The sequence below is a fragment of the Phytophthora sojae genome (assembly GCF_000149755.1).
Source record: "Phytophthora sojae unplaced genomic scaffold PHYSOscaffold_5, whole genome shotgun sequence".
Classification (NCBI taxonomy): domain Eukaryota; phylum Oomycota; class Peronosporomycetes; order Peronosporales; family Peronosporaceae; genus Phytophthora; species Phytophthora sojae.
The window spans coordinates 1,984,890-2,052,569 of NW_009258119.1; the positions used below are offsets into that span (position 1 = coordinate 1,984,890).

General features: G+C 57.9%; 16 protein-coding genes across 16 annotated transcripts in view; 10 read left to right on the forward strand and 6 right to left on the reverse strand.

Annotated features, from left to right (window-relative positions):
* The window catches only part of PHYSODRAFT_315602 (hypothetical protein), a gene marked incomplete at both ends in the record, with an annotated part of 11,955 nt that extends 8,966 nt beyond the window's left edge, over positions 1-2,989 (forward strand). The window contains 4 exons of the mRNA XM_009530490.1: positions 1-1,171; positions 1,487-1,794; positions 2,008-2,554; positions 2,681-2,989. The exon at positions 1-1,171 is cut by the window's left edge and continues 4,102 nt beyond it. Of these exons, the coding sequence (XP_009528785.1) occupies positions 1-1,171; positions 1,487-1,794; positions 2,008-2,554; positions 2,681-2,989 (2,335 nt within the window). The remainder of the gene's footprint in view (positions 1,172-1,486; positions 1,795-2,007; positions 2,555-2,680) is intronic.
* Positions 2,990-3,067: 78 nt separating this feature from the next.
* On the reverse strand, positions 3,068-4,412 carry PHYSODRAFT_315603 (hypothetical protein; the record flags this gene model as incomplete). Its single annotated transcript, XM_009530491.1, has 2 exons — positions 3,068-4,336; positions 4,365-4,412. 2 exons carry the CDS (start codon positions 4,410-4,412, stop codon positions 3,068-3,070), a joined length of 1,317 nt encoding a protein of 438 aa, XP_009528786.1.
* A 1,599-nt stretch (positions 4,413-6,011) lies between these two features.
* PHYSODRAFT_459011 (hypothetical protein) lies at positions 6,012-7,031 on the forward strand (the record flags this gene model as incomplete). Its single annotated transcript, XM_009530492.1, has 1 exon — positions 6,012-7,031. A coding segment is annotated over one exon (1,020 nt), but the record flags the coding sequence as incomplete, so codon positions are not given.
* A 2,007-nt stretch (positions 7,032-9,038) lies between these two features.
* PHYSODRAFT_250193 (hypothetical protein) lies at positions 9,039-9,491 on the forward strand (the record flags this gene model as incomplete). The annotated part of the gene is made up of 1 exon (XM_009530493.1): positions 9,039-9,491. One exon carries the CDS (start codon positions 9,039-9,041, stop codon positions 9,489-9,491), a length of 453 nt encoding a protein of 150 aa, XP_009528788.1.
* A 607-nt stretch (positions 9,492-10,098) lies between these two features.
* On the forward strand, positions 10,099-10,326 carry PHYSODRAFT_435074 (hypothetical protein; the record flags this gene model as incomplete). The annotated part of the gene is made up of 1 exon (XM_009530494.1): positions 10,099-10,326. A coding segment is annotated over one exon (228 nt), but the record flags the coding sequence as incomplete, so codon positions are not given.
* Positions 10,327-12,811: 2,485 nt separating this feature from the next.
* PHYSODRAFT_508996 (hypothetical protein) lies at positions 12,812-14,182 on the forward strand (the record flags this gene model as incomplete). Its single annotated transcript, XM_009530495.1, has 1 exon — positions 12,812-14,182. One exon carries the CDS (start codon positions 12,812-12,814, stop codon positions 14,180-14,182), a length of 1,371 nt encoding a protein of 456 aa, XP_009528790.1.
* Positions 14,183-14,408: 226 nt separating this feature from the next.
* Positions 14,409-15,671, forward strand: PHYSODRAFT_333312 (hypothetical protein; the record flags this gene model as incomplete). The annotated part of the gene is made up of 1 exon (XM_009530496.1): positions 14,409-15,671. The coding sequence occupies one exon, from the start codon at positions 14,409-14,411 to the stop codon at positions 15,669-15,671; it is 1,263 nt and encodes a 420-aa protein (XP_009528791.1).
* Positions 15,672-16,434: 763 nt separating this feature from the next.
* PHYSODRAFT_509187 (hypothetical protein) lies at positions 16,435-17,700 on the forward strand (the record flags this gene model as incomplete). Its single annotated transcript, XM_009530497.1, has 1 exon — positions 16,435-17,700. The coding sequence occupies one exon, from the start codon at positions 16,435-16,437 to the stop codon at positions 17,698-17,700; it is 1,266 nt and encodes a 421-aa protein (XP_009528792.1).
* Positions 17,701-18,086: 386 nt separating this feature from the next.
* Positions 18,087-19,610, reverse strand: PHYSODRAFT_360816 (hypothetical protein; the record flags this gene model as incomplete). The annotated part of the gene is made up of 2 exons (XM_009530498.1): positions 18,087-19,305; positions 19,397-19,610. The coding sequence occupies 2 exons, from the start codon at positions 19,608-19,610 to the stop codon at positions 18,395-18,397; spliced, it is 1,125 nt and encodes a 374-aa protein (XP_009528793.1). The 3' UTR covers positions 18,087-18,394.
* Positions 19,611-25,315: 5,705 nt separating this feature from the next.
* On the reverse strand, positions 25,316-27,916 carry PHYSODRAFT_561066 (hypothetical protein; the record flags this gene model as incomplete). The annotated part of the gene is made up of 1 exon (XM_009530499.1): positions 25,316-27,916. One exon carries the CDS (start codon positions 27,914-27,916, stop codon positions 25,316-25,318), a length of 2,601 nt encoding a protein of 866 aa, XP_009528794.1.
* A 3,554-nt stretch (positions 27,917-31,470) lies between these two features.
* Positions 31,471-35,376, forward strand: PHYSODRAFT_286241 (hypothetical protein). Its single transcript, XM_009530500.1, has one exon. The coding sequence runs from the start codon at positions 31,482-31,484 to the stop codon at positions 33,807-33,809; it is 2,328 nt and encodes a 775-aa protein (XP_009528795.1). The 5' UTR covers positions 31,471-31,481; the 3' UTR covers positions 33,810-35,376.
* A 1,687-nt stretch (positions 35,377-37,063) lies between these two features.
* Positions 37,064-37,378, forward strand: PHYSODRAFT_391507 (hypothetical protein; the record flags this gene model as incomplete). Its single annotated transcript, XM_009530501.1, has 1 exon — positions 37,064-37,378. A coding segment is annotated over one exon (315 nt), but the record flags the coding sequence as incomplete, so codon positions are not given.
* A 478-nt stretch (positions 37,379-37,856) lies between these two features.
* PHYSODRAFT_506430 (hypothetical protein) lies at positions 37,857-39,239 on the reverse strand (the record flags this gene model as incomplete). The annotated part of the gene is made up of 1 exon (XM_009530502.1): positions 37,857-39,239. The coding sequence occupies one exon, from the start codon at positions 39,237-39,239 to the stop codon at positions 37,857-37,859; it is 1,383 nt and encodes a 460-aa protein (XP_009528797.1).
* A 4,241-nt stretch (positions 39,240-43,480) lies between these two features.
* On the reverse strand, positions 43,481-44,179 carry PHYSODRAFT_507201 (hypothetical protein; the record flags this gene model as incomplete). The annotated part of the gene is made up of 2 exons (XM_009530503.1): positions 43,481-44,001; positions 44,023-44,179. Coding segments are annotated over 2 exons (678 nt in total), but the record flags the coding sequence as incomplete, so codon positions are not given.
* A 6,395-nt stretch (positions 44,180-50,574) lies between these two features.
* On the reverse strand, positions 50,575-51,282 carry PHYSODRAFT_509825 (hypothetical protein; the record flags this gene model as incomplete). The annotated part of the gene is made up of 1 exon (XM_009530504.1): positions 50,575-51,282. A coding segment is annotated over one exon (708 nt), but the record flags the coding sequence as incomplete, so codon positions are not given.
* Positions 51,283-52,229: 947 nt separating this feature from the next.
* Positions 52,230-54,709, forward strand: PHYSODRAFT_333324 (hypothetical protein; the record flags this gene model as incomplete). Its single annotated transcript, XM_009530505.1, has 5 exons — positions 52,230-52,234; positions 52,351-53,193; positions 53,260-53,492; positions 53,558-53,801; positions 53,857-54,709. 5 exons carry the CDS (start codon positions 52,230-52,232, stop codon positions 54,707-54,709), a joined length of 2,178 nt encoding a protein of 725 aa, XP_009528800.1.
* Between the last annotated feature and the right edge of the window lie 12,971 nt (positions 54,710-67,680).

A 67,680-nucleotide genomic window follows, 5' to 3' on the forward strand; every position in this document is an offset into this window, starting at 1 on the left:
CCGCGACAAGAGCGACTCGAGCCAGCGCAACAACGAGGGGTTCTGGCTGTCGAACCTCAAGCTCAAGATCGACAACGCGTGCGTGACGCTGGAGGGCTACCGACTATCGCACGCGCTGGCCACACAGGAGTCTCTGACTGCGGCGATTGTTCGCTTCTATGAGCAGTCGGTTAAATCCCAGGCGCTTGGTCTGATCGAGTCGATCGAGGTCACGTCGCTCGTGACGAGCATGGTGGCAGGTGGGGTGACGTCGCTGGTGTCCACTCTGCGTGGTAAAGCTGACCCGGCCGCGGCTGCTGGTGCTATGGCTCCTGGAATGCTGACATCCAGCTCATCAAGTAGCGACGGCGACAGTTCTCAAGGTGTGCCCTTCCGCTACGAGCACATGTCGAACGGCGAGATCCTGCGCAAGCATTCGAAGGCGCTGGGCGAGTGCCGCAGCAGCGCAGAGTTCCTGCGGCAAGTGCGACACCTCGTCTACGACTGGGATGCCAACCACACGGGACTCGAGGCGCGCGGCTGCGTCGCGCTTGCGTTGATCAACAATTCTCGGCACTCGTTAGTGGTGAACACGCAGCTGAACGACGGCGCGTCCCTGCGCGTTCTGCCGCTTGGAAGACGGCACCTTGCCAGCGTGTTGGACGCGCCTACTGACAGCGGGACTGCATCAGCTGGAGGAGGGAGCGCCACAGCTTGGCGAGCAGACCGTGCCGTGGTGGTGTTCGCCTACGGCTACACGCCAACGCTGCTCACATCAGGCGATGTCTACTTCACAGTGCAGTCGAATGCGTGCAGTGTGTACGCTACGCGCAAGACAGCGCGGCTCAGAGCTAATCGGGGCTACACTGCTACATTCACGCTGCAGGAAACCCAGAGCTGGTGGTCGGCGAACGTGGTCATCATCGGTGACGACTTGCAGGCTGGTGATAACTCCACGACTGCGTCCGATTCGGACTCGCTGTTCGGCGAGACGCCGGCACTGATGGATCAAGATACTGAAGCAGCAGACGACGAGGACGATGAGTTCGAGGTCGAGTTCTCGGGCGCAGCGCTGGGGTTAGTCGCCAAGCAGAGTGGCCGGCTAGTGATTGTGCGCGAGTGCGTGCCGTCAAGTGCAGCTCAAGCTTCCGGCCGGATCGCTCCTGGTGACTGCATTCTCGCCGTGAACGGCGTGAGTGTGGCCAACACGTCGCAGTTCAAGCAGCTTGTTAGCAAAGCGCCACGACCGATCGTGTTGCGCTTCCGACGCGCAGGCCGCCACTCCAACGCGGCCTACGACCTCTTTGGCGAGCGCAAGCAGTACGGAGGAGCGTCCAACCTGTTTGGCTAGTGACAATGATGCAATAGATGACGAAGTGAAGTGAGCCATTCTTGTCCTGGACTGTAGACGAATTTGGCTGCTCACTTCAACTTGAAGGGGGAGTTTCACGACCAACTAACTGTGGTTTGTTTCTTGTGCTAAGGCTGTTGTAGGATGAGTAGCAAGGATGGATCTATCACACGACTGCCAGCAAGATTCAAGCGTCCATGGCAGAGCAACAAGAAGGAAGAGGCCAAGCATGCGGCGTCAGCTCCAGCCGCGGCAGTGCAAAACAAACTCGCAGAGTTGCGTTCAAAGCGCGTGATGGAATTTTTCCAAGCCAAAGCGAGACAACGTGCCGGCGCCCGATCACTTGCTTCAGTTGTAGGCAGCAGCGGTGACGCTGTGATGGCTCTCCTGCGGTCACTGCGTCATCTCGCTGCTGGCTTCTTCAAGCGCAAGACTCAGAATTTAACTGCGTTGATCGGCCGAGAGTCCAAGTGGGGCAAGAGGTTGCGATTGCTACCGTCGATGCTAACAGGCGAGAAGGGCATGATCCAGAACAAATTGAGGAGAACGTTTCGGCTCGGTAGAGGCAAGAAGGCTCAGGCCGAGCGACAGCACCAAGTACGCGTCTACCAGTGGATGTGTCGGGCGTTGGCCCGCTTGGGCTGCTCCGCCATCAGCGCTGCTCGGAAGCGCTACAGAGCTGAAGGCGCCGCGCTGCTTTCTCGTGAGCTGGTTGGCCGGATCATGGACGAGCAGCCTCCGATTCTAGCTCTGAAGTTCGTCGCAATGCGAGAGCGTGAGCGTCGCGCGAAGAATGCTCGAGTGATACAGCGACTGTGGAGGCGAGTGAAGCGCAACGAGCAAGCAAGTGCCGATGCAAAGGTGCGTATCCTGAATATGCTGACCAGCATGCCGTCGCGTCTTCGCCAGCAGCAAGAGACTCAGCAGCAGACTATCAAGATTGTGCATGACGTCAGTTCCAGCGCTACAAGGCTATTCATCCACCGCGCGGCGCAGCGTTTGGCAGCTCGACTGATCCAGCGCGTGTGGCGTGGCCATTGCGCCCGTAAGAGGGCTCGTCGGCTGCGAGAGTGGAGGTTGAGAAAGTTTCTGCGTAGAAGACAGCGCGATCGTCTTCGAGATGCGCGCACGGCCTTGTTGATGCCGTCTGAAGTGGAGCAGAGGTACAGGAAGGAGCTCGAAACGCGAACGCTCGCTCGACAGCAAGAAACGCCACTGCTGCCGGTTCCCCGCCGAGATGACGGTCGACACTACCAGAGGAGACGAGGTGAACGTGCCACACTGCTAGAGCCGCTGCCGCTGCAGTCGAGGCCTCCGCAGATATCGTCCACCACACGCACGAAAGTGCAGTGCGTCCCATTCAGCCGCTTCGAGAAGATCATCGCTCAAGACGCGCGCGTGAATCTGCGTAACGTGTGGGTGGCCATCCCTGTTGGGCATCACGAGCAACAAGAGGAGACAAGCTCAAGACACGGAGGCTTGAGCCCGCTGTTGGTGGGGAAGGGCCGTAAAAAGAGAAGCAAGGGCGGCCTGCGCACAACCTACGACTGGGTGCCAGCGGATTTACTACAGAGTCAAGAGGAGAGGGAGGTGGCTCGAGTTCGTCGGCGACAACGAGCTACAAGTCCGTCAGTGGCCAAGAACATCCTGGAGTTTTAACATTCATCTTCCTTCCAAGCTGCTTATACAAACTACACTTACGCTACGGTCACCAACAAGAAACAGTGCGGAGCTCATTCATACCAGCGAGCGGCGGTAGTAGAACCGATAGCCGGCGTAGAGCACCCCCGGGACGAAGAACGCGAGCATCAGCATGGCCGACAGCAGGCTGGTGCACGCGTAGAAGGTGATATAGCCGAACATGAAGGTCGGCACCACCGCGATGGCGTACAGCGCTGGCACTCCCCCTGGCACCTTGGTCGGACGCGCGATGTATGGCAACTCCTTGCGAAGTTTGATGATCGTGGCGATGATCATGAGCTGGACGCCGGCCGAGTACGCGTTCGTCATGACGAGCATGCTGTCGAAGTCCAGGTTGATGAGCGCCAGCATGAGCACGAGCGTGAGCAGAGCGGCATTGTACGGGCTCTGATACTTGGGATGCCGCTTGGACAGCACCTTGGGCACGAGGCGGTTCCCGGCCATGCCGCTGACCAGGAACGTCTTGACGTGTAGCGCCGCCATGCACATGCCGGCCGAGCCGCAGCACGTTGCGATCTGGACCAGCGTACGCAGCGGACTGCCGCCGACAAAGTACGCGAAGAACGGGAAGGCGTCGCGGTCCAGCAGGAACCAGGGCATAGCATCCGTCGCGATGCCAGCGATCATTGGGACCATGTACGTCACGAGGATCATCACACACGTGTAGCCGATGGCGCGCGCGTACGAGTGCGCGGGGTTCTGGACTTCGCCGCCGAAGACCGACGCGTTGTTGATGCCCTTGAACTTGAAGTAAAGCGTGTTGAGCAGCGTCGCCCACTCGATGGCTATGTCGCCCTTCGAGATCTCGTCGTGCGCCGCAGGATCGTACAGGACGCTCTCACGCCGCACCTGGAAGATGTCGTCGAAGTCCGACGCGTTGGCCAGTGACCAGATCGTAAACACGGAGAAGAAGAGGATGACGACGACCACCACCACGAAGCTCAGTCGACCGACCGTGCGCGTGCCCAAGAAGGTGGGGATGGCCAGAGCGATGCCAATTCCTGCCTTGATGAAGTACGCGGCCACGGATGACTTGACCTCGACGTTGTAGTATCTTGTGAGCAGGTTTAGCAGCGTCCCGGGCATCAACGCTCCTCGCAGCACACCGGCGACCCACGACCAGTACCCAACTTGGAAGGCCCAGAACGGGCCGTACGCGTTCAAGACCCAGACCGTAAAGCCGCCATCTTTCGGAAACGCGGAGCAGAGTTCAGCGACGATGAACGCGAACGGGAAGGCCACAAAGAGCGCGTAGAGCAAGAAGCCGAGAAGACCAACCAGAGGCCCCGCCGAAGAGATGACGGCCTCGGAACCGATGGGGACGATGGTTCACGGCGATAGTGTGTCGGTACTCGTACAGACTTGGAGACCGCTCGACCATTTCGGCCTCTTTGTCGAATTCACTGCGGACGTCAGCGTGTTGCTTCAACACATGTAAACTTGATCTGTACTTACACAAACGCCGCGGCAGGTGCCGTGTCTTCGCGTGGGAGGTAGAACGTCACCTTGGGGGCAGTACTTCTGAGCGCGTCGTCGTCTCCCAGCATTGGGAGGTCGGGGGATGCTATGGTACCAGCGACGGTATTTGCTAGTCGGACAGACCGATTATCCCAACTTGCGGCAGTGGCCGCTCGTTGGCAGAGACTACAAGGCCGATGCAGTGGGCACCCTCTTGTTTTACAGACCAACTGGCCCGTGGAGACATACGGTGGCTTGCGGCCATATTACCAGCCATAGGGAGAAGTGGACGGGGTTCAAGAGGTTGACTCAACAGCGAATATGTACGACTGGGGCGCTGCAATACAAAAATCTCCGCGATCTTGAATACCGAAAGGGTGTAGATGTATAGACTTTGTAAAGTGCGAAAGCGATTGAAATAGTTTTCCAGAAATGGTGAAAAAGGCAAACCGCGGTACTTGTCATTCCCGAAAAACAGTACCGTAGTCCAGAAAACTGTTTGCCGCCGTGTCCGACCGATTCGACGCTGCTTGGCCGAAGCCTCGGAAGAAGCGTGGGCGGACGGATTGCAGGATGTGTACGATGAGGCCGCTGCGACGTTGAAGCGCTTCCTCCTTACCGTCGATAGACCCACTGCAAAGCTCTCTGCGACGCGATCGCCCTGATCACCAACTGGTGCCAACTTTAACGGAAGTAAACAATTCTATAGATCTCCGCCTCTACATACCCAAGCTCACCATGGGAGCAAGTGGCCCTCGAGTTCTGGAAAGCTTTCTAAGACCAGTCACGAAAGTTGCATACCTCCTCGGCGCAGGAGCAGGAGAAATAAAAATGTTATGTGTTTGTAGTTTTTGCTGGCTTGAATCATATCCGGATTGAGTGGATAACAGTTTTTCAACTTCAAAACGTCTTGGTCACAAGTCTTGGGTTCCCCACCCACACAACCATCTGCGTCGACAGTCTCTGCAATGTTGGGCGAGTCGGCAAGTTTTGCCCCTCCCCATGTCCATGTCCAGTTCTGACTCATGGATGGAGGCGATGAAGGTCAAGTCCACGCCCCGGTTGCGCCTCAAGAGCGAAATCACGCGAGCGCGGGGGGCAGCTGGCTGCCAGTGCAAGTATCTTGCGCTTGATATGTTTGGTCTTATCTCGGGTCAAGCGCGGTCATTGCAAACGGCCATTTGGCAGCAAAGTGTCAGCGCTTCCAGGCGTTTGCGGACCACATGGCCGGTTCTGAGCGCTGTTCTGTTCGCTGTAGGGGCACGCCAGCAGAGCGAGCGACCCAGTTGCGCTCCACGTGTTTGCTGATCTTTGCCTTTTGCGGAGCCCGTCGTGGGCAGCCCGCCACAGTTGAGGCAGATGTTGCCGCCTATAGTCAGTCTACCGCAGAGAAACGAGCGGACGTGCGGCTCTTCGCTCACTCGCGCATCAACCGAGGACTGCACTCGTTCAGTCGGGTATTTCTCCTCTTGCCAACGCGAGCTCAACCTTCGATCCACCCACCACAATGGCGGAGACTGTATCAACTGAAGCTCCAGAACTGACACGTCGAGCCACGGCCCCGGTCCGACTTCAAGAGCTGCTGCACCAGGCCAAGTACACCCCTCCTGCTGTCGAGGTGCCAAAGGAGACGCCGCTAGCTGACGGCGAGGTCCAACCATACCGTCATCTCGCGCACAGCATCGTCTCAAGAACGCTGGCCCATGAGATGGAGCACCGCCGCACCAAGGGCCCCGAAATGAGCCAGCGCGACTGGAAGTTGCTCAAGCGCCACAACGAGCTCAGTATCTACAAGCGCCGGGCCCCAGAGCAGTCGCAACAAACGCAGCGGCCCATGGTTCTCTGTGTCGGATCAATCGCCGGAGACATTGAAGACGTCCTCTACGGAGTGCACGCCAAGACCCGAGAGGAGATGCAGATGGTGCTGCCTCACATGAGGAAGGGCTACGTTAACTGCGCGATGCTGGCCAAGCTGGAGGGCGGTTCGGACACTGATCCGTACCGGCAGCTCGCCCTCAAGTGGCACATGACGGATATCCTCGGGGACGCCAAAATCCTTAAGCACCGTGATCTATGCAAACTCGAGTCAATGGGGATCAGCACCGACGCGCAAGGTGAGCGGTACGGCTACTATCTCCTCCAGAGCGTGGACTTTGCCGGGTGTCCGCCGCCTCAGGAGAGCAGCGACACGATCCGAGCGAACATGATGTTCTGCAGCATCTACCGCCAGGTTCCTGGGTCGCACATTGTGGAGGTCTACGCAAAGGGAATGGTTGACTTGGGCGGTGACATCCCGGCCTTCCTGGTCTACAACACGTCGTGCTCGCTTATGGTGTCGATCATCAGCGCCATGGAATGCGCCGAGGCGAAGCGGCTCACGCTTCTTGCCATCCAAAAGTCTGAAGATACGGCGGCTCCAGTTGAAGACCTCTCCAAGCTTGACCTGGAGGACTTCGATGGAGAGACCACCCCCTCCGGGTACTCGAACTCGGGCTACAGTCTTCCGTCTGAAGTCACCTCGGGGATCACTGCCACTCCGATGCTGGCTCGCCTGTTGTCGAAGACGAGCCGAAAGTCTCGCTCGCGACGACAGGCGGCCGCAGAGCCATGCTGCGTGTGTACCAGAAAGCCTGCGATGGCGTCGCTGGTGGGAGCTACGCACCGCACCTGTGGTGTGTGCCTGCGTGGTGTCTGCAACAAGTGCCACGTCAAGCGCCGATTGTTTGCCCGGCCACACCTCATCCCAGTGGCGTGCTGCAAGTCGTGTCTTCTGGAAGCCAAGCAGTTGACAGTGGATCCTCTGGAGCCATGCCCCATGATCCAGTAAGTAGCGTTTCAGCAATGTTGTAGGGCGTTGTTTCATATCGTGATGTAGTGTATTGCGTAGTAATGTAAACTGTCTTGGAAGTTTGACCATTCTTCGTTTATAGTTTTGATTACTGCAGATGCACTCAATTTTGAGCACTTTCAGTGAATTCTAATGTAGTGCCTTACATTGAGTTTGCGTCTTAAACGAAGACCACATCCGATCTACTAATATCAGACGGAGCATGGTTTAGGTTTGGTTGTAAAGGAAGTCGATGCGGTTGGCGCGAATGAATGGTGCATCTGGCAGGTAATCAATAGCGAGGCAACATGCCAATTTACGTGTATCCATGTATTGCAGCTTCAAAGAAAATAAGATTAGTAGCTTTGTAACGCATATTCGTTAGAAGTGATTGAAAAATTTTCAAAAGTGCTGAGCACTCTTTGGATACCTCTGCAAAACGACAACTAAGTTACAGAAAAGTTAGATCGTTCCCCCGTCAGAGGTACACAGGGCTAAGCATTGGGAGACAAACTTAACGGCGGTGAACCCTGGAGGCAACTGGTTGCGCTGCTAGCAATCGTTCTGACCGGGACAGTCCAGTGAATCAATTGCACCGTTTCCATGGCGTGAGTCTATCAACCTGTCAGGCATCATGTGGTGCAGTGATTTGGCGGTAAACGAGAATCGAGCTGACGACCAAGCTTCAGTGGCGACCCGAGTCGTCGGGACATGTTCAGCAATGTTCGGCGGATGCTGATTGGCCATTCTGGACCGGTGCCGAAGACTCGTCGACACCCAAGTTCGACACCCAGGACTTCAAGTACGATCCGAACTTACAGCGAACTTTGACCCGAGATCCGCACTTAAGACGACCGTTCGAGCCCCGGCGACTGCTCCAAGTCTTCATCGTCCAATAGAGTCATCGAGGAGGTTCTGAAGGGTCGGTGGTTACTTGGGAAGATCCAAAACGGACGCGTTTATACTAGATATTTGTATTGAACCATAGGAAAGAGAAGATAGAACAGATAAGCCCTTTGGGCAACAAGAACAAAACAGCTTTCCTCCCAATCACTCAAGGAAGACGTTCGGGCTATCGGTGAGTTCCCGTAGCAATTGGATAAACCTGTTGGTAGGATTATGACTGTCGGTGGACGCGCCTGCTAGTATCGTAGCGTGCGTTTACCCGTGGTCAGGCCAAGAGTAGTGAAGAAGTGGCCGTGTATACGAAGGGCGAGTCATCGCCGTGTAGTGGAGGAGCGAGAGCGCACTCCATTTATCCTTCCCGTCGGAGTATAGCTCCGGCACCCTCGTATCAAGCCGTGACTGGCTGGGACCCTTCCTTCCTGAGGGCCTGCGAGGTTTATATTGTGTGTGAGAGCATGCCAGCCTTCGCTCGTGGCTGGTGACGCTGGTTTTCCGTCAGTTGACTAAGCGGAAACACGGTGCACAGAGGAAACGAAACGTCAACCCGGTGCAAGGGAAAGTTCCTGGGCCTTCAGGTTCTAACCCTAACAAGCCCATTGAGTCATCGGGACTTGGTGGGTGTTGTTGGTGGGGAAAGTGTGCTATTATATAATTTAGTGCGTGTTCCTACACGACAACTGGCGCCGCGACCCGGGATTGGTGTGACCTTCGGTGTCTCGTGTTACAGCAGGTCAACTGACCTTACGAGCAACAACCAAGAAGAAGAAGAAGAAGAAGAAGAAGAAGAAGAAGAAGAAGAAGAAGAAGAAGAAGAAGATGGCGACAGGATCTCAATCCGCGGTACCAGCAACTCCGATGAAGTCCGGCGGAACGCGCGGCGACGACTCGACGGCGGTCTTGATCACACCGCAGCCTGACCCGATAGCTGAGCGCGACGTCAGCTTCGTCGAGCCGATGACTGGATCCGACGCCAAGGATGAAGAGATGGATGAAGAATACGACGACTACCTGGAGGAGAAGGCGCCTGCGCCAGCGGTGGTGACACCCGAGACTCCGGAAGATGCAGTGATGTCCGCCGTGCGCAGCGGAGGCTCGCGCTCTCTGGCGCGAAGTCTTTCGAGCGAGGTGGAAGACGATGCGCCTCCCATCACGCGCAACCTCGCGGATGAATTGGATGATGTGAACAGCCCCAAACGTGCCGACTATGGCCCGGGTGCATTTGAAGACAGCGGCATGGAGGCATTACATGCACGTGCCCCGAAGACGTGACGGTGGCACCGATGACTCAGCGGATCCGGGGACGACGAGTGACGGTTCTGACGGCTTGCCAGTGGGCAATGATCCGGAACCGAGCTTCTTGGGACCGGGCAGAAGGAGTCAAGTCGCTCCCGACGACTCGCCAGCCTATCCACAAGTGGCCGACATTGACCCCGATCAACCCTCGATAACTCGGTTTCCGACTGCAGCGACAGAGCGTGACGCGGATTTAAAACCCCATTGTGACCAGACCAACGGAGCGCCGACAACTCATCTGGTTCCTAGTTGCGATGCGCACGCTCCCCTCGCTGTGTCGGAGCATACCTCCATGTCGGTGATGAGCGTAATGGATGTGGGCAAGAACGGGGCAGCAAGCAGCAACGCGTGGTCACCGATTGTGTGTTCCCCGACGACTCGTGTGGCAACAAACTTCTCGTACGCACGGCTCCCGAAGACTCATACGGGTTTCGTGATCTCTTTCGCGGCTTTGGCTAACCCTGAGAAGTATGAAGGAGATACCAGTTGCTCATGGATCGTGTGGCGCCTACCAGAGTGGAAGATAGTGATTGCCGTGAACGCTCACCTTGTCAATACGGCGGTCGACTCCGCAGAGTGCACGGGTTTGAGAAACGGGGTGCTCGCGGCTTTGGAACATGGCGCCGAGAATTTGATCATTGCTGGAGACTTCAGGCTTAAGATCCCCGAATCACTGGGGATTCGCTCATGCGGTGCGGACCTGTTGATGAGTCCGATACGGAGTAGCGAGAAGGTCGCAGCACGGATGCAGTCTGCTAAGTATATCCATGTGACACGAGACTACAACGCTGCTGCGAACTCACTGGTGTCTGAAGCTTTGGAATCTCAGACGTCGAAGGTGATTTTGAGTGGCGATAGGAAGGCCGAGCTCTCTGAACTCAATTGACTCCAAGCTACGATCTACGAAACCGATCCAGACGAGATATCGCCGCCGAACGTGCTTCCCGGTGATTCTTTTCGGTTCCAAGATCTCCCCAGCAGTAGTTCAAGAAGCATTGAGCCTACCATGGCCGCGCCGATGACTCGGTCACAGGCCAAGCTCAAGACGAAGCCACCGATCCGGACCGACAAGACAATGGAACCACTGCCGACGACTGGCGAATGCGAGTTTTGTGTAAACAGTGCAGGTTATCCAGAGAACGGACAGACCAACAGCACACCGAGATCTCGCGTAGCCTGGGTCAGTCGTATCTGGCCGTACATGGAGCGGGGCAAAGAGGCTGATGGAATAGAGGTCTCTGCGTACAAACCTCTGCGGCCTACACGCACCAATGCTGCACGTGGACTTTGCTGGAAGAGTGTCGTGGTCGTGCGGAACGCCTAGCCCCCGTCCGCGACAACTCAACCTCACGGTGAACTGCGCCTGGGGCAATGCAACCCAGGAGTGCAGACGAAAATGGCTACTGCAGCTTTGCATGCTACATGGAGATTGAACGCGAATGATACGAATGGAGAATCCCGATTGGAACGAACTACAACTTCCCCCGACAACTCAAGGGCAGTGCTGGCGAAGACTTGGTGTGCTTGGAGCTCGGGCGGATGGCGCTGACAACTGCCGATGACTCGAAGCGCCTGAAGCAGGATCTACGCTGAGTCAGACGCGCTACGGCAAGATGGTGGCTGAGAAGTGTTTCTGAGGACCGGATCGGCCGCAGGAACTTGCAGAAGCCTATGCGCAAGGAGCTACCGCAGTCTACGGCCTCACCAACCTCGTCCAGGTCATCACGCATCATGATGCTGATCATTGTATGGTTCCCGAGAACCGGGTGATTGTACAGAATCAAGCCGAGCGGTCATGGAGTGTCGTGCCGTTGTCTACGAAGTAGAGTCTGACGAAAGCGATGATGCCACCGCTGCTCAACTCAACAAAGGTCGTCGAACGGCGGCGAAGGCGGACAAGATGTCGGCACTATACCGGACGAGGTCGAAGACACTATGCGGCGGTCGCCAACCCGGCCCCGACGGCTCGGTGCGAACCCGAGTTATGGAACCAGGTAAGCCTACAGCAGCGAGCCACCGGCAGCACATTACGACAACGCAGACGCATACCAAGCACGCAACCGGGGCAAACAACACCAGATGTCGTTAACAGCGAAAGGAAGCAGAAGCAGAACGCACCACGACGCTCGCCATCATGTGGTTCACATAGTGTTGGGGGCAGCTGAGTTGTAGTGATTTGGCGGTAAACGAGAATCGAGCTGACGACCAAGCTTCAGTGGCGACCCGAGTCGTCGGGACATGTTCAGCAATGTTCGGCGGATGCTGATTGGCCATTCTGGACCGGTGCCGAAGACTCGTCGACACCCAAGTTCGACACCCAGGACTTCAAGTACGATCCGAACTTACAGCGAACTTTGACCCGAGATCCGCACTTAAGACGACCGTTCGAGCCCCGGCGACTGCTCCAAGTCTTCATCGTCCAATAGAGTCATCGAGGAGGTTCTGAAGGGTCGGTGGTTACTTGGGAAGATCCAAAACGGACGCGTTTATACTAGATATTTGTATTGAACCATAGGAAAGAGAAGATAGAACAGATAAGCCCTTTGGGCAACAAGAACAAAACAGCTTTCCTCCCAATCACTCAAGGAAGACGTTCGGGCTATCGGTGAGTTCCCGTAGCAATTGGATAAACCTGTTGGTAGGATTATGACTGTCGGTGGACGCGCCTGCTAGTATCGTAGCGTGCGTTTACCCGTGGTCAGGCCAAGAGTAGTGAAGAAGTGGCCGTGTATACGAAGGGCGAGTCATCGCCGTGTAGTGGAGGAGCGAGAGCGCACTCCATTTATCCTTCCCGTCGGAGTATAGCTCCGGCACCCTCGTATCAAGCCGTGACTGGCTGGGACCCTTCCTTCCTGAGGGCCTGCGAGGTTTATATTGTGTGTGAGAGCATGCCAGCCTTCGCTCGTGGCTGGTGACGCTGGTTTTCCGTCAGTTGACTAAGCGGAAACACGGTGCACAGAGGAAACGAAACGTCAACCCGGTGCAAGGGAAAGTTCCTGGGCCTTCAGGTTCTAACCCTAACAAGCCCATTGAGTCATCGGGACTTGGTGGGTGTTGTTGGTGGGGAAAGTGTGCTATTATATAATTTAGTGCGTGTTCCTACGATAGACACATGGCAGCATGGGAGTTCTGAGTCGGCGCAGCTGGGCATTAACATGCGGGGCTAACACAGTTCACCACTGCTAACCGCCATGCTGAGGCTTGTATGGTATTCATCGCCGTAATGGTTTCTGCAGCGATAAAGATTCTCGTGTCCAGCCTCTTTCCAGCCTCTCACTTTCATATTATCCACAACAATGGCGGAGCCTCTACCCAACGACCATGACTTCCCCGCCCCGGAGGCAACAAGACGAGCAACGGCCACAAGTAACCCACTAGAGTCGTGCCATGATCTACTGAACCAGACCAGGTTCACCCCTGGTATGGTCAAGGGCTCCGCTTTGATGGATCTGTCCGACGGCGAGACGCAGGCTTTCCGCCACCTCGCCCACAGTATCACTTCGCGCACGCTGGCTCACCAAAATGCATACCAGCTCATGAACTGCCCCGAGTTGGCCCGCGGTGACTGGAAGCTGCTCAAGCGCCAGAACGACCTCAGCGCCTACAGGCGGAGGTTGCCCACGCACCACGAACAAGCGCGGGGGCTCACGGAGGTGAACCGACGGATGGTTCTCTGCGTTGGGACCATGGCCGGAAGCCTCGAAGACGTTCTGTATGGGGTTCACGCCAAGACCCGCGAAGAGATGCAACTGACAGCCCCCCACCTGAGCAATGGCCACCTGGACTGCACGATGCTGGCCAAGCTTGAGGGGGGCTCACGACTCGATCCGTTCCGACAGCTTTCGCTCAAGTGGCACCTATCTCAGTCGATTGGCGACACCAAGTTCAGCCACCTCCGCGACCTGTGCGTGCTCGAGTCCATGGGGATCAGCACTGACGCGCAGGGCGAGCGCTACGCCTACCACCTCGTCAAAAGTGTCGACTTCGAGGGCTGCCCCGCGCCTCCGAAGGGCAGCGGCGTCATCCGAGCCAACGTCATGTTCTGCGGCATTTACCGCCAGGTGCCGGGGTCGTCCGTCGTGACTGTATACGCCAAGGGGATGTTCGACTTGGGAGGTAACACGCCCTCGTTCCTGATGAACAACACGTCCTGCTCGCTTATGCTGTCGATCCCCCGAGCGGTGGCGAGCTCCGAGGCCAAGCGTCTGACGCTCCTCGCGGTGCGGAAGGCAGCCAGCTCGGTGTCGGCGTCGTGCGGAGATCTGTCCACTGAAGACAACCTGGACGAGTCGTATCTGTCCGTGGACTCTGTCTCCTCCGGGTACTCGAACTCGGCCCACAGCGCCTCGGGCGAGGTCGCATCCGTGGCGCCGCCAACTCTGCGTCGGTTCCCATCCAAGGGCATTTCCAAGTCGCGGTCGAAGCGGCAGCAGGCGGGAGGCGCCTGTTGCGTCTGCGCCAAGCAACCGGCGATGGCGTCGATCGTCGCAGCGACGCACCGCTCGTGCGGCGTGTGCCAGCGCAGCGTCTGCACCAAGTGCCGCGTCAAGAGACAGCTCTACGCCCGCGCCCGGCCCGTGGCCGTCACGTGCTGCAAGTCCTGTCTCGTCGAGGCCAAGCAACTCGCCCTCGATCCGCCGGAACCGTGCCCGATGCTGCTGTTGTGAAGGGAGGGCCCACTGTCTGTCTGTTATTAGTTGTCAGTCGTAGCGTATCAATGCGTAACTTTTGGAGCAAAAAGACAACTTGTCTTCAATGTGATGTAGTTTGGTGTATTGAACACATTTTTTACCGGCCGGGCCAACCATTGGCTCTCGCCGCTTCGGCGCCCGTGCTGGGCCGTGCTCCGCCCACAATACAGTCTACCCCCGACACCGAGAGAGGCCTGTTAGGATGTCTTCGCTGACGCTGTCGCTGCCGACGCCCCCGGCGGACTTCAAGGAGCCCAATGTCGTGCTGGGCCTGGGTGGCTACTTCGCGCAGAAGCGCGTGGAGCCCGTGGGCCGCGCCTTCAACAAGCGCGCGCGCAACATGGCCCGCGGCCGCTCGGCCAGCTGCGAGGACCTGGACGACGCCACCAAGGCGCGCGACGCGCTGCGCAAGCAGGAGGAGTCCATCCTGCGCAAGTACCGCCGCAGCATCCGCGGCAAGAACTTCCTGGAGCTGACCATGTACCAGCAGCTGGGCCTGAGCGACATCGGCTTCGACGTGACGGACGAGCAGGTCAAGAAGGCGTACCACCGCGTGCTGATCGAGCACCACCCGGACAAGACGGGCAAGACGGAGAACGACCCCAACTACCTGGCCGTGCAGAAGGCCTTCACCACGCTCATGGACCCGCAGAAGAAGCGCGCGTACGACTCGCAGTGCGACTTCGACGAGTGGATCCCCTCGGGCAACGAGAAGATCAAGGAGAACGACCCCGCTAGCGAGGGCAAGAGCTTCTACGAGCTCTACGGCCCCGTGTTCCTGGCCAACGCGCGCTTCAGCGAGAACAAGCCCGTGCCCGCGCTGGGCGGCGACGATCTCCCGATCGACGAGGTCTACGCCTTCTACGACTTCTGGAACAAGTTTGACTCGTGGCGCGACTTCACGCACGACTCGGAGCACGACGTGGACTCGGCCGAGCACCGCGACCACAAGCGCTGGATGGCCAAGAAGAACGAGGCCGCGGCCAAGAAGAAGAAGAAAAAAGAGTACGCCCGCCTGGCCAGCCTCGTGGACCGCGCGCTGGCCAACGACCCGCGCATCCGCCGCGTCAAGCAGGAGGAGAAGGACCGCAAGGCCCGCGCCAAGCGCGAGAAGGAGGATGCCGCCCAGCGCCTCATCGACGAGGAGAACCGCAAGAAGGAGGAGGCCGAGCGCGCCGCCCAGGAGGCCGAGGAGAAGGAGAAGGAGGCCCGCAAGGACGCCAAGATGGCCAAGGAGAAGCAGAAGAAGCTCTTCCGCAAGGTCAAGAAGGCCTTCCGCGAGCTCATGACGGCGGCCGCCGAGCAGGAGCTCAAGGGCGCCATCGACGTCATCAAGATGGAGGACCTGTGCGACTCGCTCGAGATGGACCAGCTGCAGGCGCTCGTGGCCGCCTGCGGCGGCTCCGTCGACAAGCTGGACGCCTCGGGCCTGGCCGCCGTCAACGACGCCCTGGCCAAGCTCTAAGTAGCCCCGCGCCTCGCACGCGTCGATGCACAGCATACAGAGTAACCGCTTCATTAACATACAACAACAAGAGACGAAGTACACATCAAACACACTTCCTACCGTCATCAATCATCCTAGTCTTTCCCGCCGAAATGGCTACATCTGCTGTTCAACGACTGGTTAAAACGAATTTTACAGCCCACCCATTGGATGAAATGGGCGCTTAGCGACTGGGCCTCGACGCTCAAGGCGCACTTCACTCTTGCTTTGCTTATCAGACAGAACTCATGGCAAGTCGAGTCCTTGGCGCTTCCTCTGTCTAATGGCCCTCTAACCACCGCTCGTGTCGTGCACGTGCGTCCTGCAGGTCCGCAAGAAACAGTTCATCAACAAGAAGTCGGCGCAGCACTTCCACGTGGTGCACCGCAGCCAGCGCGACCCCAAGGTCAACGACCCTGACGCCTCCAAGTACGTGCTGCTGTCCTCGAGCCAGCACGTGCGCTCGGACTCCGAGTCCGACTATGACGGCGATGGCGACGACGACGGCGACGACTCGGAGCTGGACAGCGACGACGAGATGCCCGACCTCATCGACACGCCCGCGGCCCAGAGCAGCAAGCCGGCGGCCAAGGCCAAGGCCAAGAAGGCCAGCAGCAGCAGCAAGGCCAAGCCCGCCTTCCCCGTGCGCAAGGTGCGCTTCGGCGGCGTGGAGGCCGAGGACCTCGTGGACGAGAACGGCCTGCCGCGCGACGGCTACGACTACTCGCAGCACATGAAGGAGATGGGGCAGGGCAAGTTCTACTCGGCCACCAGCCGCTTCGACGCGGGCGAGGAGGCCCGCGCGCTGTCCAGGAAAGTGGACCTGCCCGAGGACGCGCTGCCCAGCGCCGAGGAGCAGGACCGCCTGCTGGACGCCATCACGCTCACGACGGACGTCATGGACGAGGACCTGAGGGTGGCGCTCGTGAACGACGAGGCCTTTGAGGAGCTGGACGACAACTTCGTGGTCCAGGCCGCCGAGGAGAATGCAGACGACGCAGACGCGGACGACTTCGACTACGACGCGCACATCGCCAAGCTCATGGAGGCGGCCAGCGGCATCACCCCGCTGTACCGTGGAAACATCACGGACAGCGAGGACGAGGAGTTTAGCGACGATGAGGAGGAGTTCAGCGACGGAGAAGGCCAGCCCGAAGACGTCGAGACGCCCGACCGCGACGAGGAGCAGCGCGTGCTGGACGAGCTGTTCGAGAAGACGCTGGCGGAGGAGTACGATGACGACCAGCTGGGCGAGCTGGAGGAGGACGACCCGGAGACGCGCGGCAAGGAGACGCTGGACGGCGAGCTGCTGGCCGCAGTGGTGGAGGACTACGTGTTTGTGCAGCAGGAACTGGCCGATGCCGAGGGCAAGCTGGGCAACCCTCTTCGTGCGGGCAACCGCCTCAAACAGGTGCTGGAGGAGTGCGAGGCTGAGCGCCACGCTTACGAGTACGATGAGAACGCCGAGACGGAGGACGAAGAGGAGCCTGAGGACCCCGTGGCGCGCGCTGAGCGCGAAGAGAAGGAGCTGCAGGAGCTCTTCGAGCGCAACCAGTACCTGCAGCGCGAGGAGCGCGAGCAATGGGACTGCGAGACCATCGTGAGCACGTACTCGACGCTGGACAACCACCCGACGGTGCTGCGGGAGGAGGGCCCGACCCGGCGCAAGAAGAAGAAACAGCCCGTGATCCCCAGCATCGCCGAGGGCGTGGACATCCGCAAGCAGAAGGTGACGCTGTCGCGCAAGACGGGCATGCCGCTGGGCGTGTTCGAGACGGAGGCGCCGGTCAAGAGCAAGCCGGCCAAGCACAAGGAGCAGCAGCCCGAGACCAGTCGGAGACAGAAGGGCGAGACCAAGGAGGAGAAGCGCGCGCGCAAGGCCGCCGTCAAGATGGAGAAGATGGCCCGGCGCGCCGAGAAGAAGGAGACCAAGCTGGCGTTCAAGGAGGAAGAGGCGCGGCAGTCCACGCAGACCGTGGCCGGCCGCGTGTCCGTCTTCAAGTACTAACAAGCAGTAAGATAGCTAGCAAAAGGAGGCGCGGGGCAATAAACCGATCATGAGCATGCACAGGGCTTGTCTGTCTGCTAGAGCTCATTGCGAGACTAGCATTAATGAGCTGCTGATTTCACATCGCTTGATGCCTCTCTCTCTCTCTCTGCAGATTGAACCCGATGCTGCTGCTGCTGCTACTGCTAGCTGCCTTCAACCAAGTGCCTATCCCGCGGTTCAGCGACGTTGCTTGCTTGCAAGTCCAACGCCGCCGTCGGCGAGCATGGAGCGTCGAGCGAGCATGGAGCATGGAGTAACGGATACGGTGGCAACACCATGACGATGATGGAGGCCGACTCGGCTCGACGACAGCCTTCCAAGTGGTATTGGTCAATGTGGGTTTTCAGGTTTTCATCGTGTTTCGTTTCCTTGCTCTGCTGCTGCCTACTGTCCTACTTTACATACTGCTACGCTCCTATCCTGCTTAATTACTTGCTAACTTAATTCTCTGCCTACCTACATCCTATTACACTCACTCGAGTCAGAATGGGAACGATGATGATGGAAAAATTTGAGCCGGCGGAAGGGAGGGGGGGGTGGCTCGCTGACTTCGTCGGACGGAGAGGGGACAGACTGGGGCGGGGCAGCGTCGCTGGGGGCATAAATAATCAGCGTCACGGGCTTCGTCTATCGGTCGCATCAACCATACAGTCTAGAAGCACAGGTCCAGCCACGGCATCATGTCCTCCTCGTCGTTCAGCGGCGACAGCGGCACCTCCCAGGCACCGGGCTCCACGTTGGCAAGATCCATGAGCACCTCTTTCTCGAAGCTTACCGACTCGGCGTCCTCCTGGTTCGTCAGCACGGGCGACGGCTCCAGGCTCTGCGGCTCGTCGAACTTGAGGCAGTCCCGCGAGACGATCGCGCACTTGTTGGGGTTGATGCCGCCGCAGAGCCGGTCGTCGATCTGGCCGGGCGTGATGTTGCAGTCGTCCGTCAGAAAGTCCTGGATGTCGATGTCCAACGGCGCGGACAAGCCGCTCGACGATTTGGGCAGCGACAGACCGGCGTCCATAATGTCGCCGTACAGCAGCTCGTTCTTCATGTTGAGCGCCGACGACAGCGGGTACGCGTGGTCCATGTCCTTCTTCATCAGGCCGTCGCTCAGGTACGAGCCGCCGAGGTCCACCGAGGGCGGGCAGGCCTGGATCATGGCGGGCTTGAGTGCGGGCGACATGTTGTCCAGCGCGACGGGCTTGGCCATCGGCGAGTAGCAGGCGGCGAGGCCCAGGGGCGTCGGCGTCATCGTGGCCGTCTGCGCGCCGCTCAGCGGGGTCAGCGCTGTGTTCTGGTCGGGAGCCTTGCTGCTAGTGTTGGCCAGGGGGTCGAACCACGGGTCCTTGGCCTTGCCGGCTCCGCGGCGCTTGATGTGCACGAGCAGGTCGGGGCGGCCCTTTCGGAAGAACGAGTGCTGGTAGATCGTGAGCTGGCCCTCCTGCACGCGGTAGAAGCTGTAGAAGTTGAGCTGGCGGATCAGGCTCGAGAAGCGCCGGTGGCGGAAGTACTTGGGCAGGCAGTGCTCGGCCATCATCTTGGGGTCCACGATGCAGAACGCGCTGCCGCCTGGCAAAGAGTAGATACGACAGACACAAAGAGCAAGGTGAGTCACGATCCTTCACTTCAACCCCAGCAAGGGGCTGACCAGACAACGCACCTCTGCACCAGGACACGATCGTGGAGGGCTCCGTGTCCACCATGCGGTAGAGCTTGCTCACGAACGAGCCGGAGCTGCAGCACTCGCGGGGCACCGAGCACTTGTCGCCGAAGTGCTGCATGCTCTGCGCGCGCGGGCGGCGGTTGCCGGTGGGCGTGGCCGGCGCGATGGCGCTGCTGTTGCTGGTACTGACGAGGGACGTCGCGTCCTTCATCGCTGTGTGTTGCTGAACTGTGTTGCTGCTGCTGTGTGGGGCGTTCGTTCGAGCGCCGCTTCCTGGGCGGAAGGTGGTGGGTGTGGTGGTCGCTGCTGCTGCTGGCTGCTCTCGACGGCAAGTGTGACCTGCGGCGCGGCTGTCTTTTTGCTAACTGAGGCCAGCAAAAATTCAGAGCAGCCAGCCAGCTGGGCCCGTTCGGCCAATCGCGGCGCGCCCGCGGGTATTTTCGGCCAACCGTGGCGCGGGCCCATCTTCAATGTCACGCCCATTGGCTGAATCGACGTTGAAGCGATAGGGCGCCGCAGCCGAAAAGTAGCAATCAGCTGCGTAATCAAATCGGGGGACGCGCAGAGTACTATATGGTACAGTACTAACCCCTAAATAGTAATATGCGACTGATTTTTAGAGCCTGACAGAGTGCGACCACGGCGGAAATGGATGTGAAATGCCCAGCTGCACTTAAAGGGAACGGGAATGAATGAAGGTGGGTGCTGTATGCTACAAGACGGTAGTAGTAAGAATATTTTATTTGGCTCTGCAATAGGTATATCCTAAAGAGGATTTAGCCAAAACCATTGACAATGATTCGCTAGATAGCTACATGGTGTTTACCCGGTACTTGCTCTGGTTCACCGATCTATAACCCTTGCTGGTGGCGTGGTTACGGACGAAGAGTTCGGCGCGAGGAATTACCATGATCCAGTAGAAAAGTACTGGATCGTCCCCCAGGCCGACAGCCATTTTCTTCATACAGTAAAAAATTCTAAGTACGCCCGGCACGCCACTTGCGAACCTATCAACCATTTATGGGCTAACTTCGAGCTCTCGGTTTATTTGCGGGACACCTGAAATAGATACGTGGGAGGTAAGATTTCGAAGGCTAGTGCTAAATAAAAACCAAGTAGACTTGAATAATAAATAATTCTCTAAAGGGTGATTCACAGCTATATTCTGCTGCATTGTGCAAATGTCCAAGTCAAGAGCAAGAAACCCTCCAAACTACGGCTCTGCTCGCTTTTCACTCGACGTGTCTGATCTCGAAGCTGCCAAGGAGTTGGGACTACTCAGGGACGATGTTGCAGTCGAGTCGACGAACCCGACAAGCTCAACGTATGGCTTGGCCTACCAGCTCTGAGAGAATATTGCCAATCCAGTCTTTTCTTCACAAAAAGCAGTCCACAGCAAGCGCAAAGATTTGGCTGTGACGTGCGGCTTCCAGATTTTTGTGAAGCAGACCAGTGTGACGGCCGACAACTCCGGTAATGCGAAATTTGCGTGCAAGGCGCTCAATGGAACGCAATATTTCGACCGGACTACACCAGCTGCCCAACTCACGTGTCCGTTTTTCGTGAGTGTTCACGGGAAATCGGGGAAGTGGAAGATAACCCAGGCAAATTTTGCGCACAATCACCTCAAGTTCGTTGGTAGTGCCAAGGCCCCTTGTGTTGAAGGGTCCATCCCGTTGCCGCCCAAGCCCATGCGGAATACCACCCAGCAGATAAGCAAGCTGACAGCGATTGTCGAGACCGAGATGCTTCCCGCCCACGATGGATCTACGGCTTCTATGTCAGGCGCCGCTATCAGGAATTTTCTGAAATCGAAAGGAGGGGACGTAAGCGCTACGTCGGTGGTCAGAATGAAGCAGAAAATTGACGACAAAATTCACGGCGACTTGGTAGAAAGTTACCAAAAACTGCGGGCGTACTTCGAGCTGATGGCGCACAAGAACCCCGGATCGGTTTGGAGAGTGGAAACTGCCGCGGACGGATCGTCGTTTGGTCGAGCGTGCTTCATCCCTAACGCTGGTATTCACATTGCCCAGAACTGCAAAAAGATGGTCGGCTTTGACGGGGTCCACCTTAAAGAGGAAATGCACGAACAGGGCATTTATCTGGTAGCTACCGTGAAAGACTACAACAACCACATCGTTCCAGTTGGACTCGCGCTGGTTTCACAAGAGGACAAGGCCAATTGGATTTGGTTCCTGGGAGCATTCAAGGAGGCAGTTGACTGGGAAAAGTTCACGATATTGTCGGATAGACAAAAAGGTCTGCTTCCAGCTGTCGCGGCAATTTTCCCAAACGCTGGCCATCGATACTGCCTGCGGCATATCATGGACAACATTAACAGGAAATGTTCCAGGTTGTTCCAGGAAGACCGTGCGTGGGTATGCCGAATGGCACGCAGCGACTGTGAAAATGACTATAAGCTGTATCGAAGTGAACTCGCCGTGAACAACCCTGCCGCTGCGAATTTTCTGGACGGAATCGAACGTGCTCACTGGGTGAAGTACAGTTTCCAAGAAAAGTTTAATCTCCCGACTTTCGACGAAATACCCTCAAATTTGTCAGAGCAAGCGAACAACTGGATGGGTAAAGAGCTTCGGACCGCCAAACCCTTGGACGGATTCCACTTGTACTTCTTGAAGCTGAGTCTACTGATGTCCAAAAGGCGACAATTGATTGTAACGTGGACAAAATCTGGCGCACTCTCGGATTTAGTCCCCAAGTTGTTAGAGCGACGTACAGACCGCCAATCTGCAGCTGATATCTGCGAGTTTACACCCCTTCTCAAGGGTGCGTACAGCGTCTTGTTCAAGGGCCCTGTTGCCATACCAGGATATGTGCACCTAGACCGGGTAGTGGATTTGCCAGCGCTGGAGTGCACGTGCGGCAATTGGCAAGACCAAATGTTCCGTTGTGTCCACGCAATTTGCGCTGCTTCAAAGGATGGCCGACGAATCGAAGACTTGTATGACGCCAAGCGTATGTCGATCGAGCACTTCCGCGGTACGTACACATTCAAATTTCTCCCTTGGCCGACAACAGCAACCTTACAGCGGGACGACACTATTCTTCCTCCACAACTTGAACCCACTCCTGAACGGATTGGTAAAAGAGGGTTGAAGCCGGGGAAGAGGCCACAACACAAGCGAAAGATTGTGAAAAACCCGCTGTAGGGACAAGAATAAGCTTCGTCGGGCAAAGCCAATTTATACTTTATCGATCTGTATTTTTGACAAACAACACTTCATAATTAATAGATATTGTGCTTTCCGACAATTCTAACCAAATATGCAAGTGTTGCTGAGTCATATTTGGGTAAGGTATATTAAAAATCTAAACCGATAGATCTCTAGTGTTGTGCTCTAAAAACACGCGAGTAAAATATTTCGTGAAAATCTCTTAAACTCTAGAAGGAGTAGGAACTCTACGAATGTACCACTCCATGGTACACCCTTTTTGTATAATTTAAGCTGCAATGGTGCAATATGCTACCTTGATCTGCAATCTGAATTTTGCAATTTAACTACGTTAAATTTAGCCAAATCACAACCTGACCTCCGGGCTGAAGTCTACTGTATTTATTTTAAGGCAACACTTAGAATAGAAATAGACTGCGAACTACATTTTCAGCGCTTCGGCAAGCCCCATTCTGCTTTGTGCTCAATGCCACGCCTTAACCCACGACAGCGCCACGCCCGGAACATCCAGCGCCGCCTGGACGGCTCGTTTTACCGTCTCGGACTGAATCCCGGTATTTCCGCTCATGACGTCAGCGACGAAGACACCGACGAGCAGGAAGATGAAGAATCATCAGTCGGGGGTGGACTCCGAGAAGAACGACGTAGGGGTGGTGGCCTCTTCGCAAGCAATCGAAGGGCCCAGAGAGGCGTGGATGGGCAGCTATATGAGGTAGAGCGAATATACGCGAAAAGGTGGATTAACGTAAGAGTATATTATCTCATTCAATGGGTTGGGTACCGGGAGCTTACATGGGAACCGGGAAGCCACGTTCCGATGCGCCTGAAGCTACGGTTCGAACGCGAATCGATCGACTTCATCTGGGTCTACCAATCGACAAGAGGGAGACGTCGGACTCGCCATCGACGACCGACACGACGCAGCGCAAGGATCCAGTCTCGCAGAAGTAGGTAGATACGTCTTGATAAATACGCATCACGAACTTAGCAAATACTGTGACAGTAGTTTGTTTTTCGGTCGGCCTGGGGGGCGATCCAGTACTTTTCTACTGGATCATGGTAATCCCTCGTTCGGCGCCATACTGTGCTATTTATAAATTAGCAAGCAAGCAGCTGGGTTGGTTAGGCTTGAAGCCTCGCTTCAAGTGCCAATCTACCGTAGCAGTGTATCTACGATGTTGAGGTCGTCCGAGCAGACAAACCATTTCAGCGGCGATGCCTTTGACTACCAGTACAACAAGAGCTATGCATGTTTGACCTGATAAAAGATGTGGTATACTATTACATTGAATAGGACGGTAATACTTGGACAGTGTTGATTTGACGTCACTGCACTGCACGAGCAGATTAGCAGAGGACGGATGTGCTTCAGCCCTCGCTTCAACTCCTCGCCCACTAAGTGCTTCTTACCGCTTTTTCGCGCTCGAAACAGACAAACCGTGGTGGTGGAAGCGATTCCCCTCCTTTGTCATCTCCACAGTACTATAGTAGTATACTATGATAGTATACTAGTGCCCGCCGGCGTGTGCGACATGTGCGACATATCATAGGTCTGGCACGCGAGGATTGGCCCAAAACAGGTCGCAGATTGGCCAATCAGTGGCGTACCTTCACTTTCGGCGCCCTTTCCCAGCAGGCCCATACAAACACGCCGTGTAAACCAGCATTCAGCGAAAATCTCGATCTTCCGACCTTTTTGCAACTTTTGCATCTCTTGTTGCACTTTTTGAGGATGCACCAGATGGCTTAACAAGCAAAGCTTGTCGGCTGAGCGCCCTGCCACCAAGTCCAGCAGCGTCTGGACGCGCGGCGGCTGAGGCAGCCACCCAGCGCGGGGTAAATCGGTCCTCATATCTCCCTCGCGCGCGGCCTGGCCGGCCCAATCTGCGGCCTTGGCTGGTGGGCAGGTGATCGCGCTAAACTACTGGGCCCCAGTATGGGTCGTCGGAGACGGTAAAGACATGGCGACTGCTTGGCCCGGGGGGATGCGCCCGAATTCGGTGTGGTACTGCGTGCCTTTTGTGACTGTATCCGATCATGAGCCAATGAGAGGAGAGTTTCTGGGATTTCTCCGGTGGCGGTAGCCCGCACAAAGGTGCGAAAAGTGTAGGTCGAAGCGGATCCAAGTTGAAGCCGCCGTGTTGGGCTCCCCGAGATCGGTCGAGCTTCGGCGAGTCTTGCAGCGCTTTGCCAAGCTTGGCGCCGCTGCTCTCGCATGCTCTCTTGGCTTGCGATGCTGCAGCAAGCAGCCCCACCAATAATTTCAGGGAAACGCTCGGGCGTTTCCACCGCGGGCGTGAGCATGGGGTGACGACAAATTTCACTGGTGCTGAGAGTGAGCAATGCACACGGAATGCAAACAGAGGAGGACCACGCGAATTTAACACGCAGTTACTGTGGCGTTTTTTCAGCAGCTGGGCCGGAGAGTGCCGTTGCTACTGCTCTTTGCACTGCTGCTGCTGCTGCTCTTGCTGGACAGCAAATAGGCTCAAAACCGAGAGCGCAGCGAGCCAAGAGCTCGCTGCAAAGCGACTTCTGTATACTTTATCATGCCCTTGTCGTGCAGGTACGGCGGCGTCGCTGCCTGAATCAACACTGTGTACTTGTCGTTTTGCTGCGACGTACTAACATCGATTTCTCCGCGCGACCACTTCAACGAGTTAGGCGCAAAACTAGCAAAAAGTATCTTTTCGGTGCCTCGTCTCACTAAAACAAATGGCTATTGCTGGCCCTGCTCGGCGAGCTCCTTGGCCAGCGCCACGTAGTCCACGTCTTTCCTCGCGCGCTTGCTCCTGGGCCGCACGAGGGGCTCTGCAGCGTCGGCCTTGGCGCGCTTCTTCGCTTGCAGCATCGTCACGGCTGGGGTCGCTGCCGGGGCGAGGTACTTAGCCAGCAGCGCCTGCTCGTGCTTGGCCTCTTTCGCGATCTCCTCCTCGTCCCAGGGCTCCTGCGCCGGGTTGATGAGCGCCCGCGTATGCGCCGCGACACTGCGCGCGAAGGGCGAGACCATGCGGCCGTGGAAATTGTAGCCGCCTTCCAGCACCGAGATCAGCCGGCCGTCGCAGCACGTGTTAGCGATCTGCTTTACGTGGCCCACGAGCCACTCGTAGTCCTGCTCCAGCAGCGAAACGTACCCCCAGTTCACGAGCTCCTTCTTGTGGGCGTCGAAGCCGGCCGACAGGAAAATGAGGTCCGGGTTGAATTCACGCAACTTGGGCAAGATGCGATCCCGGAGCGCGCTGCGCCATTTCAGGCGCGAGGCGGAGGACCCCTCGCGGCAGAATTCCAAGCCTTCGTCCCAAATGACAGGAGATTCTTTCACGCTTGAGACGCCCGAGCCAGGATAGAACCACCCCTGAACTTGACCCTTTGCCAGCTCCTCCTTGTTCTCGGGGTCCTTGTGCCCGTAGCCGTGCACAGAGCAAAAGAAAACGTTCTCCGCGTCGTCGTCATTGCGCCAGGGTTTGTACTGGTGGACAACCTGCTTCCCTGTGCCGTAAGGTGTCTCGAAGGCGATCTCTTTCGTGGATGGCACAAGCTGCCGGACGATCTCCTCCGTGCCGTTGCCATGGTGCACATCGAAATCCAGAATGGCCACCTTGTTGACCCCGCGATGCTTCAGGTGCGCGCGAGCATACGCTGCGCCAACGGCAACGTTGTTGAATAGACAGAAGCCGAGGCTCCCCTCTGGGTCGTTCTCACACACGACCTTGCCCACCGGCCCGGCATGATGCCCTGGTGGTCGTACGATACAGAACGCATTCCTGCACTTGCCCGCCACGACCTCGTCTACCGCCTTGCACACTGCTCCGGCAGCACGGGCGGCCGCGTCATATGAACGGACCGACAAAGCCGTATCCAAATCTAACGAGAACGTGGCGTGGCACTCCTCAACATCGTCGCCACCATCATTAGGCGCGCGCTTCGGCTGGCCCGGAAACTGGTGGTGGCCTGTACCGTCGTTCTTAGACACGACCGGTGTCTTGCCCACTACGGACGCAGCAAGAGGCGCGCACTTCTGGCGCAGGCGATTGACGTAGTGGAATTCGTGCACGCGCAGAATGTCGGCGATGTCTGCGCGCTCGATTTCATGGTCCCACTTCACATTCGGTCGCTGGAACTCACGAGACCACAGGATACCGAACACCGGATCCACGAGCGTGTCGATTCGCTCGGGGTTTTCGGGTGGGGGGTCTGGCCCGCCTCGACGATGATAAGCCATGGGCAAATGCCGCCACACCTCAGGGTGGAAAAAGAACCGAGTCTGGTCTCCTTGTGCCACGTCCACTGGGTGATCGGCAGCCTCTTCGACGCCTTTCCCTTCTTCTGCTGCAAGCAAACGTGCCTCAAGCGCAGCGAAGCCGCACCTGCGAGCAACGTGGGCTGCCGTGCACCCATGCGAGTCCTCGAGCGAGAAGTTGGCTGCTCCACTTCGAGGAGAATTGCGCAGAATCTCCACGCCTTCAGCGAACTCTGCAAGTGCCGCAATATGCGCCGGCGTCTGCTGCAGAGGCGTCACCGGGTTCACGTTCACGCAATACTCGTTCACCAGCCTCCTGGCGGCGCCAGCAGCTCGGTACTTCATGGCCTCGTGCAGCGGCCGGAATCCCACCTTGCTGCCCTTCTCCAGCAGCGTCTCGAGTGCAAGCGGCTTCTTCTTCCTGGCCCCATCAGGCTCAGGAGCACTCTTGTCTTCCGCTTCCAAGGCAGACAACTGCCGCTTGTAGAACGCCGCCAGCACGTCCAGACACTTGACGAGGTCGTAGCGTGCGCACAGGTGGAAGACCGTGTTGCCCTCCTCGTCCCTCGCCGCCACCTTCTCGAACAGCAGCGCGCGCACGTCCTCGCCGTAGAAATCCTGACCAGTCGCCTCCTGCTCCCTCTTGGCGAACAGCTCGTCGATCAGAGCCTCGCTGAACGCGGCGTTGATGGCCCCGACCCGCAGCACCAGGTGCAGGAAGGGCGTGCCGAAGTCGCCGCCCTTCAGCCGCAGCATGGCGCTCGTGAGCGCCGGCGAGTAGCGCAGCAGGTGCAGCGCGCAGTCCGTCTGCTGGTGGATCGCGGCCACGTGCAGGGGCAGGAAACCCATGTCGTCCTTCTCCAGCAGACTCGTCTCGCTCGACAGCACGCTCAGGCGCGGCGGCGGCTCCGCGCACTCGGACGGCAGCGGCAGCAGCGAGCGCAGCCGGTCCACGCGGCCCTGCTCCGCCAGGTTGTGCAGCAGGTACGCGTCCTCCTCCTCGTCGTTGTAGTCGCCGTCCTCGTCCGGGGCCGCCGCGTACGGCGGAGCCGCAGCTTCTGCTTGGGAGCTCTCGGCCATTTGGTCGCAATTGGGAATTTGACGAAAATGCGCCAATGAGCGGGCGCGAAAGGACCGGACACTCGCTTCAACGTCGCGAGCGGCAACTTGCCCCCGCGCTCGGAGTTGGTTCTGAGTGGAGCAGCAAAGACACCTCAGCGGCGAGTATTACATTGGAGTTAGCTCATGGGAGCAGCTTACGCAGCCTTGTTGTGGTGCAAAGGGCAAAGGGGGGGGGGGGGGGGGAAGTATGTCAGCAGTGAACTCGTGCGTCGCGATGGCAGCGGTAGCTGGTTTACAGTAACAATGCGGCGTTGCTCTACTGCACTAGCTGCGATGACCTTGCTCTACGATAGTGAGGTAAGCTTACAGCGGCAGCAGTTTGCTCGTTGCTGCACCGAGTATGTACTGACCAAGACGAGATGTGATTGGTCGTGCACTTCAACATGTATCATAACGGATGAAGGCTTGCCACGCTCAATCTCGATGTATTACGCGGAACATGCAGCAGCGATATAAGTTGTCTGCTCAATGATTCCTTGGCGTCGGGGGCGAAGCTCAAATTCGACACCCTACTGTGTGTGCCCAAGCTAGTCAAGCACTAACGTACCAAGATTGCTGGCAAGAACAATACATCAAACCCCTCGGAAGTGGCATCAAGTCCCCAGGAACAACGTTCACCATACGGATCAGGCAGCTACTAATGTATGCATGCCCGGGGCTCTCGATGGTCAGTGGTTAACATGGGCAGAGGTTCTCTTCACCAGTACCATGCCTCTCGTACTCAAGCAACTCGTTGAACAGGGCGAGGTCACACCACGGAAACTAAAAAGGCACCACCAGACGAAACGAAAAGGATCCTGTATCCACGGTCACAGCCTGCGATCACTTCCCACCTCCTGGTCTCCCTGCGAGTTGCAGGGAGACCAGGAGGTGGGAAGTGATCGGTCAGCAGGCTTGGCTCGTGGATGTTTTAGTGCGCAAGTTGCAGCTCGAACTGGGGTACAGTATCCACTTGACATGACTGCTCACTACACATTTTAATTATTGCTGGCCGCGTCGCAGCAGTGTCGGCGGCCGACGAGTTCGTGCCCACGACAGGTTAGCCACTTGGACTTGGTGGGCTGTCGTCGCGCAGGCTCGAATTTGCTGGCGTTGCTGGCATTTTGTTGTTGCTAATGCTGAGGCTGCGGGCCATTTAGACACAGCACCTTGAGTACATCACAAGAGTCGAGCATGTAAGGTTACAGGTTGACGGACGACGTTTGCCCGCCATGATCACGCTCCGAGGCGCGGCGGCAGCACTGAGCGGGAGTCATCGTGTCGACCATTATATGCGCGCTCGGCGTCCTGGTCCGCTGGATCTTCGGCAGGCAGGCTTCTTGTCGCAAGGAGCAACGTGCCGATCCTGATACACGAGCGGGCCCCAGCTCAATGCCGAGTCGGCATTGCCGACACCAAGCATGTCCTGCTCAACGCAGTAAAATGCAAAATGGGCCTGGAAGCTAGTCCCCAGCGGCTGCATTAATTCGAGTGTGCTAAGTGGCGACGTGCTGCTGCGGTGGTGAGCCACGCACGCGGTTGAAGTGCCTGCAGGCTGCAGGTCGCACGCACGCAAATACCCGATACTTAAGTACATTATAATCTCCAACGCATACTTATTATCTCGTTGATAATCTCCATTTTAATCCATCCAGCTCTTAATTAAAACCTAGGTATGATTTTTATATTTCGCCAGTGCAGGTCTGAGTTTTCGGGCCTAAAAGCGGCCTCCACCAAAGCACAAGGCTAAAACAGCCCTCGCCTATCTCGTGTCCACTCCTATTAAGATCCAGGCGTGGTCGATTTTAGAGGGCAAACCATTTGCAAGGGCAGGATTTTCGAGGAGAGCTCGGGAACGCAAATCCAGCAGCTGGTGTGGGTGACGGTACAGTGTACCGCTCTTTCGAGCGGGCGACGCCCGTTTTTCTGACGGGCATTTAGGAAGGCAGAGAGAAGACCGGACGCTCGCTCAGCCGGCGCCGTCGCCACTTGCTCCTTCCATCCACCGGCGCCCTCGCTCGCGCCGTGGCCCCTTCCTCCATTCATGGACGTGGGCGCGCCGCAGCACCAGGACGCGTACCACCAGCTGCAGACGTCGCGCGCGCAGCCCCCGCCCGCCAGCTCCGTGCACACCGGCAACACGCTCGGCAGCGCCGCCAACACCGCGTCCGCCTCGGCGCCGCTCGACACCAGCTCCCGCAACACAGCGGCCATGGCGCTGCGAGGCCCGCCCGACCCGGCCGTGGCCAGCAAGCGCGAGGCCGAGTCGGCCGACTTCCGCGTCGTGACGCTGCCGGCCACGCACCGGCAGCAGGCCGGCCCCGAGGGGGCCAACGCGCCGACCGAGTTCTGCTCCAACGTGGTGATCACGTCCAAGTACACGACGTGGAACTTCCTGCCGCTCTTCATGCTCGAGAGCTTCCGCAAGCTGGCCAACGCCTACTTCCTGCTCGTGTCCATCCTGCAGTGCATCCGCAGCATCAGTAACACCAACGGCCTGCCCTCCAACCTGCCCGTGCTCGTGTTCATCCTGGCCGTGGACGGCGTGCTGGCCATCATCGAGGACCGCCGGCGCCACCTGGCCGACAAGGAGGCCAACTCGGCCCAGTGCCACGTGCTCAAGGAGACGTTCACCGGCACCAGCGACGCGCTCAACCGCGCCGGCGGCGTGGACGACCCGGACATCGCGCTCATGCACTGGGCCGCGCTCACCGTCGGCTCCGTGGTCAAGCTGCACAACCGAGAGACGGCCCCCGCCGACCTGCTCATCCTGGCCGTGGCCGAGCCCAACCCCAGCGAACCGGCCGGCATCTGCTACGTGGAGACCAAGAGTCTGGACGGCGAGACCAACCTCAAGCTGCGTCACGCCTGCGACGCCACGTTGCACGTGCGCACTGCGGCGCAGGTGGCGGCACTCGACGGCCAGCTGCGCTGTGAAAACCCCAACAAGGCCATCGGCCGCTTCGACGGCACGCTGTCCGTCACAGAAGGCTCGAAAGCCGCCGACTCGCACCCGCAGCCCATCGCTATCAAGAACGTCCTGCTGCGTGGCTGCCAACTGCGCAACACGGACTGGATCTACGGACTCGTGGTGAACACGGGCCCGGACACGAAGATCATGCAGAGCGCCACGGCCACGCGGCCCAAGTGGAGCTCCATCAACGAGACGGTGAACAAGATGATCATCTGGCTGTTCCTGCTGCTCTGTTTCCTGTGCATCATCGCCACGACCGTGCAGGTGATCTGGCTCAACAGCAACATCGAGGAGAGCTGGTACCTGGACTGGTCGCCCAGCATGACGAGCCAGTGGTTCATCGGTTTCGGCTACTACTTCCTGCTCATGTACCAGATGATCCCCGTGTCGCTGTACGTGACCATTTCCATGGTCATGTTCATCCAGGCCATTTTCATGACGTGGGACCTCGACATGTACTACGAGGAAGCGGATGTGCGCATGATCGTGCGTTCCATGGGACTGAATGAGGAACTGGGCCAGATTTCGTATGTGTTTAGCGACAAGACGGGTACGCTCACGTGCAACGTCATGGAATTCCGTAAGTGCTCCATCAACGGCGTGTCCTATGGCACGGGCACGACGGAGATTGGCCGCGCTGCGCTGCGCCGTAAGGGTGTGATAGTGCCAGCAGAGACGGAGCCGGACCCGGCCTCACGCCGCGCCAAGATCCCCTACGTCAACTTTGAGGACCCGCGGTTGTTTAACATTCTGGAACGGCCTATCAATGACGACACGCCGAACCGTGAGGCCGAGTTTTTCCTGCACCTGAGTCTGTGCCAGACTGTGATCCCGGAGACGGTGGAGGGCAGCTCGGAGGTGCGTTTCTCGGCCTCTTCACCCGATGAGCAGGCGCTGGTGTCGGGAGCCAAGTTCATGGGCTTCAGTTTCGAGTCTCGCGGTCTGGGTGTTGCTCGTGTCCGCGTAAAGCGTCCGGAGCTTGTTCGCCGCTACGCTAACGGTGCGACAGGCTCCAACGTACTGCTCGAGTTCAAGATTCTGGATGTGTTGGAGTTCACGAGCGACCGTAAGCGCATGTCGGTCGTGGTGCAGTACCCCAACGGTGAGTACTGGGTGCTCACTAAGGGCGCTGACAACATCATTTACCCCATGCTGGCGAAGGACAAGAGCGACCCCGAAATGATGAAGGACACGATGCGTCATTTGGAGACGTTCGGCGACGATGGTTTGCGTACGCTCACAATCGCCCAGCGGCGTGTGGACGAGAAGGAGTACCTCAACTGGAGCGCGCGCTTTAAGGAGGCCAATTCGTCGCTGGAAGAGATTGACAAGCGCAAGAACGGACTGCCCAATGAGATCGACAAGCTGATGACGGAAATCGAGCGTGATCTGGAGCTGCTGGGTGCGACGGCTATTGAGGACAAACTACAGAATAATGTGCCCAGCTGCATTGCCAACCTGATGCGTGCTGGCATGCGCGTCTGGATGCTCACCGGTGACAAGCAGGAGACTGCCATCAACATTTCCTACGCCTGCCAGCTTATGGACAATGACATGCAGCAGTTTATCTTCAACTGCGATCTGTATCCCACAAAGGATGCTATCTATTCGCACTTGACGGATGCGAACGCGCAGGTACAGCGGGGCAGTGGTCGCCACGCTGTTGTGATCGACGGCGAATGTTTGGAGTTGACACTTGCAGATGAGCGATGCCAGAGCGAATTCCTGTCGCTGGCCATGGCCTGTGAAGCCGTAGTGTGTTGCCGTGTGTCTCCTAGTCAGAAGGCTGAAATGGTGACGTTGGTTCGCACTGCTAACAAGAAGGTGCGGACGTTGGCGATTGGAGACGGTGCAAACGATGTGGCTATGATCCAGCGCGCACACGTTGGTGTCGGTATCTCGGGACAGGAAGGCATGCAGGCTGTGAACTCGAGTGACTACGCTATCGGCCAGTTCTACTTCCTGGAGAAGCTGCTGCTGCACCACGGCCGCTTGAATTACAAGCGCATGTCGATTCTCGCGGGCTACATGTTCTACAAGAATATCGTAATGGTGCTGGCGCAGTACTTCTATATGTTCTGCACGGGATCTTCAGGCCAGAAGTTCTACGGTGAGTTGGGTTTCCAGCTGTACAACATTTGCTACACTTCGCTGCCCATCATTGTGCTTGGAGTTTTCGACTACGATGTGCCTTTCGAAGTCAGCAAGCACTTCCCCGAACTGTACCTGGTTGGCCCGCGCATGGAGTTGTTCAACAACTACACCTTCTTCAAGTGGATCTGTAGCGCCGTGTACGAGTCGGCGGTTATCTTTGTGTTCGTGGTGTACGCGTTCAACGAAAACCTTTCGAACGCCGGCAGCGCACCCATGGTGCAGTACGGATTGCTGGCATTCACGATGGTGGTATTGGTGGCAAACATCAAGCTGTGCTTGCTGCAGATGTCCTGGAGCGTCTACGGTGCCGCGTGTTGGTTCGTTGGTGTCATCGCGTATCTCCCGCTCACGCCCATCATCTCGAGCTACTGGATTTCCATGTTCACGACGGAGTACGGCAGCTTCCAGAACACTTTGGGGCAGGAGACGTACTGGCTGGTACTTCCGATCTGTCTGGCCGTCTCGCTGCTTCGTCACTTTACGTGGACGGCTGTCTGCCGCCGGTTCTACCCGCAGCCGTGGCAGATTGTTCAGGAGCAACACGTGCTTCACCAAGGCAAGAGCCAGTATGACCAGCGCCCCACGTCTCGCATCGACATGGAAGCTGGCATCCCCGTTGTCAACGGCATGGCTGACACCGCCTACATCAACTCGTCATCTCCAAGCCACGGCTACCATGCGGTAAGCGTTGCTCTCTCTAAATATTTCGCTCACTCAATCATGGCCTCTGACATTGTTCTTTGACATTTAACAGCAACACTCGAACGAGTATGCACAGGCACAGGCTCAGTTCGCTGGCAAGACACGAGGATCTGGCAGCGGATTCGCCTTCAGCTACGACCCACAGACGTCTCTGGCCGAGTCGTACATGTCGACGCACGACGTTCGTCAATCCGCTTCAGCCATGCACGAGGCTGAACACCGCGGCAGGAGGTCTCGCGAAGACTCACGAGCGTCCGACTACGAGTCGTCTCGCTCGGCGGCTGTCGTGGACTCGACGAAGGGCTCCTCGTCTACGGGGCTATTCGTCTAGCTGCAGCAGCCAGAAGGTTTAGTTACACTATCATCACCGACGTGCGTACACTCTACATACAGAGGAGCTCCGCGACGCCAAGATCAAGCAAGCTCAGGGTGTGAAGCCGAAGATCCGATCGTCGTGATTGCTCGAGATTTTACTTTTGTTTTTGCGTGTTTTAAGCAGCTTCAGGATTGGGGTCGTAAGGAAGTTGGAGAGCCGTTTAGAGAAGCAGGCGGCCTGCGCTGTCGACGGCAGGGCATGCACATATCAACAGCGACTAGCGAGTCTAATGATCGTCTTCACAAAGGTCTCGAATTCTCCTGCAACCATTAAATCTATCTACTTCAATGCTACCACAGCGCCATCACGACAGCGCCTACAAGCAGTGTGGCTGTTGCTGAAGTTACTGCCGAGTCATGCGAGACGGCAGCGCTTGACTCGGCAGTCACGTTCGGCGGCACCGTGTTGATCGAGTTGATGGCGGAGGTGCCATCGCTCTCCTTCCCAGACCCGGCCTGGCTGGCATGCGGCGGCTCGTAGTTCCAGTCCACGAGCGACGCCGGACGCGAGAAGCTGCAGCCGTCCGCGTATTTCATCGACACGTGGAGACACGCATCGGAGAAGGAGGCGCTCATAGCGTCCACGATGGAGCTGGGCAGGAAGTCCTGGACCACTGGGAACACATCAGAGCCGCTGACGCACTTGCCAGCTCCGAAGAGAGACTGGAGGTCGACGCCGTACGACTCGGAGCTGTTGGCAGCAAGCGGTAGACCGTTGACCCACGTCGCAATGCGGTCCAGCGCCACCACGCAGCCGCTGGCCGTGTACTGGTCGCTCGACACTGTGGCCACTGCGTTGCCGTCCGAGTCTTCGTAGGCCTCTCCCTCGGCCTTGAGGCAGGCCTGGTCTGTGGGCACGCGCAGATCTTCCAGCAGCGCTGTAGCGCGGTCTGTAGACGTGGTGTTGGCCAGCTCGCCCGCGCTCTGCAGGAACGTATAGCCGCAGCGCTGCGAGCTCGTGCCATTAAACGCCGGCGTCTGCGTGGCGCAGAAGACGTCGCCCAGGAGCTGCGCCATCTTGGAGTACTGGCCCGTGATCGTGTAGTCAAAAAGCGAGACGCTCTCGGTCTCCCACGCGGCGCAGCAGCCGCCGGCCGACGTGGAGCGCAACGTGGCCAGCGACGGCAGCAGCTGCGACCGCAGACACGGCACGAAGCCGTCCACGTACAGCGAGCACATCTGCTCCACTTCCCCCTCGTCCACGAGCCCCAGGCCTTCGATGAAGGTGTCCAAGGCGCCGTTCTCGTTGTCGCTGGTGCTCAGCGACACGGACAAGTTGCCGAGCGCGTTCTGCACCAGCGGCACGTTGAGCATGGCCAGCGCGTTGGCGCACGTGTCGACGGCCGTGCTGGCGGCCAGCACCTCGCCCAGCGCCGTGCCGTTCATGTTGGCCAGGCACGAGCTGCCGGCGTCCGAGATGAGGAACTTGCTGGCCGCCGAGTGGCCCAGCAGCCCCACGAGCAGGTCGGCCCACTGGTCTCCGATGACGGCGCGCAGGGGCTCGAGCACGGGCGGCGAGCTGTCCGAGAGCGTGGAGGAGCACGCGGAGACGAGACGCGTTTCGGCCGAGACGCCGCGGGGCAGCGCGAGCGACAGCAGAGCCGCTGGCAGCAGCGCCGCCGTCCGCATGGCTCGAATTGAAGAGGCAGTCGGCCGATTAGTGCCTGCGACTGGAGATCAGCAGATGGAGTGACTTGCAAGTCAAGCGTGACGCAAAGAGTTCAGCACGCACGAACCTAAGTCAAACTTAAGCGATACTTAGAGCGCACATAAGACGAACATCGAAAAGTAGTCGGACCAACGTTAGGATATGATTGCTACATTCAACACTTAACACTTCCTTCAACGTTGATCTGCAGCTCAATAGCCGTTTGGACAAGACCTCATGAAGCAGATAAACACTAGGCGCTAATATATTATGGCACTTCGTGTGCGGCAAACCACTGCAGCTGGTGGATCGCTTGTTATTTACGATCCTGCAGTTTAAGACCGCCTGGAGGCCGTTGCTTCTCCAAGCGAGTTCTTCGCTCATGGATCTAGAAATGTCAACCGATTGATGGCTCTGTACTAGTCTTCAAGAACCGTTCGCCTCCCGGGCAGCGAAAGATCTGCTCGCGGCCATTTCGGAATCGCGCGAGCTCTCCATCAATCACCCGAAGACAGCCAACGACCAGGTTGCTGAGACCATGGAGGAAGGTCAGTTGCCGTCATCTTCGTCCTCTCGCCCTCCGGCGGGTATCGTGTGCTACCTGCCGAATGGAGATTTCTACGTACAAGCCTGTCCTCCGGGCGGCATCTTGTGTCCGAAGCCGCGCGTGTCGCCGGGTCTGGACGCTGCTGCAGCGGAGCACCGGAATGGCTCTGGCCTGCTGGATGCCGTTGATCTCATGGACTCAAGCGACGACGAAGAAGACGGCGACAACGATGATGACGAAGATCTCCCAGAGGCGACAGCTAACGCGCAACTCGACGGCTCAGCGCTGCTGGATGCAGTGGACGCGATTGACTCGGATGACAACGTTGAAGAGATCGCCGATACCTCTGGGCGCCAAGAGATCACATCGCCGTCGCGACTGCAGGACGCGGTGGAATCGGACGATGAAGAGCAGCTCAAAGCGCGGAGCAATCCTCCAGGACGGACGACGACGTTCATGTCGGGGGCAGCGCTGGACTTGTGCCCGACCGTGGACTTGACGAACTTGTCCGACACAGATTCGTCTTCCTCTTCTTGCTTTTCTTCTTCCGAGGAAGAAGACGAGTCTGGCGACAGCGATAGCGATGTGGACTTCGAAGCTGACGGAGAGGGATCTGACGACGAGTTGGTTGACAAGCGCACGGCCGCGGTGAGCGCTCCTCGCTTGTCGTCGTGGGAGAGCGACTACTTACCCGTGAGCCAGGTAGACGCCATCATCCGCTCGAACATGGCGGAGATCGAGGCCAAGAAGCCCTGGCGGTTCGTGTTCCGCTGCCTTGAAATCCCCTTTCAGTTCAAGCGGCGAGACGACCCGTTCGACCTCTTCTTCCTGCGCTGGGACGAGTTCTGGCGCGTGCACGGTCGAGCCGTGTGGGAGCGCGATTTCTGGCAGCCATTGGTGCCCGGGTCGACCGAGTATCACCGCCGAAAGGGGCGCCAGTTCCGGGCTCAACGCGCTTTCCGAGAGCTGGCAACGGACCTGGAGGAGCGACTTGGGAGGCACTTCCGCCCGTGGCTCGCCAAGACGCCGCACGATGGCTGGTGGTATCGCGTCAAGCCGTTTGCGCTGCGCAGGTTGTTCCTCAAGAGCCGCCGCATGTATGCCGGGTACTTGGAGGATCGAGTGAAGGACCGCTGGCCCCGAGGTCGAAGGTTCCTGGTCGATGGAGGACTCAAGCCGATGTGGTGGCTTTCCGACTTCGGTGCATCTGCAACAGACGAGTTGTAGCTGCAAGTCGGCACGCTATGACAGCGAAGGTCTTAGCCGAGAGAGATACTAACTTACATGTACTACCGCATTCTGCGAGAAAAAAATAAGTTAATCAGCAAGTTGTCGGTCGAATGAAGCGAATAGTTTTCAATCGTATTGTTGGTATGCTAGCGGTCTACAGCAATACAATGAGCCAAGACGAACACCACACGAAGTGATAGAACCAAGTTGCGTGTTTGACCACTAGCTTAAGACTTAATAATGCAGAGACACACCGCTTCCCATTACAGCGGTCGAAAGGGACGCCCCCTTAGTTGGGCGTTTGGACGGCCTCGAAAGCGAGGGACTTCTCCGTGCGGTCGTCGTCGTCATACAACTCGACGTTCTTGCCGCGGGGCTCGTAGCCGAAGAAGAGCACAATGGCCGAGATGACCATGAGCAGGCCACCAAAGACCCACATGATGGCCTCGAGCGACACGTTCCAGTCGCCGAACATGGACGCACACAGGTACGGGCCGCTGAAGGACCCGATGCGGCTGAAGCCCGACGGGTAGGCCGCGCCTATGCCGCGGATGGCCGTCGGGTAGTTCTCCGGGGTGTACGCGTACACGCAGCCCCACGCTCCCAGCATGAAGAAGGACGTGAACGAGCCGGTCACCATGACGGGCACCTTCGAGGCGTCCACGTAGCCCATGGCGATGGCGGATGCGAACGAACCGGCCAGGAAGATCACGAGCGTTTGCTTGCGGCCGATGATCTCGACGAGCCCAGCGGCCGCGAAGTAGCCCGGCAGCTGGAACGCCGTGATGATGAGGATGGTCTCCCACTGGCCGTTCATGTTGTAGCCCTTGAGCGCGATCAGGTTGGGCAGGTAGATGAAGATGGCGTAGTACGACATGGAGATGCCGAACCACAGCGTCCACAGCACCGTGGTGCGCACGCGGAACTGGCGCTGGAAGAGCACGCCGATGCGCTTGAAGTGCGACTCCGGCAGCTGGGGCGGCGCGGGCGGCAGCGGCTCGGCGCTCTCCAGCTCCGACTTGGGGTCGTACGGGTCCAGGCCGTGGGCGCGCTCGATGGACTCTACGATGGCCACGGCCTCGTCGTAGCGTCCGACGCTGGCCAGCCACTTGGGCGACTCCGGGATGTACAGGCGGATGACCATGGCGTAGACGACGGGCGCGCAGCAGATGAAGAAGGTCTCGCGCCAGCCGATGCGCGGCGCGGCGCCGAAGGCCATGACGACGGCCATCATGCAGCCGATGGCCCAGAAGGACTCGAGCAGCACGATGATCTTGCCGCGCGTCTTCTTGGGGGACAGCTCCTGCACGAGCGTGGAGGCCACGGGCAGCTCGCCGCCGAGGCCGATGCCCGAGATGATGCGCGCGCACGTGATGGAGGTGACGTCCCAGCTGGCGGCGCAGAGCGCGAGCCCCACGAGGAAGATGACGAGCGTGACCATGAACATGGGGCGGCGGCCGTACTTGTCGGCCAGCGAGCCGAACGGGAACGAGCCGATGAAGGAGCCGACGAAGACGGCGCCGCCCAGGAACGAGGCCTGGCGCGAGCTCTGCGGGATGTCCTCGCGGATGAGCGCGGCGCAGTACGTGAAGATGAACGTCTCCATCGAGTCCATGGCCCAGCCGAAGCCCGTGAGCAGGATGAGCTTGATGTAGTACCACGAGAGCCCCATGACGACGCCCGAGTCGCGCTCGCCGATAGCGTCGATGCGCCGCGTGATGCGCTGCACGGCCTCCACGTTGTCGGCGGGGGCGGCGGCGGTCATGATCGGGCTTGACTTGTGACTTGACTTGACTTGGTTGCTCCTGGCGAAAAAGTGTAGGTTCTTGTCGCCCTCTGCTTGCGATACACGACGAAAATTGGCGAGTGAGACGCGTCCATTGATCGCGATACCTCTTTTAGCGTGGTTTGTATGATAGCCTATCATTGATAGGTGCGGCCCGCATCGGTTTGGAAAGGGTTCGCGCGTTGATTGGTGGAAGGAGGCTTACCGAAACCGACGTGCGTGCGCGATCCACGCGGGGCAAAAATCGTCTTGGCGTCCATTTGTAATCGCAGAGAGCGGCGTGCAACTCGAAGACGTGGACTGTACTCCTCCTACTTTACCGCAGAAAGGTGAGCTGCAGCCTGTTGTCACGTGGGGTCCGGTACGGGCAGGTTGCTCTAGATGGTCGCCACCGCCATCATCCAGTGGTTTAAGATGCATTAGTTTTTTCTTCACGCAAGTCGAACATTGTCGAATATGACCAATATATGGAAGAAATTGCGCAAAACCTTCCCAAAAACCAAAAGTCGCTAAACCTCCAACTGACTCTATGTAACGGGGTACAATCAAGTGTACCCATTACATGAAGAGTGACGGGTGTCACTCTCCCGAGTACATGGTACATGGTACCAGTAGCTCCGCAAGCCAACCATTTGAGTTTGTGTGGGCTTTTGTATAGTTAACTTGTAGTTTGTATTACGACCAAGTTAACCTCTACCAAAATACAGTCAGTCTTATAACCTACTCCTTTGTAGCAAACCGTTTCCTTTGAGGCCGGGAACTGGTGAACTGCTGTTCACCTGGATAGTAATATCCACACGCACTTCCTCTGTGCATTGTGCTGTGTGACCCCGTCACACTCTAAGCTTGCACTGTTGTTGCAGCGGGGCTGCTGTAGCTTTAGCGTCAGAGGAAGACGTAACAGACTCACAGAGTCTCAGCTTAACCCTTCTAGCCCCAACCTTATTCTGTAGCGATTATACAGAATAAGATGACTTGATTAAAGTAATTGTCAAAACTGCAGGAGGTGACTCGCGTTACAGCACCTTTAATACAACGTCACGACACCTCCATGGAGCGCCTTTAACCCTTCTAGCCCCAGACCTTATTCTGTATCCTACAGAATAAGCATTAGACTTGATTAAAGTATACTTCAAAACCTGTCAAAGATTTGCTGTTGGAAGCCCTTTCGCATCTTGCGGTCAAGCGCTGGGTACATTGTGCACAGAATAGCTACGAAAGTGAACAAAACATGCTCAATGTATCTACCATATGCCGAAATGGCGAGCTTCTATTGGTCGTGGCGAGCGTAGAGCACGCTCAAAACCTGCTACATGGTAATACCTTGCAAGGCTGCTAATGCAGCATACTTCGGCTCCAGCCACCCATCTTCGGCACGTCGCGATAAACGCGGAGGAAGAAATCGCCCTGTTCCTAACTGACGTAGTGAGGAGGAACTGGGCGAATTCTTCCTTGTGCTTGACATTAGCGCATCATTAGATTTCTTTAGCCCACCTAACAAGCTTGTTACGATTGTCTCTCTAACAACACCAGGGAGCTTGCATGCTCAATAGCCCGTAATGACACGCACTACACACGGTTCCTCTTGTACGAAACAGGACAATATATGATATTCATGCCAACGTCTACTTCTTCCTTTACATGCGCACGCTCTTCAATGTTCGCGCCAGCCGTGGGTCATCTTCGCCATTTTGGCAGCCTCCGCTTTGCTCTGTAGCCTCCGGCACTGCCGCTCCATTCCTGCTGCTTTCATCGGTAGCCTCCGTCGTAGCCTCTATCCCTTCTTCTGTAATCTCCGGTGTAATCTCATCACGCGGAGAGCTTCTTCTGTAGCATCCGCCGTAGCATCTACCGCTTCTTCTGTAGTCTCCGGTGTAGCCACACCATGAGGAGCGCTTCTTCTGTAGCCTCTTGAGTAGCCGCTGCATCAGCTACAATATAGCGGTAGACCCGGCTGTAGCCGGCTTCGTAGGAACCGATGAGATTGTGCGCTGACTCCGCAATCGATCTGCCAATCGGGCCACACGCGAGAGCTCATAGCGTCGTCTGGGTAGGATCACCAGGTCTGGTAATCAACATCGCAACGTAGAATCAATATACCACTAGTACAATGTTACAGAGCAAAGTACACGCTCTCGCTTACCTGTAGATCACAATGGCGCTCATCATGATCGTCTTCGGCAATGGTCCTTGGCCACTTGGGCGCGCTCGACGGGCCCCAGCAAAGCTTGCATTGCGACGTCTTGAACAGCGCAGTTTCGGAATGAAGGAAAGTACGAGTGGCTGACAGGCGGCGGTTTTAGGCTTCCACCCGAATTTTCAAACCTGTTGGTGATTTATACTCGTCCGTCTATTACCGCGGAATAAACCCCGTTTATCTTCCCATCGCTAATCTAACAGGAAGATGTGCACAATACCGGCTATACAAACATCCATATGCGAAGTTCGAAAGAGAGGACAAGTTTGCTGGATATTATGCCCTGTGACAATGCTTATTCTGTAGGATACAGAATACGGGTTAGAGGGGTTAACAGGCTAAAGCGCCATTATGTACTTCGTGATCATTGATTGTGTAGATACAGCGCCATTATACATAAAGCGCCATTAACATCACGCATGAGGAATCTAACGTTCATTTACTCCTACATGTCCAGGTTTCCTGCCGTGCAATCAAGCCGGTATTAGCGTTCAAGTTGCTGGTCAAGAAGCGCGAGGGCAAGGACAAGGACAAACACATGAGCGGCGTCTAGGTCTGCCAGATGCCGCGCGGCAGCACGTGCAACCTCGTATGCGTCCTGGAGCACCGGAAACTGTCGTGCCTGAGGAAGAAGGTGGCGGAAGCTGCAGGTCCTGGAGAAGACGCGCGTGCCGGTGCTGCGTGAAAGAAGCTGATGGAGCCCAAGGGAGGCAGCAGAGCAGTGGGAAGAAGGCGGCAGGAAGAAGCGGGTGAAGGGAGAGAACGTGTTCGTCAGCACGCAGTCAGGTCATCTCGTATGCAAGGGCAACCTGCGCCTGCGCAGGAATGCTGCTACTCGTTAAGGGCAAGCCGAACACTGTGCTCGAGATCACGGACCCAAGATGAAGAGCTCAAGAAGTGGTGGCTGGACTACACTCTGTCCAAGGACACATACACATTATTCTTGCAGCTCACGGTGAATTGGTGCCCTGCTTTGCTCAGGTGCAATGGTTGCCATCGGCTGCATGACGCCGGTATCGGATGCCGTAGTGAAGTTTACGGGACGCACACGATCAAGTAGCAAGGAAACGAGGTTGGGCTGAACGTTGTCTCCTGCGGCCCGCGCGATAACTCCGAAGTAATAGTTAAAGTGTACTGCATCTACCAGCATTTACATTCTGTCATGATCACGGGGTATTATGCCTTTTACGCGTGAATACTCGGTCGTACAACTAACGTTTGGTTGTGAGGCTGATCAAATACTAGAATTCACCAAGGAGATTTAGGAGCACAGTGACAACGCGTTATCATCTTCAAAAGCGGCAAAGTGGACTGGAAGCCGCTTATCCTACCGCGATCCATGACCCGGGATGATCTTGGATACACATCAGAGTCGCCAAAGTGCAGCCAGCAGGACACATTGTAATTTCATGGTATTCTGCTAGACTTCTGCATTCACACCGTTGTAGCGCTTGGAATGTAGGGGCACGTATCGTAGTGGTGTTGGCAGGTAGTGTAGGAAGCTCTAGGACAAATGAATGATGATTTATTATTGCGAGGCTCTGGATCCTGGTTCACTAGCGCTACGTCCAGTCTAAAACCTTGCACATGCACTATAAAAGAAAAGAAAAGAAAATAATGACCAGCGTGAGATCATGACCAGCTAAGTAGTCATGTCGAACTGCTGCAGAATTTCCGTGTGCGTCTCGAAGCAGCTTGCTGCTCGCTCAGATGGTGGAGACTTTTCCCAGCAGTAGTGCACAATGTACCACAAGATTCGTAGTCGAAGCAGTGTCGTGTAGTCCGCTGGTACTTCGGAATGGCTGCTAAAACCACTCAGTTGGTTCAGAATCTCGTGCGCCTGGGCAATTATCAGTGCACCGCAACTCGACGCATCCGACTGCTTAGCTTTCGTGAGCCACTTTTTTTCATCTCGGGGGAATGCCAGCGGTCAGCGGATAGGTTCATGTGACTGGCGGGTTTCAGTTTTCCAACGAGCGATCTGCAAATTGTAGTCATCATGCCACTGCGTCAAAAAGGGAAGCAAGCCCTCTTCCCATTCGTGCTCCAGAAGGGTATCACGCCCACCGGGAGGGTCGTAGAAATACACTGTGATTGCCGAGTCGTACTTGATCTGCGCGACGACCAACATCCAGTGGAGGTTTGAAGTGTTGAGTGGTAGAACAACATACTTCATTTTGGTGATGTCTTCAACTTGCTGTGCATTGTCGCGAGGTGTATCGGGCCATGCAACCATATTTACCAGCATATTCATCAGCTTGACGCCGCTGCGGGCGTCACACAATGCCTGAAGGCACATCAGAATCACCGAGTCGTTCAACCACCAATCGCGAGCTACAAAACCAGCCACATTTTCAAACTTGATCGATCTTGCCTCCGTCTGCAGTACGTATTCTGTCTGAAAGCAGGCCTTCCGGTATTTTGCCCTTACTTGTACCGCACATTGTTTGTCTCATCCGCCTTCGGCTTCACAGTTTCCACTTGATTCTAGCGAAAAGAGCTCGACTTGGGTAGAGCTTTTCCAAGCACGATGAAGCCACTGAATGTCCTTCTCCCAGGCACAGAGCTTCGTTTTAAGCTGATAGTAGTGCGACAAGCGAAAGATCGCACGACTAAGCATTAACCACACACAAACATATGAAGCTGTTAGAGTTTGAATCCCCGTAAACCATCGTGCTGTAAGGTTGAGTACTAACCTTGAGAAGCGTGGAAGTCCGTCTGGATAGCTTAAAACCAAATCTTGGCTGCTCGAAGCTGTGTTTTCATGGTGTCCAGGCACTACAATAAGCTAGCTACACTTACCGAACTCGGACTTGACCCTTGTTGGCTTTGGGGGAAGACTGTCTTTTTATTACTGAGTTTTCTGAGGCCCTGGGGCCTCGTTCTGGCCATCCTATGATGAGTCCTATGTCCCTATACAAATATTTAGTGTGAACGATCGCAATAAGGCGATTCCGGACACATCAAATGAGACCGCGGCTACACTAATAAGTGCGGCCGAAGTACGTAACTAAATGCATCTGTATCTAAAAGTGGGTACCATGAAGCCTCGTTCAGGGTTGTATTAGGCCCCGACGAGGCTTCTGCCACTATCTGCCACTCCAACGAGGATAATGTCGTCAGCTTAATCAAAGCAGCCACTTCCATCTCGCACTTGGCTGCTCCTTGACTGTACTTTGATTCTTGGGCGACGGGCAATCGCTCCGGTAATCTCCATTTTCCGATACCGCAACCGCCCCCCGCCTGGATACGAGCCCCCGCAACAGGTGAGCGTCTAGGCGCCTCCCGTCCGTAAACGTCATGGTTCATTCATCGCGCTTGTGCTTGACCGCTGCGACCGCCGCTCTCCTGGACCTTCAGTGTTCTGGTCCGGTACGCTGGGCGCTCTTGCTGCTCTTCGCGATCAGTTGGATCCTCGTTAATGACGCCAGCTTGTTCTCCGGCATCCCAGGGTGCTGTAGATGTAGTCACCGACACTTTGCAACGTTGGCTAGGGTCGCAAGATCTTTCATTACCCACCGGTGGGCCTGTTGGCGCTGATAATACGGTTCCGGCGCAAGCTGCACCTGTGACCGAGCCTCCAGCGACTTCCGTCGCTGCTGAAGTGTCGGTCGACACACCACAAGGTTCCTCCAGTGATATTTCATCTTCTGCTAGGGCCACCGAGGATTTGAGGATGCTTGGAGCCGCTACGTTGCGCACGGTGATACGCATGTCCGATGCATTCCGGTGGTCGTATGGTCCGACGTTGGTCGTTCCACCGATACCATGTGGACTGCCGGTGTTTGCGTCTTGGTCCCGTTTACTTCACCTTCAGTGGCATCTTCTGCAGCGTGTCAAACTCAATCGGAACGGCGTACGGTAGCCGGTCATGCTTCAATCGGCAGTCCATCCATTGCTACACCACCGGAATTCCGGTGGTCGTATGGTCCGACGTTGGTTGTTCGGTCGATACCCCGCGCACTGCCCCTGAGTTACACCTTGGCTTCGTTTCCTCGATGACATTGGTGTCTGCTTTAGAAAGTGCTGCATCACCTGAGGGTCAAACTGAGCAGCATGCCATGCCACTCTTCTGGCCTCAATACCAATCTACCGGAGTTCCGGTGGTCGTATGGTCCGACGTTCCATCGACATGCTGCTGACCGCCGCTCGTCACACATGGCCCGCATACTTCTCAGCGTCGCTGACATCTTCTGTAGCTAGTTCTGCGTCGTTCGATGGTTCAACGTCAACTGCAGTAGTCAGGGAACGTGAGATGACTCGTCCAGCCTCACACCATTACTACGTCGGAACTTTGGTGGTCGTAAAGGAGGCAGGTATGGTTGCCCCAGCTTGAAGCTCGCGAATCACTGCACCGCCAACGTCGGTCACATCATCACTTGCTTCGTTATCACTCAGAGATAGTGTAGCTGTGTCGACCGTGGTTTCGTTGCCTTCGTTCCACAGTTCCATCCGGATTTTCCGGTGGTCGTAACCAATTCGGGTTTAGTTGCCTCAGTCTGTGGCTCGGGAACCACCGCACCAGAAACGTCGGTCGAGCCTTCAGCTTCTTCCTCTTTGGCGTGAGAAACTGTACCAGTGTTGACCGTGGTTCGTGATCCACTTACAGCAAATACTCGGTGGTCGTAACGTAAGGTCTGGGTCCATCAAGCGACCCGCTGTGTTGCAATCAATCTTTTCGAGCCGCACCAATTCTCGTTCAGGGTTCCCACAGTTTCCGCGCAGGCTACATCAGGCACCACCGCCTTGAACGAAACGTAGTTGTCGGGCGTAGCGGTCCCAGATCCACTCGTATCTCCACTTCATCATCAAATCCATACATCGTCGCAAGTCGAGGTCCGGCGCACAGGCGCGACCTTCTTCCACGTTAATATCGGCACCCGAAGCCTCGGTCACCCTTCCTTGAGCTTCATTCCTGTTCGTTTCATCTGCTGGGGTGTTGACCGAGGCATTCCGACATGCCACTCCATCGTAACTCATTCACATCACATGTAATATGCAAATTCCAGTAATTTCCTTCGTCTGTCGCTGCGAGCTGGATAGCCCTCGCAGACAGTTCAATCATCGTTTCCAGTAGCTTCATTCGTCTGCCATCGCGAGCTGGGTAACCCTCGCGGGTAGTTCAAACGTCGTTAGCGTATGCAACTTGTCAACGACTTGGGCCACGTGCAAACATCGTGCTGCGTTCGCCACTCGTGCAGGTCATCACCCAAACGAACAATCGAACGGTGTTCGTCTGCGCTTAGGTACGTCATCTCAGGTCCGTTCCACTTCCAAACCTTTGCCAGCCCACCACTGAGAATCAGCACTCGTGTCTTGGTTTACCTCGTTCCATGTAGGGCCAAATCCGAGTGGTAGGCTTCAGTCGAGAGGTCGGTAGAGACTCCTGCGCGTAGTCGCTGCGATTAATCTCGTTCGCGGTGTCATCATCCTCCGGGAACCCTTCCGCAACCATCGCATGTACGACCGAGGTGTAATTCGCCTCCAATAGGCTTTCAGGGTCCTCTTTGTCCGGGCCATCGACACAATTTTCTCCATCGGTACTAACCTCGGTCGTGGCGGTTCCTGCTTCAGTTAAAATGTCGTTCAGTCCAGGATCATGTTCACCCCAGTCGATAGTGGCGTTGCCCCGCGCGACCGACGTTTTATCTGGTTCAGGGCGTGCTTGCGTGTCAGTCGCTGTTTCGGCCATCCGCGGGGCGGGTTCCACCGCTGCTGTTACATCTGGCGCGTCATGGTCTTCTCCCGAATCGTCGTTCAGCTCTCCAACACCATCATCACGCTTGACTCCGGCTCCTGACACTTCGGCCGGGGCTTCCTGTGCCCCATGTTCGATGCTATAGGCGTTATGATCGGTGCGCTTGGATGCATAGGCCGCTCGGTGAAGTGACGACCCTTCCAGTGCGTCGGAGCCGGTCCATGCACTCGCCTCGTCGTCCGAACCGTCGTTGGATATACCATCACGTTCTGTGTCGTCTGCACCAGGCTCAGTAACCTTGACCGAGCCTTGGGAGACCCTGGGGTCGTTGGCATGATCCGATATACCGAGCGAAGAATAATCATCGTTAGGACGACCTTGAAGATGACCTCTCGGCCATATTGGAGCGTCGCGCGGCCTCCGTAAGATCTTCTGCGGCGTCGAGTAAGTCCTGCGCTCAACCGCGGGTGGCTGTTTGGCCAGCCATTGGTCATAGAGACATCGCTCCCTTCCATACAGAGTCTCGTCACGGCTCGTTGAGTATGCCAGCACCTGCCACTCCTTGTACTTGTTATAGTCTAATCTCGCGTAGCCAGTCTCTCGCGGTAGTTCACCATGTGGTACCCACAGCACCACGGAGTCATGCTTGGCGCACTGTGCCGCTGTGGTCGTAATATTGGTGAGCCGTACCCACGTCGGCTACCCCCGTCGAAACCTCGTTACGGTCGGCACGAGCTTTTTCCGTGCGTCGTACCCACACATCGTACTCCGAACGAGGTAGCCGCTGGCGCGGCAGTCGAAACTCTCGCCACTCGCGACCGGGGACGTATAAATCCTCGGTCGGCCCACACGAAGGCTGCGTGCCATAAGGTTCGTCATCTTCAACACTCTGCGACTTTAGCAGCGGTACCATGACCTCGTCCGGAAGGCGTGCGGTGCCATGAAATAGATCCAGCCGGATTCCAGCCGGGATCATAAAGTCCATCCCAAAGACCACATCCACTCCGGCACTGTGGTCTATTATCCACAATTCAAATTCGTAGACCTGCTTCCACCCGAGAGTGATCTTGACGAGCACCCGTCGCCGGGTCTCCATCACCCCCGGGTTGATGCCGCGGACTTCGAGACTTCGTCCGTGGTCCCGGACTTCTCGCATACGTAGCCGCTTGGCGAAGCTGGCAGAAATCACACTAACATTCGCTCCAGCGTCAAGGAGTATCCTCGTTCGCGCGTCGTTCACAGCGCCATTGACCAAAGCTCTCATTCGCTTCCTCTTGTCGTATCGTTGGGACGACCACCACCCCAGTCTCTCACCGGGCAGTAATTTGACCGCCCGAACGAGGCTCCGAGGTGGTCCCCTGATCTGGGCTAGACTTGTGATCAAAGCCTCGGTCGGGTGTCCATCACGTTCATCATCATCTTCTTCATCAATACCAATCTCAACGAGACTTGCGTCTCGTTCTCTCCTTTTCCGTCGGTTTCACACGTTCATTGTTCTTCAGGTCGTCAGGCCGTTTGCTTTCACCCGTGAACACGAACAGATAGTCCGCATCAACAGCAGGCTCAGCTAACTGTGGCAGCCCGATTGGGACCAACCCAGTTTCAGTTGGCGGGCTGCCTAGTTAAAATGGCTTCCATACATCAGGCTTTGCAGCTCTAGCGACAGATCCTTCTTGTCGACCTTGGACTTCAGGAGCTTGGTGAGCTCGTGGAGAGCTTCACACTTCCCAGTGTCGTGCACCTGGTTGCACAGTTTGCACCGCCGGTAGCAGAAGTGCACCAAGTGGGACGGGCTTCCGCACGCGGCACACGGCCCAAACTGGCGTCGACCATCTCGTTCACGGTTGGACGGGCCTCCTCCGTTCCTGAAGCGTCGGTTATCAGACCGAGCGAACGTTGCTTCGGCTGCGGCCCTGCGCTCAGCATCGTTAGCGGCAGCGACATGTCCGGTAGACCCATCCGAGTCGTAATCAGCGTCTGAATCCTCGTCCGAGCGTTGGTCGTCCGAGTATTGGCGCTCATCCTCGAAGTAATCCCCGTTCGCCTCAGCATCACGTCGGGGGGCGTATGGAGCCTCGTTGCGTGCACCGACCGAGCCTCCGACGTTCCATTCCGCCATAACATCGGCAAGGGCGTCGACCAAAGTCACCCTCGACCGGTGCGGCGACCCGTCACGTCGGTCACGGCGGCGGTCGTCATCACGACGATCGGTGCGGCGGTCGTCGTCACGGTAACGTCGTTCGCGGCGGTCCTCGTCGCGGTAACGTCGTTCACGGCGATAACCACTTCGAGAATCCTCGTTCGACCGCGCGTCGCGACAGCGCTGTCATCCTGACTGCGGGAGCGGCGGAACGATGATTCGCGGGTCGACTTTCGGTCGCGGTGACGCAGAATGGCGTTGATCATGTCTTCGAGGTCATGAATGCTCTTGACCCGAACGTGACACAGACGGTCTTCTATGTTTCGGTCATCACACGTAACCAAGAAGTGTTCCACATGGTCCTTCGCGTCACGCCCACCGTTTTCAAACTGCACGCCGGCGTTGCGAGCGTAGCCGTTAAGCCGGTTGAGGTAGTCACATACGTGCTCCTTGTCCTCTCGCTTGGCCGAGTAATACCGAGCCTTCGCAGACTGGGAAAACTTCGAACAGTAGTACTTAAGGAACGCCTCGCTCAGCAACTTCCACGAGTGTCTCGTCTTGCGTGGGAGCTGGCGGCACCAGTGCAGAGCTCCATCTCTGAGCTTAAGCTCGAACGGCATACACCACTCGTTGGGTGAAGCATGTGTTCCCTTCATCTCATAGATGAACGTTCGGAGCCACTGCATGGAGTACTCGCTCTTGTCGCGCGTCCCGAAGAACGGCTTGGTATTGGCGAGGGGTAGATGCGTGGCAATCTCGAGCTTCGGGGTTGAGCTCTGATTGTCAGTCGCGCCCAGTTCGCGCACCTGACGAGCCCATTCGCTTGGCAGGTCGCCCTCGTAGTGGTCGGACCCGAGATCGTCATCACTGTCCGACGAGTCATCTCGGTGGTCGTAACGGTGGCTGGGGGCGGCCGGTTGCCCCGCGCGTGCCGGACATAGCGTACGAAGACTCGGTCTCCCTAGCCAGACGTTCAGTACGGTCCGTAGATCGTGGGGTCACCATGTGCGAGTCTTGCATGTAAGGCGAGGCCTCGCCCTTGGCTGCGAAGACTCCGTCGTCCGTGGCTGCCTTTCCGGGGGGTCGCTGGTAGCGGTACATTGGAGGGGTCGACAGCTTCCGGGGTCGAATGAAGCCTCGTTGAGCCTCTATCTGCCACTCCATAGGCGTCGCGCAGGTTCTTCCTTCACTTGGTAAGTGCCGCGGCAGTGCTTGTGGGCGTCCAGCTCGCGAGTGCAGCCTCCGTCGGGAGAGTCTGGGGCTCGCACCCCATTGCACACAGGAGGTCCACAGTGTTCTGAGCGACCTGCCGAGTGCTCGTTGAGTTGATCGGCGTTGCCAAAGCCCCTCCGAGGTCCATCCAGATGGCCTGGCGGACCTGCTTCGGGGAGAACAACTGCATCCACTCACTTTTGGCCTTCATCAGCTCCAGACATCGGCCTAGAACCTTGCTGGCCGCCGGAGTATCGCCGTTGAGGGGAGGACGAGTGCCAACCGGCTTGGAGGTTGCCCCTCCTACCGTCACCGAGGCTTTGAAACCCTCGGTCGCACCGTCATCCGCGTCGTAGGCGGGCTCGGGGCCCGACATGTCGTTGAACGTTTCGGAGAGGTCGCGGGTGATCGACCTCGAGCCTCCACTGCGGTCGGCCGACACAACCGCGGCCTCCGAAGTCTCGGACATCACAGTCCTGACATCCCAGTCATCATCTTCGTCATCTTCTTTGGCGTCCGAGGAATCAATCGCCGTGTCGCATCTCGCCGACCGCTCGTCGATCGACTCCATCCTATCCGTCGCTGGGGTCGAGAACGAGCTTCCAGAGCGCACCGAAGCCTCGTTGCGCGTTCCACTCGACTTGACCGGCGTTGCTGGTACCGCTGACTTGACTCCCTTCGCCTTCTTTTCACTTCTTCTTCGCTTCTCTTCTTCTTCTCCTCTTTGCTCGGTGGGGTAAGACCTACAACAACCCAGACACACAGAAGGTCGCACCAATCCCGGGTCGCGGCACCAGTTGTGGTGTGGTAATACCACTAAAATTCTCTTCTACCAAAAGGTATTAGAGACACCAACAACACGCTAACCCGCAAAGGTAAGCGCTTATTGGATCAAAACCTGAAGACCAGGAACGATCCCTTACACCGGGTCGGTTGCAAGCGCCTCTGTGCACCTTAGGTTATCTTCGGTCAACCCTAAAACCTGTACCACTAGCCACGAGCTAAGGCTAGGATACTATGTAGCGCTTTCGCGCAATCCCACTGCAGTCCCTCAGAAAGGAAGGGTACCGGCGTGTTGGGCCTTATACAGGGGGACCAAGGTAAAACCTCGGTAGGTAGACTAATACACTCAGGGACACTCTAATCCCACAAAACAAATATATACTGAACGATACTCTAATACCGTTCCTGCCTCTCCAGCCACGCCAACTCTTGGCGCTACCAAGGAAACTCTCGGTCAATGCACGATAAGCTCCCCGACAGGCATCCACACGCAGCCGAGCGTGTCCAGGCACTACAATAAGCTAGCTACACTTACCGAACTCGGACTTGACCCTTGTTGGCTTTGGGGGAAGACTGTCTTTTTATTACTGAGTTTTCTGAGGCCCTGGGGCCTCGTTCTGTCCATCCTATGATGAGTCCTATGTCCCTATACAAATATTTAGTGTGAACGATCGCAATAAGGCGATTCCGGACACATCAAATGAGACCGCGGCTACACTAATAAGTGCGGCCGAAGTACGTAACTAAATGCATCTGTATCTAAAAGTGGGTACCATGAAGCCTCGTTCAGGGTTGTATTAGGCCCCGACGAGGCTTCTGCCACTATCTGCCACTCCAACGAGGATAATGTCGTCAGCTTAATCAAAGCAGCCACTTCCATCTCGCACTTGGCTGCTCCTTGACTGTACTTTGATTCTTGGGCGACGGGCAATCGCTCCGGTAATCTCCATTTTCCGATACCGCAGAGAGATCAGGCTCGTCAGGCCGTGACCGCCCTGGAGCAGCAGCGTGCCCCGGTCGACGAAGAGCTCCGTGCGGCCCGTGCGTCGCTTTCTCAGAGCCGCACGGAGACTGAGGCGGCCCAGAACCTGAACGTCCCGCTGCAGGACGACCTTCGGCGCGCCAACGCGCTCTTGGTGGCCCACGCCGAGGAGCTCCGCCGCGGCGCGACGCGTATCCACGAGCTGGAGGAGTCGGTGGCAACAGCCACGACTCTCCGTGTGGCCGCCGAGTCCGAGATGGCGCGGGCTCAAGCTGACAAACTTTGCGCCACGTTTCGCGCGGTGCAATATCGGGCTGGGTGGCTGTCCATGCGGCGGTCGTCTCAGCAGCGTCGAGAAGCAGTCGGCGCCCAGACCCATCGTCTCAGCGCTCGCGTCGTCGAGCTGGAGGAGGAGCGCGACTTGGCCGTCCGAGAGCGCGACGAACGCGCTGTGGTTTGGCGTCGGATGCTTCGAGACGCGCGTCGGGGCCGAGAGCTGGCGCGGCTGGTGCGCGACGAGCTTGCCGATCGCCTCGCCGGTGTCGTAACGCGTGTAGGCGGGCAGATCGACACCGCTGACCTGGTCAGGCGACTCGAAGCCACCTTCACGGCGGAGATCGACGGTGCGGTCCCCCTCCCCACTGCTATTCCTACGTCCGCAGCAGTTCCTGTGGCATCCGCGGTTCCTGTTCCTGCTCCAACTGCGTCGAGCTCTGGTGCCCGGGCGGGCTCGTCGGCTTCGAAGGCGGGCTCGACGACTGGCGCTTCCCCTCCAGCAGGTCCTTCGGGATCCCGTCCCGTTCCGACTTCGTCCGCTGCCTCGTCCTCGTAAGATTTTCGGCGACCTCGACACAGCGCGTCGAGTCGTTCGGGTTCTCGGTCACGCAAATCTAGGCCGTCAGGTGTGGCGTCCGCTACGTCGTCCGGTTCTTCGCCCCTTCGACGTAGTCGGCGGCCCTCTACCGTGGCCGACACTGTGGCTTCCGACAACGCCGCTGCGCAGGCCTCATCTGCCGCTACGCCCTCTGCGGCCGCTGCAGCTGCAGCGCGCGCACGAGAGGACGCGTCGCTCTTCGGTTCCGAGTCTTCGGACAGCGAGGACCAAGCGCGGCGAGCTCAGCCCAAGCGTCGCCGGCTGCATAGCCCCGGGTCTCACTCACGGTCGCATGCGCGTCCGCCTCCACGTTCGCAGTCACGTTCCCGGACACCCCCGCGCTCCCGTTCTGCTTCGCGTTCGCGTTCGCGCTCGGCCCCTCGTTCGCGTTCGCACTCGTCCCCACGCTCGCGCTCGCGTTCTCGCTCGCCCTCCTTGGCGTCGACACACTCGGCCGGCTCAGCGCGTTCGGCGCACTCGGCGGGGTCGGCGCATTCGGCGGGGTCGGCGGCCTCGTGTCACTCTTCTCCTGCACGGACGACGCACTCCTCGCCGAGGGGCCGTGCGGCAACCGGAGCTGGACCAGGCCCTGGTCCGGGCGATTCGGGCGACTCCAGTGGAGACGACTCGTCCGCTTCCTCGTCGTCCCGCGCCTCATCCTCGAGCACCACCTCCAGCGGCTCGGCGGGGAGTGCTCCGGCGGCGCCCTTCTTCGACCCTGTGATTCCGCCTGCCGGAACTCCGTCTGGCTGGCGGCAGCCTCGCTACGCTCCTTGGTCCAAGCGGGTACGACGTCTCCGCCTTCATCTCATCACCGTGCAGGAGTTGCGAACGCTCTTCCTGCCGCCGCCCGGCTGGATCATTCCGCGCCGTGTTCCCCCCGCGCCTGCGAACTGGAACCGCGCCCTCGTGACTCTGGCCAACGTCGACGCGCATTACGCGACTCGGCCGTGGCGCTACCTCGCTCAAGCCGCTGAGGCGCTTCTCTTCGCGTCCGGCGACGCGGCGTTCCGCCCATTCCTACGTCGGCTCCGGCACCACATCGAGCACTGGGCTCAGGCGTACTGGGAGGCCACCCATGAGCTCTTCGTGCAGGACGCGGCGTGGAAAAGGTGGCGCACGGCTCGCAACTCGCGTCGCTCCCACGCGGGCAACCACCTCAACAGCCTGTTGCAGCTGGTGGTCGGGCTGTTCCAGCAAGAGCTCGCAGACATGGACCTCTTGCTGGATCCAATGGTGCTTCACTTTCCGCCCGCGCACACGTCGATCGGACGGTGGTATCCAGGCCTCCAGCACGCGACGTTGCAAGCCGCGCTCGACGACATCGACGCGCAGGAGCCCTGGCGTCGGTTCTATCGGACGCCGCTCACTGTGGCCGAGATGGACGCCAACGTACGCTGCCGAGTGACACGCGATCACCCCGCCTTCCATGTGCCGCGTCTTGCCGGTAAGTTCGTCCAGCAGGTTTGAGCCCTGGCCCATCGTCGTAGTTCGTCGCCTTTAGTTGTCGTAGCCGTAACTTCAACACGCAGCCTTGATCTTTTCCCTTGTTTCTTTCCACTTCTCCACATCTTTTATGAGACGGCCCTCCGCCGTCCCATCTTCAGCAACAGGCTGGTCCTCCTCACTTCCCTCATCCAATCCCTCGCTCCGGCCATTCCCAAAGTCGAGGCTTCCCACCAGTCCTCCCGTCGGCAGCCCCCCTGCCGACTTAGTCGCACCCGTGGGCGCTCACCGACCAGGCTCCACCGCCTCCGCGTTCTCGTGCGACTGCATCGCCTCGAACCGGTTGCGTCCCGTGCGTTGGCGCAGGAAGCCGTACAGCAACCCGCCGCAATTCAGATCGAGCTCGTCGACCCACGTCGTATCCGGGTAGCCCTTCCATTTGACTTCGAACTCGCGTCGCGTGCGCCCATACCGGGTAGCCCGCCCCTCGCGCACATTCACGATCTTCTCGACCTCGAAGACGTCGTCCTCCAGCTCGCGCGTGGCTTCCCAGCTATCCTCCGGCAAGAGCTCCTCGTCGAAGTCGAAGCGCTCCTCGGCCGGCACCGTCAGCTGCATCGCGGGTCGCGACGGGAATTCCCGGACGGGCTTTAGCTTGGAGATGTGGACGACGGGGTACAGCTGATAGGGCGTACCCGCCGTCTCGAGGCGCACGGCGAACGCGCTGACCAGCACGGCGACGCGGAAGGGTCCGTGCCACATGTGCGCGAGTTTGCGCGCATACCCCGGCTTCACCCGATCCAGGTACAGCCAAACTTGCGAGCCCGTCGCGATCTCATGGTGCGTCGCGTTTTCAGTTTGTCGACGCACTCTCTCTTCGACGGCCTCCCGGACTAACTCCAACGCTTGTGCCCTTGCCACCTTGTAGTGTCGCTGGATACGGAGTCTCCACCGCCTCGCCTCGGCGTTCCGAGTCGACGTGTTCCCGACGGCCAGCGTCGCTTCCAGCGTCGACCGAGGATCCCAGCCGTGCACTAAGAAGAACGGGGTTTCGTTCCTCGTCCGGTCGGGTCGACGTCCGCGATGTACATCTTGATCGCTCTTGTAACCGTCTGCACCATCCGTTCTGCAGCACCGTTGGCTTGGGGACGATAAGCGAGCATCGCTCGCTGTCTCTGACCCATGAGTTTGCTGAACGGATGCATCGCTGCTCAGGTCCCATGGTCATGGTGACCGATGGCCAGCAACCTTGGCAGCGGCTACTGTCGCTGCTGGGCCGAAGATGGCGCGCGCATTCGCTGCTGGAAGGCTGCCTCTGTCAGGCAAAGACATGGCAGCCAGTCTGCGACTTGGTCCGCGGACGATGGTATGTGTACATACGCAACACCATGCCGCAGCGTGATGCTGTTGCAACACTGGACGCGGTACGTCTACCGGCCAGATAGCCATCAGCACCACGCCAAAGCTCCAGGCTGTTGCTACGCTGGGCGCGGCACGTCTGCCGGCCAGGTAGCTATCAGTCCCGAGCATGGGTGTTGCCCACGAGGGGAGAACCCGAACGTGTTGCCTTTGCAGACATTCACAGTTGGCGCGGCACATGCCGCACCTGTAAGGCGCGAAGCCATACGCGTGCACGTGGCACATACTACCTGTGAGATAGTCGCGGTGCGTGACGCTCACTGTGCGCGTGGCACTTGGTGTACGCGAGGTACCCCTAGTGCACGCGACACTACTTGTGCACGTGGCACTTGAGGTGCACGAGGCACTTATGGCAGTCGTGGTACGCGCCATACACGACGTGCCTTTGGTGTATGAGGTGGTGCCCTCGTACACCTTGAGGTCCTGTATGAACTGTGTGCCATGCGGTCTTGCACGCACACCTACCTGGTGTTGGTCGCCGCGACGCAGGATGCGATCGCCGGTGACGGAGGGCAATACACCCCACACCACGATGAAGTACCCTTGCGGTACCCTGGTGTCGAAGGAAGACACCTTAGCGTCGGCGACGTGATGGCCGTGACGCACTGCAGGGCTTTAGACAAGTCCGCCGCGTTGCTCTGTATGATGAGCGGGTTGCTGGAAGCAGCCTTGGTCGCTCAAGCAAACACGAAGTTGAAGCATGACGCTTCATGGCTGTGGTCAGCGCTTGACCATAGCCCATGGGTCGAGCCGACGTATTCGGCCGACCGGCACACCGTGCTGTGACAAACGGGGCCCTGTCGGGCCGCTGTCATGGCCGGAGATGAGCAGCACAGCTCTCTCCATGGTTACGCTATGCGCTGACCGGAAAGGTGCTGTCCCTCGCGGGAGGCACTGTAGCACGAACGTGCCAGCGGGGCCCGAGGGCCATGTGACGCCAACTGCTGGTTGTCTACGAGGGACACCGCAAGTTTGGAGGCACATGCATCCCGTGCCGAGGCACTCTGCGCCTGCTAGCGCTGTGAATACGGCCACTAAACGCGTCGGCTTCGCGGCCAACATCGCCGAGGGCAGGGGGGTTCCGCGCGGGGTGCCCGCTGCGGGCACAAGTCACTGTGGGCGTGGCGATGAGGCGCACCAGCCTTGCGGCCTTCATTCGTCGCTGGAACGCGAGTCGACGCGAAGGGCGTCCGTTCGTCTCGTGACTCGAAGCGCGGGAGGAGCGTCGAGGCGAGCACTCCATGACGGATCTTCGGGAGCGCATCGGCAGCATGGAAGAGCGCGAGTGGCGTCTCTGCTACGTTCATCTTGTCGAAGGTGCGAGAACTGCGCAGCGACCCGTGATCGGCCGACGCGGGATGAATGGGAGAACCAGGTGCGGACCTGGCCTCTTTCGGAAGACGAGCAGCGCTGGATCGGACGCTACGAGCGCTCGCGCTCGGAGGTGGAGCGAGCACGCCTACGCCGTGGACGTGAGCGCTCTCGAAGCCGTGATCGTCAATACAGTCACGGCCGAAACCACCGCGACCCTTCGCCGGAGTTTCGTCGCAGCCGCAGTCGTGATCGAGGGTGGCCTTCAGCTGGGGCGCGCGAGTGCAGTCGCTCGCAAGGACGCGGTTCTCCAGCGCGTCATCGTTCGTCTTCGCCAGCGCGAGTGTGGACTCATTCTCGCGCACAACATCCGGGATATCCTGCAGCAGGCGACTACGTGGCTCCCACGTATCCTCCGCTGGCGAATATCCCAGCCAGCGGACGCGATAGTGCTTCTCAGGGGTACGCGCGTGGCTTCTCTTCGGATTCGACGGCACAGCACTATCGCGAGGACCTTCCTCGCGACTCCGGCGGACGTCATGGTCTACGATGCGCTCGGCAATCCAGCGCCGATCGCCAGCCGAGTTAATCAGCGGGGGTGGACCATCGCGACGGTAGGGCGGAACATGGGGGCGAAACGTCGCGCGTGACCCTTCGGCTCGAACAGCCGCCGGTTTCGTCGCTTTCGTCGGCCTCGTCAACTCATCAGCTACCTGCGTGCTCGGATCCTGCTGCGTCTGTGCAGCGGGTGACGATCGAGCAGTTCCGAATAATGATGGCCGAGACGGAGCAGGCCCGGAACGACGCGCTGGACGCGCAGAACCTTGCGGAGAGCGCTCGCACTCGAGCGAGCGCGGCCGAGGCAGTGGCGGAAGAGTCTCAGCGTGATCGACGCGCGCTGGTGGAGCGCCTCCGTCGTCTGGAGAGGGCTGCATTCGGGGCACCGCAGGCGGAACAGTCTGCGCGTGAGCGTCAGGGACTTGGGCCAAGCTGGCGTCAGCGTCGACGCCATGGGGGATCGGACTACGAGCCCGCCCGTGGCGCTGCGGACGGGAGTCGGGGACAACAGCAGGAAGATACGGCTTGAGGCGCCCGACGTAAAACGTCGGGTGGAGATGCATAGCAGTCGGTATGTCTAGGGTGTAGGCGTCTCCCAGCACTTTGATAACCTTGAATGGACCGATGTATCTTGGCGCCAGCTTGTTCGCGCCAAGGTTCGTAATTGCTGTCAATTGGATTCCGGTGGTCGACAGCAGGACTCGGTCTCCTTTGCGGAAGACGCTCGTGTTCTTCCGGCCTCGCTGGTCTGCGTACTCTTTCTGCTTGTCCACAGCAGACTGCAGCGCATCACGCACGAATCTCGTGATGGCTTGACGACGCAGCATGAACTCCGATACCGCTGCGGAGTCGATCGGCGAAGCAGCTTCGCGTGGGGCGAAGTTGGCCGCCGGTGGCCCGGCAGGGTCAGATGCGGGCGCAGGGTCGGTCGATCTTCTAGCCTTCGAACGCGTCCGTGATGCAATTCCACACACGGCAGCCGTTGACGTAACCGGTAATTCCGCGCCCATCGGTTCTGCTACCGGTGGAACCGGCGCCACAGTGCTGTTGCTATTCTCTCACGGCTCGGCTTCTCTCGACACTAGTGCCGGGCGGTTCGGCTCTGCATCCATACCCCCCCACCAAGAGTGGAGGGCGCCGAACCGGACGAAGACCCGAAGGCGAGCGTCGCTGGAACGCGTGGATGCCGCACGTTGTTGATGAAGAACGGCGTCAAACCTGTCGACGCATGGACTGCGTTGTTGATAGCGAACTCGGCGAGCGGCAGGAATGTACTCCACGACGGGAACGACGTAGCGTAGCTGCGAAGGACATCTTCAACGACTCGATTGACGCGCTCCGTTTGCCCATCCGTTTCAGGATGAGCTGCCGTCGACATGAACAAGTGCGTACCAAGCCGTTCAAACAATCGATCCCAAAAGGTCGACGTGAAGCGAGGGTCGCGGTCAGAGATGATGGATTCCGGGAGGCGATGATGCCGTAATACGAGGTCGAGGAACAAGGACGCAGTCGCCTCAGCTGTCACTTGGGCTTCGACTGGAGCAAGTCGGACCATCTTGCTAAAGCGATCGACGATGACAAGGGCGCCCGTGCGGCCCTGGTCGTCGGATGGAAGGCCGAAGACGAAGTCCATGCTGACGGATCGCCACGCCGCCGTGGCGATAGGCAACGGGCGCAGCGGAGCTTGCGATGATGGAGCTGGCTTGACGCGCTGGCAAGTCTCGCAAGTCCGAACCCATTTGCGAATCCACTTGTACATCCGAGGCCAATAGAAGTCCCTTGAGATCGCCGCGAACGTCTTCTCGCGGCCCAAGTGGCCGCCCACTGGGGCGTCATGATACTCGGGGACGAGACGAGCATGAAGGTCGTCATCGGCGGGGATGACGACGCGCGGAGGATCGAAGACGTCCATCGTGTAGGTTAGCAATGGGCCATCGAGCTGGTATCGCTCGATGTGACTGCGCGTGGAGCGTGTCAGCTTCTTCGATGAGTCTGCACTCGGAGTACGGAGGTGCACAATGATGTTGACGTAGAATGGATCGTGTTCGTACGCATCAGCAATCTGCTGACGTAGTCACAGGACTGGAGTCGTAATCGTCGCATTGATACCCAGAGCGATGCAACATTCGCAACCTTCATCTTCGTCATCGTCGTCAGCAAGTTGCTGACCGACTAGTCGTCGTGGGTCGTAGTCTGGTCGGCGGGACAGCGCGTCGGCAAGGATGTTGTTCTTGCCGGACTTGTAGTGCACCACGAAATTGTATTCGGCGAAGAACGAGAGCCATCGCGCCATGCGCTGCGACAAGTGTGGAGTCTTCATTGCGGTGCGCAGCGACGCGTGGTCCTTGTCCACGGCAAACGTCTGCTCTCCGAGCAAGTACACCCGGAATTTGATCAGGGCGTAGCGCATAGCGAGGAGCTCCTTGTCGTGGACGGGGTAATTCTTCTCGGCAGGCTTCATTTGTCGTGACTGGTAGCTCACGACGCGTTCGTGACCCTCATCGTCGAACTGCATCAGCGCGCAGCCGATTGCAAAATCACTCGCGTCGCACACGACAGGGAACGGTTTCGTGTGATCCGGAAGCATCAGGATCGGCGCTTCCGCCAAGCTCTTCTTCACGGAATCAAACGCAGCTTGGTGGTCGGGGGACCACAGCCACGTCGCGTCCTTTTTCAGCAGCGAAGACAGCGGTTGGATCAGGCCGGCGTAATTCTTCGTGTACTTGTGGAGATAATTCGCCAGACCCAGCCACTGACGCAGCTCCGTGGGGTTCTTGGGAGTCGGCCAAGAACAGATCGAGGTGACCTTCTCCGGATCTGCGCGAACGCCGTCCTTGCCCACGTAGCAACCGAGTACGGGAATCTCCGGCGCACAGAAGACGCACTTCTTCAAATTCGCGTACAGCTTGTTCTCGCGCATCACTTGGAATACCTGCCTCAAGTGTTGAAGATGGACCTCGACAGCGCTGAGGTTGCCCTCAGCGTGGCTGTGCACGAAGATGTCGTCGAAGTAGCTCGGCGCAAAGTCGCGGTCGCAGTACGTGAGACACCATGCGGTTGAACGTGGCTGGGGCGTTCTTCAGCCCCTGTGGCATTACGAGCCACTCCCAAAGCATTCCGCTGGGGGTGCTTACTGCCGTGAGGGGTATGCCGCTGGACCTCATCAAGATCTGGTAGAAGCCGTCCGTCAGGTCGATGGCGCTATAGATGACGCTACCTGACATGGAGTCGAGAACCATGTCCTTCCGCGGGATCGGGGTTTGTGCCGGGATGGTCGCGTCATTCAGTTTATTGAACGCGTGGACGATGCGCCAGTCGCCTTCTTCACACAGAACGTGGAGCTAGAGTGTGGGGCGGTGCTTTCGCGGACGTGGCCGGCCAGGCGGTGCTTTTCGAAGAACTCGTCGATGGCCTTGACCTGGTCTCGCGGCAGTGGCCACTGCCGCGTCACGCAGTACTTCGTTCCGGGCGCGAGGTCGATCTCGTGCCGAACTCCGCGGTCGGCTGGAAGCTCGGCGGGGATCTCATCAGGGAAGACGTCTTCAAACTCGCGCGCGGTGTCGTAGACTGGGTTACCCGACTCGTTCAGCGCTTCCCAGGACTGCGCTGCGAAACGTTCTTCGCGGGCAGACTTCGGTTCGGCACTCCTCGGCCGCGATGATGCGTCGTCACCGCTGAGTGCGTGAAGACCCTCGACTGTCGCGTCGGCCTCGGTGATCAAGCACACCTGCTCGATGTCACCAGCCTTCAGATCGCGAAGGAAGTGTTTCCGCGAGAGCCCGGGGAGCTGCGTGATTCCGCGAGCGTCGCGAGGGGGACTCGAGACTTCGATGACCCGCGTGCCCCGTGGAGCACCCTCCACGTATTCGACAGCGCAGACGGATTCCGTCGGGGGAGGTGCGGCGTCAGTTTTGTTCCGTGACCTGAGGCGCCGTCGCTTGGATTTCCTTCTCTTCTTCCTCGAAGACCTCGAGCAGGAGCTCGAGGAGGACGACTCGCTGGCACTGAACGACACATCATCGCTATCGCTGGACGATACTTCACCCTCCTCTAGGTGCGAAGTGTCACGCCCGTCCGCACCGGAAGTACGCGGGAGCACCACTTGCTCGGCCGCCTCGTTGATTCGCGGGAGCACCGCTAGCTCGACCGGCTCGTCGATTCGCGGGAGCCCACGTCGCTCGACCGCCTCGTTGGTTCGCGGGAGCGCACTTCGCTCGACCGCCACGTTGGGTTGCGGGAGTCGCCTTCGCTCGACCGCCGTCGCAACAACCTCGCTTCGCTGCGAGGTTCCGTGTTCGTTTGTCGGTTCATCCAACAGCAACGCACATGCCATACAGAGAGGTCCATCGCTCGCTCTATGTAGGGCTTTCGTCGTGGATGAACGATCTACGACGGTGACATGGGGCCAGTCCGTCGGAGCGACCAGGAGATGAGTGAACACTTCGCTCACGTCGTAGTCGGCTCGACGCTTGACTGATCGGGCCAGCCAGTAGATCTCCGGTTGATACCGTACCAGCCACGGTATGCCCAAGATGCAGTCGAACGCGTACTTCATCTCGATCACCAGGAAGTCGTCGTTGCTACCGAAGCCGTCGAACGTGTACGGCAGCGTGATATCACGCCGTGGGACACGGTGTGGCTTGCCGGCAGCGAGCTTAATGACGACGACGCCGGGACCCTCCCGGACGGATATGTCCGAGGGGAGAAGCGACAAACACGAGGCGCGGAAGTAGTTGTTCGTTGCGCCTGAATCCAGGAGCGCACGGAGAGGACGCCGCGCGCCGGCGACGTGCAGGGTGACGATGATCAGTCTGTGGTCGCCGCTGGTGGTGGTGGCATTGAAGTGTGCGTGAAGCACTGGGGGGCTAGGAGATCGGGTTGCCACCGGGGGACCCGGACCTCCGTTCCAGCCAGTAGGGTGCCCCGCACCTACTGGCCCCGGCCGTTTTCTGGTTGAGCGATCAGGATCTCGTCATCGGCGCGAGCGACTGCAGCGAGCATCGGCGCAGGCGCGCGGCATACTGCCGCGCGATGGCCCAACTTCCCACAACGGTGGCAGGTCAGCGAACGGAAATTGCGGCCGCCGCGCGAGTAGTACCGCCGGTTATTCTCCGCGGCTTCGACGGCATCGATTTCCATTGGCTCGGGCATCGCTGCCCGAGTGTCCGTCGGCAACTGTCGCGAGTAGGAAGCGGATACCGTGTAGTCCTCGCGCAATGCGAGGACGAACGCTTCTTCCAGCGACTTCTGCTCGGCGCGCGTGAGACAGTAGCGCGTCATTCCTTCTCGCATGCCAAACACGAAGACGTGGACCTGCGAAGCCATGTCGATGGGGCTCGTGACGATGCACGAGGCCAGGTGACGAGTCTTCTGTACGTAGTCGCGCATGGACAGCTTGACCTGCTTCAACGCGAAGAACTCCGAACGCATCCGTGATTCATCTTGCGGAGGCTCGAACGCAAGCCAAAGGTCTTTCTGGAGACTATCCAGACTCGGGAAGGCGTGTTGGTCCACAACAAGCTTGCCGAGGGCCCACTCCTTCGCCTTCCCCGACAAACGCGACAGGGGGAAGTTCACTTTCGCCGTCGGCGCCTCGATCAGTCTCGAGGCGATGGCGATGTCGATCTCCCTGAACCAGCGGTTCAGGGGCAGTCGGTCTTGGCCGGCGCCGGAATACGTCGAAGTCTCCATCTTCACCGCATCGTTCCAGGAAGAATGCGAGGGAGTTGACACTCACCGCTTGGCATCGGCGAGCTCGCGTTCCATGAACTCTTGGGCAGCCTGGCGTTGTTGGTCGGCGGTCGCTGAGCTCAGCAGCGACGAACTCGCCGGACACGGCAGCGAGGCGGTGAAGGGCTTCCCACTCAACCCGGGTGAGGTGGGAAAAACTCGTGTGATCAAGGGTTACACCGGACCCTTCGGACATCAGGACTTGGCTCATCTTGGTCTTGGACGTTGGAAGGACTACAAAGTGCTACCAGGTGTAACGGGGTAAGAGATACCGTCACTAGCGTACACTGTAGGTAAGAGGAAGCTTGCAATAATAAGCTCAATTCTTGTCTTTAGGGTAAAATCAACTCTGTTTATGTATGGGACGGGGGACGGACGCCCCCTTACCCTTGTGAACCACTCAAATCTAAGTCTGCAACTGATTGGATGAAATGGGTCTGGCTCCCCACTTTCAACCAATCAGAACATGACAGCAGGTCACACGCTAGTCGTGTGACTGCACCTACTTTTGTGTATGTGCCTATGCAACTTCTACCTACTTATGTAAATGGGCCCTTTACATAAGCGGTGAATAGAGTACCATAGATGCCAGTACCAACATAAAGTTTCTTAGCAATTTCTACGCCACCCGCTACAGTCAGTGCTCTCGTTGTAGTTGACGAGGTGTCAGTGGTATCCATGAAACGGTTAAGAGCATCAACTTGAACATCTCCACTGATCACTACGTCTTCGCCAACATTGAGGTTCTTTGCTACACCAACGCCACCGGAAGCGATGAAAGATCCTGTGCCTACAGAAGTCGAATCAGTAGCGCTATCTATTGAGGGTTGCTGGTCTTGGGTACTGTGTACCAGTTGTACCCATTAACCGGTTAACCCGAACCGGTCCAATCCGAACCCACGTTGATTATGGTGATTACGGTAAGTTGTTTACGCCACCGATGATTAGACGAGTAGGATGATTGGATGAACACCGGTGAGTGATGGTTGATTAGATGCACTAGGTGATAGGACGCAGGGTCGCGTGTCTATAACAGTAGGGTGTAAGCTCCAACAATTCAATCACTTTCGAATCTTCATTCTACCCCTCAAGTGCCTTCGCTCCGGTCCCGCCGTCTGCGACGTCCCTCCCTCCGCTTCGTCCGAGCTTCGTGTCCAAGATCCATACCTTCCATCAGGTTATGAGCCCAAGCACCATGTCCTCTGCCCAAGACGCCTCGACCAAGGTCTCCATTGACAAGTTCAACGGGGACAACTACGCGACGTGGAACCGCTACATGCGTGGCGTGTTCCTGACCAAGTCGACGTGGCATGTCGTGAACCGCGAGACGACGCCGAGCTTCACGGACTCGTGGGCCAAGGACGACTACGTCAAGTCGAGCAACATCGCGTTCGGACTGATGTTGCTCCACATGGACGCGGACTACCACCATGTGGTCGACGACTGCGAGGAAGCGTGGGTTGCGTGGACGCGCCTGAAGACGCTGTACGGTGGTTCGCAGAAGGCTGGACGCATCTACCTGAAGCGCCAACTCTTCAGCATGGAGATGTCGGAAGGCGGCAACGTCTTGCATCATTGCAATGAGGTCCTCAACATCAGCGCCAAGCTCAGCAGCATCGGCGCCAAGATGGAGGATGAGGACGTGGCGATCTGCCTGTTGCGCAGCCTCCCCAAGAGCTACGAGAACGTCGTGCTGAACTTGGAGATGAGCAGCGCTGAACTACGATCGCAAGACGTCGTGAAGGTGCTGACGAATGAGCACATCAAGAGACAAGGCGAGAAGACGGCGACGGTGAAGACGGAGAATGCGGCCAAGGCGTTCAACACCGACCGAGAGTCTCGCCAGTGTACGTACTGCGGGAAATTGGGGCACACGATTGACAAGTGCTGGACCAAGCAGAAGGACGAGAATCGGGGCCCAAGACGCGGCGGCAATGGCAATGGCCGTGGACGCGGGGCCAACAATGCCCAGTGGAGGAACGACGACGCCAGCTACAACTACGACTACGGCTATGATCGAGTGGCGTTCGCGGTCTCACTGGAGTGTGGCATTTCGACGGGCAAGAATGTGTCCGGGTTGTGGGCGGTCGACAGCGGCGCAACGCACCACATCTGCAACGACAAGGCCAAGTTCGCTCATTTGATTGAGCGGAATGAAGGCGAACTTTCGGTGGCCGACGGCAACAAGGCGGCCATCATGGGTGTGGGGACCATCGTGGAACGAGTGGTTCTGCCCAACGGCGACGAGCGCGACATCGAGATCAAGAACGCGCTGTACGTCCCAAGCATGAGCAAGAATCTGCTTTCGGTGCCACAGATCAACAAGAGTGGTCTGTTCCAAGTCGTGTTCGACAGCACCAAGATGCAGATTGCGCACAAGGGCTCCAAGCAAGTGGTGGCGACGGCAAACCTCGTGGATGGACTCTACTGGCTCCAGACGCCTCAGCGATCGGCGAATGCGGCGACCAGTGGGAAGACGGTCGACTTACACGCGCGTATGGGTCACGCTCCGGTGGAGGTGCTTCGCAAGATGGTCGACAACAACATGATCAAGGACGCGAAGGCACCTTCCAAGTCGAGTGGACCAAGCGTGTGTCGCGGCTGCCAGCAAGGGAAAATGGTCCAGAAGCCGTTCCCAAGCAACCGTGACAAGCGTCACTACGACACGTTCGAGCTGCTCCACTTCGACGTGTGCGGCCCCATGGAAGAAGAGTCACTGGGTGGCAGCAAGTATCTGCTGCTGATCGTGGACGAAGCCAGCGGATGCATGAAGGGGTTCTGCCTGCGTGCCAAGTCGGAGAGCGAGGACTGCATCAAGATGTACGTCACGAAGGTGCAGACGCAGTTCGGCAAGAAGGTCAAGTTTGTGCGGCACGACGGAGCCCGTGAGTTCGCGACCAACTCGCTCAAGGCCTTCTACGAAGTCGAAGGCATCGAGCAGCAAACCACGGTTCCGTACGCACACCAGACCAACGGCACGGCAGAACGCGCCATCCGGACCATCGTCACGATTGGCCGCAGCATGCTGCATCACGCCAAGCTGGACAAGAGCTTCTGGGCTGAGGCGGCCATGACAGCCATCTACGTGAAGAATCGTCTGCCATCACCCAAGATCGAACACAGACTCCGTTCGAGATCGTTTACAAGTCCAAGCCGAGTGTGAAGCACATGCGTGTGTTCGGATGCCAGACGTACATCCTGACGCCGAAGGAAAGACGGCGCAAGTGGGACCCCAAGGCTCGCGCCGGGCTGTTCCTCGGCTACGAAGAAGTGTCCAAGGCGTATCGAGTTTATGACATCGAGGCGGGGCAGGTGGTTATCAGTCGCGATGTCAACTTCGATGAGTCGACCTTTGAACTTTCGACGCATACTTCGGATGAAGACGTCGATGATGCTGTGCTGGACTTGGACGCGCTGGACCTGGACGACAACGATGGACCGCGCCAAACGAGCTTCAAGCAGGCGGGGAAGCGCAAGTACCGACCGAGTGGCGACGACAACACTACCAGAAGATCGCGCCCCGTTCGCCACCGAGCTGGCTTAGAAGAAGCAAGTGCGCCGGACGTATCCTCCTCGCGCCGAGCCGACCCCGACGAAGAAGAAAAGTCTGGGGACCAAGATGAAGACGACGACTCGACGCCTCCAGTGTTTTGGCGTGCCAGTGCCAACGCTGTGGAAGCAGCAGCCGATCTATCGGAGCCGACGACGTTCCAAGAGGCTGTGAACGGTCCTGATCAAGTGCACTGGCGCAAAGCGATCCGCGCGGAGCTCAAGTCGATGCGACTGCGTGGTGTGTTTCGAGCTGCCAAGTTGCCTAACGGACAACGCGCCATCGATACCAAGTGGGTGTTCAAGATCAAGCGCAAAGCGGACGGCTCGATCGAGAAGTACAAGGCGCGCCTCGTGGCCAAGGGCTTCAAGCAGAAGTACGGGATTGACTACACCGAGACGTTCTCGCCCGTGGTCAAGTATGTGAC

Excerpts from the sequence above, each read along its gene's own strand:
- PHYSODRAFT_286241 (XM_009530500.1), top strand. The coding sequence starts at position 31,482 with ATGGAATTCCGTAAGTGCTCCATCAACGGCGTGTCCTATGGCACGGGC.